The 60,948-nt window shown below is 41.0% G+C and overlaps 2 protein-coding genes across 2 annotated transcripts; one reads left to right on the forward strand and one right to left on the reverse strand.

Moving 5' to 3' along the window:
- Window positions 1-29,931: 29,931 nt before the first annotated feature.
- OXTR (oxytocin receptor) lies at window positions 29,932-46,366 on the forward strand. Its single transcript, XM_053469331.1, has 2 exons — window positions 29,932-31,769; window positions 45,745-46,366. The coding sequence occupies exons 1-2, from the start codon at window positions 30,854-30,856 to the stop codon at window positions 45,993-45,995; spliced, it is 1,167 nt and encodes a 388-aa protein (XP_053325306.1). The 5' UTR covers window positions 29,932-30,853; the 3' UTR covers window positions 45,996-46,366.
- Window positions 46,367-50,738: 4,372 nt separating this feature from the next.
- CAV3 (caveolin 3) lies at window positions 50,739-56,873 on the reverse strand. The gene is made up of 2 exons (XM_053469222.1): window positions 56,578-56,873; window positions 50,739-51,264 (listed from the first exon to the last, which is right to left on the reverse strand). The coding sequence occupies exons 1-2, from the start codon at window positions 56,836-56,838 to the stop codon at window positions 50,923-50,925; spliced, it is 603 nt and encodes a 200-aa protein (XP_053325197.1). The 5' UTR covers window positions 56,839-56,873; the 3' UTR covers window positions 50,739-50,922.
- Between the last annotated feature and the right edge of the window lie 4,075 nt (window positions 56,874-60,948).

Below are 60,948 nucleotides of genomic sequence, written 5' to 3' on the forward strand. Positions count from 1 at the left end.
AATCCAGCACTGACGGGATTAATGTTGTAAATGACTATTGTAGCTGGAGGCTACAGAGGCCCTTTATCACTCCCATCACTCCTGTGTTCCAATGGCCCTTTATCACTCCCATCACTCCTGTGTTCCAATGGCCCTTTATCACTCCCATCACTCCTGTGTCCCAATGGCAGTTTGTGTTCGCTAATCCAAGTTTAAGTTTAAAAGGCTAATTGATCGTATACTCAATAAAAGCGTGGCGCTTCATGTTATGTGCACTATTGCCCCACAGCGCCCCCTGTGAGAGGGGAGGTCTGGCCACAATAAATTAGGTGCCTTCAAAGCAAGTGCTGATCTGTACATGATCTGCGAGCCATAATTATCTACGACAAACTAAGACCAGCTGCTTCATGTAATAAAGAGTCACCGTCAACTTCTTATTTATCAGTACATCTGCGAGAGCACAAGATGCAATCAGATACCGGCCGTCAGTGTCGCCCCCCTGAACTTTTCATGAAAAAGGGATATAAATGATAGATTTGGGAGGGTCAGGGGGCTCTTCAGTACCTGTTAAATATACAGATTAGGGCTGCAACAACGAATTGATAATTGATATTTTATCGAATATAAGATGAGGGTTTTTTCAGAGCAAATTAGTTTTTCTGAAAAATACCCCTCTTGAGATAATACCGCGGATCGCGCAGACATTCACCGGCTGCCCCTACTAGACACCAAGGAATCTGGAGCATGGGGGGGTAAGTCGGGGGGTTGCAGAGTGGCATATAAGGGGTATAAGGCATATCTGCGGGGCACAGTGGCATATGAGGGGGTTATATGGAATATCAGGGGAGCATAATGGCATAAAGGGGTATAAGGCATAGTTGGGGCAAAGTGGCATATCTGTGGTATAAGGCATATCAGGGGAGTATTAGAGTGGCATATCCCCCGCATTGGGGAAATAAGGCATATCAAGGGAGGGCGGAGTGGCATATCTAGGGGTATAAGGCCTATCAGGGGAGTATAAGGCATATAGGGTATATAAGGCATATCAGGGGAGGGCGGAGTGGCATATCTGGGGGTATAAGGCATACAGGGGGCGCAGGTTGGGAAATAAAAACAAGAAATGCATTTTTCTCAATTATTTGAAATAAATGAAAAATTTATTTTTTTAACCGATTAATCGAAAAAATAATCGACCAACCAATCGATTATGAAAATAATTGCAGTTGCAGCCCTAATGAATCGATATTACTGCGTGGTCATTCTGTTGGTTTCTGGGGCGATCGTTCCACATAAAGAATCTGTTCCGGAATTACTCCTTGTCTGTATGGTCCTTTGAATGCCGTTTACCGTCCGCTGGAATTGTCTAGGCCTGACCATGACTCTTTAAGACAAATAGCCGGATACATTCAGCCCCAGACTGGGTGAGATTATTTCATGTTTTGCTTAACACTTTATGTCCCCGATTGGTGGTCCGTGTGCTCATTCATGTCCATTTCACCATGACGTTCCGTTGTGAAAGGCTGCTTTAATACTGATGCCTCAAGGATATCCTTCAATTCGATTTCCAGAAAGACCATAATTGTTACCATTCGTGTGGGGCTGATGGTGATCGGCTGCCTGGATTAGAGATGGGCTTTTAAAATGTTTTAAAGTTCTCAAGGTCTCCTTTAAAATGTCTCGGATATGCTATTTCCATTTTAGACTAAAATCATTATGAAAACACGTTGAGCATTCCAAAGATCATTGCGAGCTTCCAGTACAGGTTTTCAGTTTTCATAGTTTATATGTTACGTTTATATTAAAAACTGTGCCCACCACCTGCCATATTCCAGATAAACATATCTATACATTTAATATAAAGATGCATTTTTCCAAAGCATATTTTCAGAGTGAACACGAGGTGCCCTCTCCAGAGACCGGCTGTCCATAGACCTACTATTCGGCTGTTTCTTAGATCACATTTCACGGTGATCGCACCCAACCCTACTTAATGTTAATGCCCTAGCGATGGTCAAAATAAGTGCTGCTGTGTATTCCCACTTTTTGTCTCTCTGTTGAACCAGACAGCTCCTATTTTGGGGGGTTACAATCTTTTTACGGTGATATATCTTGATCGGTACTATGCTTGGCGTCAGTCAGACTGTTATCACTTGATACAACACTCCTGTGTATCGTCCAGAAACTCTGGATAGATGAATAGTAAGTTATCACTCTCACCCACGGCAATATAAGATAATTTAGTTATGGCCAAATTACACGGGCAATTGACACAACAGAGAAGTCAGCTGCACAGCAAGGATCGTTTTTCCTCGCTGTTGCTGCATTGTGCAGCCGCGACATGGAACACTTTTTTGACAAAATTGAGCGATTGGTTTCAATTTCAATTTTTTCTAATTTAACAGAATGCCAGTCAGTGAGCCTGATGCAATTAGGACATCCCTGGGCAGACAGATTATCTCTTATTTTTTTCCAATGCAAAGTTTGACTTTATATTCCAGAGTCCTAAGTTTTACTATAATCATTTGTTAAAAGACCCACCGGGATAACAATCTTTCAAAACAAAACTCGATTTTGGAAAACTATAATTTCCTTCTTTTGCACGTGCTGTCCACCATCGCATCACTTCATCGAAATCTTTGTCTCGGGGTCTATTTACTAAAGGGAGAGTTGTGTTTCTAACTCTGTAGCTTTACTATTCTTTAATCACCAATGATGGTAGGTTTCTGGAAGAGCCGAGCTGGCCCTGGATAATGTATAGTTAAATGCGTTAGGAGACTAAGGAAATCTCACATATTAACTGTACATTATACATGGCCACCCAAGTTCTTCCTGCCGCAGAAGGTAGCTCAACTTGTACCGCCGAAATAAATAGTGATGTCAAGGACCTGAAACACAACTCTTGTGTCAATTCTCTCTTTAGTGAATAGACTCTGATGAGCTTTTGTAGCTGAAACCCGTTAGAAGACTAGTATTTAGCAGGGAAAAGCAGAAAGGCGTGAGGTCCCCCCAGTCTGAGCCGTGACTTGGTACACTGCTTCCACGGTTTTCCAACACGGTGTGAGGGGCATCTCTGATCCGCAGCGCATGGTAGCGTTAGACACAGCAAATGTAGGAACACAATAATGTCCTTTAACTGTCCGTCAAAAAAACCGAGTCACCAGCTTAGTCCGACTCTGCTGAGAGTCAGTATTCTGTGTGAAGTAGTACTTTTGGCTTTAAGGCTGTCACAGCGTTTCAGTCTCGGGAATAAGCATTTATGGTCTTTGCCTTATCGCGTTATTCGACTATCTTGCAAAGAACTCTTAAACAAACTGCTTACTATGCCTTTAGGGTAAGTAAACGCTAAGTGTTACCACGGTGGAGGTGCAGGTGCGTTACTGGTCACTGAAAGAGAGTATTTTTGTCTCAGATGTGAAAAGGAGGGGTGTATGAAGTAAGCTATTCTTAGAGAACATACATCCTTCCCTTTGTCTGTGGATTTAAATAGCTGCCTCCAGCAAAAATAAAAATAGTTTACAGAAAGTTAGTTGACATTACCGGATGCTTGCCGGCTAAACACAAACAAAATACGCGTGACTGAACCTCGTAGAACATCTCAACTTCATGTAACTTCAGTGTTAACGAGGATCTTCTGAATAGAGGTGGTAGAACCCCAAATTCTTACTTGTCTCAGGAGTGGAGGATGTGTGATTTCACCTCTGGCAAAAAGATGACAAATTTAACAATTAGTCCTATCTCCTCAACACAATATCAGAAAAGGATGCTACAAACAGTCAACATCCACTAACGTGAACATTAATCCAACACAGAAAAGAAATTCTTAGTAGACAATTGATGTAAACAATTGATTCAGGTTCTTGAGAACCTTAAAATTGTCCTTTTTGTTTTTCTTGTTTTCTCTATTTTGTCTTAAAAGACATTAGATGTGGTGCTGGTGGAAAATGTGGCTTCCAAAAAGAAATGAGCTGCAATCCCATGCTCTGCAGGAGGGAATAATGGGATCATTTCTAACAAACTCCACTCGCCTTCTCTGTACTTATAGTGTTAGAGTAAGTCCGATTAGGAATGGACTCATCGTGTACACTGAATGCTGTAAAACAGTGCTCCTGGTGTCAACGTATCGAGTGATAACAGTTTCCTGGGGAATATAGATACAAGGTATTTGTATTCAGAGAAAACACAATGAGTTGTGTAAGACCGTTACATTAACCGTTACTTTGTATCTTATGGCTGGTGGACAGTTGGAATCGGCACAATTATTGTCCAAAAGCCATTGGGGATTCCGTCAGACTATATGGCCGTGTATTGCTTAGTCTGGGTGTTTGCTGAGTTTATGCTTTGTTCTGTGTACATGTTAGTCATACCAGCAGCACCCCGGAATCTGAATGTAAAATGCTTTTTAGGATGTGCTCCCCTTTTCTGTATACTTTTAGTTTATTGTAACAGGTGAAGAATTAGAAGTCGGCAGGAAAAGCTTTGTTTCATTTCTGTAACCCTATTTCTGGTTTGTTTTTTGGATAGTTACCTTTGTTAGCGGGTGTATTTTTATTACATTTTACTTTTTACTGGGAATATTTATTATATACTAAGTATGTTGACACTGGAGGATTTGGGAAACAATTCACAGCTGCCAAGTACCCACTGCAACTAAGCCACCAATCTATCAAGATATCCCTTTTACAGAGTACATTGCGTTAGGTTCTCTTACAGCTCATCCAGCAGAGAAAGGGTCAATGCCTGCGTACCGTTGCCAGTTTTTAAGAAGCAGCCTTTAGTTTAGCTCCAGCAGACAGTTTTATTATTAAGCGATGTCCATCTCTCCACCTGCCGTCCTCCTTTCTCTCTTGGGAATTTTCCATCAAAACAAATACATCTGTAGAGAACAATCTTCAAAGATGAGAGGAGTGTTTGCCAACCCGTTCCACGGCTAATTGTTTCGGAGTATTATGTAATATTTCTATGTTTCATCCGAGCTCTCTCTCTTTCTTCTAATCCCCTTTTGAGGACGTCGTTTTATCGACCTGCAAAGCTCTCGGAGATTAGAACATGCCACCGATTGCGTCACACATGACACAGTGTGTGATGTAATCATGTAAATATTGATACCGCCAATGGCATCAAACATCCTTATGCAAGCTTCTGTATTTGCGGCTATTCTCGATGTCGGCTCAGGCGAGTACCGTCCGCAGGAGGGAGCACTACATGTAGCACCTGTAGATTACATTGGGAAACAGGAACATACATGCAAAGTACAGTATGGCAAACCATGGTGCACACACGGCAAAGCTGTCAAGCCCCCTTTAACAAGCTTTTATCACGCTCAATCTTGTACTATAAAGAAAATATTAGTTCAATACATAATATGATAAACTGCAATACTTTTTTTCTCTCTCATTCGTACCACTGGACTAACACGACTGCCCTCAACAGCATTACCCGCACTTAAAACACAGAACTGTAGCCCCTCAAGCTGTATTCAATCTCAGGTGAAACATAACGGAGAAGCAAATCTATTACCAGCTTCAAAGATATATTGCTATAGTTTGCTTCACCCGGGGCTGAAATAACGTTTTAAGAATCTACTGAACTCATGTCTGTTATTTTTAAAGCTTTTTTATTTATTTGTATTCTCATCCTGCTCGTGGAATTTCTTTCTATGGCCAGAAAAAAGGCAGCTGTTTCATCTGTTTCGACACTTTCAGTGACATAGAAACCACACATTGTTTCACCTTACATTGCACAGTAGCGTAAAGTAATAAAATCCTCTTTTGTAAAATTTTATCCCCGTCAGTGTAGATTTTTTACTGCTGAAAAAATAGAATTCCAGCTACATAATAGCCTGTAGCGTTAGCCATGTTTAACGGCTGGCATTGTCCTCAAATGCCTTGGAAGCGCCTTTTGCGGGGTTAGTTAATCTCTAGAGACCCTCGCGTTGAGTACATAGATGTCGGTGTCAGGACAATTCTGGGGCTGCTGCCTGGTATCTTCTTCTTGAAAAAAGGTTGACTTCAGGTGAGAGGGTGCAACATTTGCTAAAGTTGGTATGAAGCAGAGGGGGGCTTGTAATTATTTGTCCCAATGGCAATAGGAAGACCCCCCCCCCCAATATCTGTGGCGAATAAGCTGTGAAGACAAACTCTGAGGCACTGATAAGACAGACAGGAGATATCACCAGGACTACCATCTAAATTAAAGATTTCTATCCACTATGGGTTAGTCCACCGGGTAATTGGGTGCAGGGGTTATAGGGGCTGCATTGCCCCTGGGGATTATGCGCTGTGGGTTGCAGCAGTCATGCATATGAGAGGAGTTTGCATGCACAGAAAATACTATTTTGGGTATATTGGGAGACTTGCGGCTCGTATTTGAGGAGCATAGATAAGGGAGTTAAATAAATAAGCGAAGAACTCCACACTCACTTCGCTTCAAATATTTAATAAAGTGAAATTGTGTAAGGAGGATACGGGTCAAATGCAGCTGAACGCGTTTCGCACCCATATTGGCGCTTACTCATAAGCACAATTTCACTTTATTATTTATCTATTTAACCGTTTGATGCTAACATAGAAGAACCCTTTCAACTCCTGGCACCCTACTGGATTTATAGAGACTACAGGACTGCTAGCCAGACCTACCCGTTTTATATCGCCCTATAAATGTTTGAATGCCAACGTGCCGCAGCAGACTTTTTGGGTGTCCTCTGAGCAGATCCTTTCCATGAAGGTTTGCATGTAGGGACTCATTAAGATACTTGGCATGCAGCGGCAGAAGCCTACTGAGCCCTGGGATGAATTTACAACAGTAGGCTGTTTTTACTTAAACCGATGACATTCCAGTAGAAATATCATTAGTCTCATTATGTTTGTGATGTATAAAAGCCAATATCCCAACAATACAGTCATTTATAATAGCGTCTCGCAGAGTATTGGGCGATGCTAATTTCCAGGGACTGACTTTAACAGCATTTAACCCCCTGTCTACTGATGAACCATAACTCCCATCATCACTAGTCCAACAAAAATAAGTTTAATTTAGCAGCTGGACTGGTTTAGTCATTTAGGGACGAGACTTGTCATTTACAGTGATGGGAGCTGCTGTTATAATGGGGGGAGGACCGCAGGTTATACGCGTTGGTCAATCCTGAAATGCAGGAGCAGGAGTAGTAGTCATTAAATAGATGTTGGTGGAAAACTAGTGAAATGTTAGTTAATTCTACTCTTTCTCTATTCTGTGTCCACAGTGACCATGCGGTGCCCAGGAAAAGAAAAAGAAAATCAAGCAGAATGAAAACAAAACCCGATAAACGAGAATCATCGCGACCCAAGCGCCATCAGAAATAAAGTACAACCCGCCACTCGACACCTAGAAGTACCTGCAGCCAGAGAAAGAAGTCTACAGTCCTTGGCCTACAAATCATTAAGACGATTCTCCCGAACCAACCGTACCTGGCAGCAGAGGTCCAGCTTCTCCGATAAACTACGAAGACAACGTTAGGATGTGTCTTCAGATCGCCAATAAAGCCTCATCTCAGATTGTAAACAGTGGGTTTAAGGAGCAATCCTACACATTACATTCAGAGCATGCCCGTCATCTTATGAGGTCAGAGAACTCCCGACAACTTGCTCCCTGCTGCTCGCTGCCATTTTATCCTGCTCGCAGATTGAGTACGGACTGTTGAACAAGTTAGATATTTTATACAATTTTTGTGACATAGAACATGAATGAAAAATAAACATTTACTGTTTTTTTTTAAAACATTCTCGTGCTATAAACCGTTAGATGCGCAATTCTTTCTTTCGTGTGTTTTTTATACTTCTTCAGTAGCTGAAGAGGGCTGCCAGTTTTCACAAAATACGTGCTAAAGATTTATTCTACTTTTTTCTCTTTCTGTGTAAAATTATTGTGATCTGATTTGTGGAAACTAGATAATACTCAACAAACTGTCGCCCTTCCCCCCTTACCATGAACAAGTGTTCGCTAAACCCAGGGATTAGTGAATACGCCATCAAGTATGACACACAACACAAACAGGGCACCCAACACAAAATACGCAACAGAGACATCTTCCCAGATGGTTAACAGCTCAGCACAACACAATTCCACTTTCAGGAACTTTTCATGATAGATTGTATTTAGGGCTTTCATCATTTTCAGATTGTATATTTGAAAGTCATCTCCAATAAATACAATCCCTTTGTAAATCTTTGTGTTAAGATTCCATTTGGGACTTCGTTTACCTCCTCTGCTTATAGGCATTTCACTTAAGCACATAAAGAAATGAAACTTCAATGATATAAGTGGCAAATTACTGCTTCATAATACATACAAACTCATGTTCAAGTTAAATGTTATTTATGTTAAATATGAAAATCAGGAAGTGTGTGTGTGTTCTGGCTGTGTAATATTGTTACAGGGGGATATCATGTGTTCCCTTCTTTAGTCTCCCTTGCATTAAACAGCTTGCAGATATTTAAAGGATAAAAATTCTCTTTGAATGTGTTATGATTGCCTGGAGGTGTCTGTCTCCTGCTTCAGACCTTTCCGTCAGGACCTCATTTGATGTTTCAGAGCTCCAGCCGGAACGACTGTCTGCCGCCTTCATTTGTATTTGTTTGTTTGCAGCACGCGTATAAAATACAGTTTTCATTTTCTAAGCCTTCAGATTTAATTAGACTAATTAACACTTAAACCAAAGAAATGTCGTCCCGGACAAACTTCAATCAAATGGAAATTATCCATTTTCAATAAAAGTCTCCTACAGGAGGAGAGAAATGGGGTCGGGACAAGCGCTGATCTCTCTGCCGAGGGGACATCAATGAATTTGTTGTAAATTAAAACCTAGCGTTTCTTAAAGTGAAATCACATGTAAATGCGTGTTATCAGGGTTTAGTTACTGAGTCGGAAGGTAAGTTGATAATGAAAGGCAACCCGTGAGTTTTTGAATTCCATCTCAGTGATTTCATTATACATCATGCATACGGTGAGCACGTTTCCTAACTGCCATTCACTAACCTTAACGAGTACATCGCATCAAACTATTGCTTGGGACTGGCGGAAACGTATCTGCCGGCGCATTTTCCAGTATTTGCACAATCACTGGCTACATAAAGGTCATACTTCTATACACGTCAGACATCTCTTCTTTATTGTTTTCTCAATGAGCAGGAACAAAACAGAAGAAATAGGGGAATTGTCCTAATTGTTTGAGAAAAAAATTATTTAGTGTATATTTTAGCATTAAAAAATGTAATTTAATATTTCATTTTATTGTTATTATTGGCTGTTGAGGCTTACTTTCTGTTAGCTGGAGGCTTATGAGTCCCACAAAAAACAGGTCATTTGACAGGTATACTAAATGTACAATTTGATCCCAAAGACAGGCAATCTTTGTCCCCAAATAGCATCCTAGTGCCATACTTGTCCCCAAACAGCTTGTCGATTGCTAGTACCATTGGTGTCTACAAACATCTTATCAGTGCTATATTTAATCCATTTACATGCACAGGTAATCCGGGAAATGTGGTCACCCTTCAGGGAAAAGTCAGTTCTTTGACACATTGACCAGGTATTGCCTTGTCATAATGCATAGTAGCCTCTGCGAGATTAAATGTTCCATCTCTTCTCTATCTACCACCTGCGCCGGCTACCCACTCATACCCCAAAAATCCCATTAATAGCCTCTGAACAAGAGCTAAACCCCACTTGTGGAAATAAACACCCTTGGTCCTCAACCGGACTGTGATTAGCTACCACTGCTGCCCATAGCCTTCTCTAATTGATGGCCATGAGAATTCCAATGGTTCTTCAAAGAGTCCTAATGGGGTAAATGGTTTCAGGACCTCCTTGCAGAGAGGGTTCTTAAAGCTGGTGGCTTACTGATCACAGTGGGTGAGAGATCTTAAAGAAACGTGACTAGCACCCCGATGGAGGTATGTGGGGGTGTTCGGTGTCTTGTTCCTAGAAGCTAATCTAAAGTGTATGCGCAATGAATTTCATTTCCGTCCACATGCCGTCTGCAGGCTCTACCCCTCCCGTGTTCAGTGAGCAGATCCACTCTGAAATTCCACAGCGATAGGGAAGCTACAGGAGCGAGCATTCCCTGGAGGCCACGAACAGCTAGAGCGATAACGATAGTTTTATGTATCCTTCCTCCTGCCAAAATAACAATTAGCAGATATGGCAAGACAAAATGTTCCTCTGATTTTATTGCCTTTAAGGAGCAGTAGAGGATGTTTAACGATATTACCGCTGCTATTGTTGTATATTAGCAGGTAGGCCCTTCCTGGGAATGATTAAATGAAAAGACTGATACGTAGTGAACAGTGTAAAGACGCTGGATTTACTTATACGCGTTTAATCGGTCACTCTGAAAATAACTAGAGTCAGGCTCCATTTATTTATTGTTACTACTTGTGTGCTTGCCTGCATCCCTGACGGCGAGCAATACTAAGCTATAATTGGGCAGTTTAATTTCCTTATAACGTCCTCTAATTCTTCTCTTTGTGGGCACAAATGCACCTGGCCCAATGGGCACATGATCAGGGTGTTCTCTGTATCTTTTCAGCCATGTATGTATCACGGAAATGTATTTCTAACAAACCATCCCATGCTTTCATTAAGCAGGCAGCACCCATTGAAGAAATGGCTGTTTCATTACATTTGGGGCCAGGCTTCATTATAATTCAAAAAAGCATAAGAGCCACATTGTATTTAAATACTAAACATTAAGGCCTGCCAAAATATCCAAATATATGCCAAAAGTGCGGTCTTTATATCTAAAGGGTCCCAGAGCAAGCTTTCCTCCCGTGCCCCCTCTTTCATACCTAGGTGTGAGGGGGCATCAGTCCTGTCTCTCCACCGATCTCTCCACCGACGCTGCCTCCTTAATGGCCTGTGTGCCCCCTGCTGCTGGGCACAGTATATGCTGCCACATCCAAGTGGTCCCCACCAGCAGGTAATGTGGCATGTGGAATCTCCTTCAGGCTATGGTGGTTGCTAAGGGATAACGCCAGGGGCAACTGCCCCTTTTGCTCTGAAGCTTGCAGGTGAACTGAACATCTAACCTTACAGGTTTCACTTCATTATGGAGGGCCATCCCCAGAGAACATCTGCAAAGACAGCTGAGCTGAGCTAAAGCATATATCGTTTGAAGAGGTGTCTTGATAAGTCATCTCATGCAGTATGCAGGGTCTGCTCCGTCTACCTTAAAAAGAAGATCATCAGGGTTGATCCTTCAAGGAATTGAAATATCAAATTCTCCTGCAATGACCACATGTAAGGAATATGCCCCAATGCCAATAAATCTTAAAATCACATCCATCAAGAACCGTGTTTGTCGGACAGGACTGAAACTGGCCCACAGCGGCTAGAAAACTTGTTCTCTATAATGACCAATTATTCACCAAGTATTTACGAGCCAGCATGAAACTGTAGCCCATCCTTTAAGTGCCAAAGCAATGGCCACTCTTTCCAAATGGATGTGCCAGACGGCCCGGCACTGAGCGAGATATAGAAAAGCGTGTTGCCCAAATAATAACCTTTTATAATGCTGTTTGGGCACAACATCGATTAGAAGTAATTTATACTCTGGCAGTGACTTAAAAATACAGCAGATACATCAAACAGCAGCCCTTTAATATCTCTGCATGTGGCACTCTAAGCTTATCCTACTCCGCCAGTATATTTGCAGTCTAATCATATTCTGCTTCATGAATATTTGATGACCAGCCATTCAGGCTTCAATTAAATGTTATTATCATTTATTTATGAAACACCAACATATTCAGAAACTCTGACTGTCGTTCGCAACTAACCTTTGATTAGGACAAATTTGGCTTAAAGGTAGAACTCAACAACCTAATCAATATTTGTGTTAACAAATTTAGATGATTAAACAGTTCTAAGGCACTTTTAAAGGTGGCGTTCCACCTACACTGCTAATTTAATACCTTTGTAATTAAGGACCTTTAATAAAAGATTAGCATTGTCAGATCCTGGCAATGTCCCAAGAAATCTTCTCCTTCCCAAGACACCGAGGTCAGGGATTACTGGGGTTAAAGAGCAGCCAGAGCCCTATAGACACTGTTGTAGACCCTATACTTATACCTGTGGATTTAGGTCCAGGTTATAACCTGGCCAATCTTGTGACGCTGCTGTTTTAAAGCAGTCCAGTCCCTAGAAGTAGATGAAACGGTCTAAGACTGAGTAGACAGTAATATACAAATATAATAAAATATGCTTGCAATGTACCAGTCCGGGATCTGGCCACAAGCTGCGAGAGTGTAAGAGAGTTGCGTGCAGCCACGTATATCCAGCCAGAGACAGCGTATGCGTTATTTAGCAATCACTGCCCTAATGTGCCAATGTCACGTTTCCCCAGTCCGGCTCTGCTATGTACTTAAAGAAACTATTTTTCACTTCCGCTTTAAACAGCTTGGGATGCCTACAGTTAATCTATAGTAACTCTTGTAAAAGACAATATGTTGTGTTTCATATCTTCATTTTGTATACCATTATACAACATATAAGTAATAATAAAATGTTTTTGTGTATTCCATGGCAAAAGATGGCATAGCTTTCATTATTCTTCCCCGTTGTGTTATTTCTCAGCTATTGTTCAACCGCTGATTGGTTCAGGCAGGCTTTTTGAAGGTGGGTGATAAGCACTGGACAGGACATTGATCAGATAATGCTGGACCTGCCCCAGGCTGCCACCCATATTAGTTTCCATTATGTGAATTTTTAAACTAATAACCTTAAAACACTTACTGACAAACAGAACACACACTTCCAGTAGTTACAATTAATGAAGTTAGTTATGCTAAAAGCAGGGATGCAGCTGGGCCTGTTTTTCTTCCCCTTCCATGATCAATCAATCAAAATTTGTAAAAAAAAAATGGATTTATGCAGTTTAGGAATGGGGATTGGATCAAGCTTTTACTCGGGACGCTGTGTGATTTGTGAACGTTCCTTCATTTATTGTTAAGTTGTGAAGGTTAAATGTAATGATATCTCAATAAACAGATATTCGGGATAAAAAATGCAATAAAGTGTTAAAAGACCCTGTCTTGTCTCTTCTCTTCTCGTTAGGAATAAGGCATTCTCTGATGATGTCATGACCTGCTATTATTAGCAGGTTCTAACAGTCAATAATGTCTCAAAAGGGAACCTTTTTATATTAACTGGTTGCCTCCTTCCAGTGTAAGGATTAATATTCTGAGTAATTCCAATCAATCACAGCAAAGGGTCATCCTGACCTGATAATAACTTAGGGCAAAAACAAATAAATCAATAAGTCTATTGATTAATCCTTGTGATAAGTCCATATATGATAATGAACAAGCATCTACGCGCATGTGAATGTATCCTGAAGACCAACCTTAAATTGGATCCATCACTTACCCTAAATATTACATCTTACAATTCGGTACACTAAATAAACCCAAAAAGTTATCTTTACAGATTAAAATAAGCAGAAATATATTAGGAGTCTTGAAACAACCATCTTAACTTCCCGTTCTCTGGCTCTCCGTGATTATTCCTCCCCATCCAGTGATTTCTAAGTTCCTTCCTTGTTGGCGACGGATTTAGTAGCCCGATAGAAGGTGAATGAAGAGACAGGAGAGCTCCAGGGCGGCTGGTTCATTCTACAAGATTTTCCAACAAATCCGCTTCCATAAAGTAAAATAATCCATTACTCTTAAACCAAATCTCTCTCAATTTCTCTAAATGAAGAGCAAAAGCCATAAGCCGAGGGTATTTTAATGAACCGAGTTATGCTAAAAGCTCCGAAGGTATCAGTCCCCTTTAATAATAAGCAGATGCTGGTTTATGATGACCATTATTGAATTTCCATTCTAATCCCCATCATGTCATAATCTCATATCTATTTCCTAATAAATGTCTTTCTCCTATGTGTTCTCTCCCGCCGTCCCAGTATTAAGCATTGTCTTCTCTGTGATCAATTACACAAAGCAAGTAAATAGAGGATATCCATTCCAGCTAGTATAAAAAACACAATATATATATTATTTTTAGCCATTTCTGTTTGATGGAAATATGTATTTCTAAGGGACTCAGGCAATTGTGCGAGAAGCTAATGAATAAACGAATATTGAAACAAGCAATATAAATAATTTCGCTGGGGAACGCGAAAGCAGACACAAGCGGAGAACAATAAAACCATCGCCATGCAATTACTATAAAATCGCAGACATTAAACCGGTGCTGTGATTAAAAGCAGCAGCGTGGAATTAACTATTTTATGGCAGGTCTGGGTATTGTGTTTTAATTTGATTTTATTTATATAGCGCCAACAGTTTACGCAGCGCTTAATACAATACATAAATTCAAGGGGCCTGACAAGACGAGAATTGACAGACTAAGACAAACCGATACATTAGGTGGAGAGAGCCCGGCTCGCAAGCTTACAATCTATTTCCAGCCGGTGGCCGTACACTGCAGCACCTTAAACTGGAGCGGCAGATTGGGCCAGGATGTAGAGCCCGTGGCCAGCAGCCCACTGGGCATTTGTTCACCTACCTACATTTTTAGCATTTCTTTTGCTTAGGAATTCGTCTACATGATTGGGTCTTTACAATCCATCAGCCATAATTAATTACAGACATTGGGAGTAGGGGAGAGCATCATTCACCCTGGGGGGAGACCCAGCCAAGGGACCATTTAACACAGCAGATTAGAACATTTTTTGGGATGCAATCCAATGTCCACTTCAGCCTAAAATACATTCAAAGGGGGCTGCATAGAATAAGGTTCTATAATAAGAGGAAAGAATGGATCCAGACATGGTGAAGTTGCTGCATAAAATGCATGTTACTCTAAACTAGACCACGTTCAACCAGAAGCAAAGCACAACAAAGACTATTCTGGCCGTGGCTCAAAATATTAAAAGTAGAAAGGCCCATGGGGCAACTGTCTTCCCTTTCTCCTTGCCAATCCCCCTCTGCTATAGAGCTGGACAGAAACCTAAGCAGCCAAATGAAACAAACCCAGAGGATACACAACAGCAAACTGTAACTATTTAGCCAATATCATATCATCTTCTGCTACAATCAACACAAAAAGAGATTGTAGGTCGCAGGATTTGATCCAGCTGCAGCTGTTGGCTTTTTTAATGCACTTTTGTTCGGCTCTGTTTTCCGTTGCTGGAGATATAAAGATATCCAGACCTAAGCAACGGGCGCGTTAACGGAGTCTTGTTACAACAGACAGGATTCGCTTTCATCGCTTCTCTTTCTTTCTGACAGATGACACATCGGAGGTTGTGCAGAAAAAAAGTGATTCTGATGCAGTTTTAAAAGTCACCTTATGACCAGAGGCATATTTACACCCCAGATGCCCCCTCTATGGGCAATCACTCACAGAGGAGTGCAGGTCATATCCTGGGGCCCTGTGCCTTAAAGCTGCGCAGATCGGAGATCTCCCTTCTAAGACGATGAACTGGCCTACAGTTTTGCAGCAGTTAGACCACTGACCCCTGGACCTGCTGCACTAGGCCTGAATATGTTGCTGTATATCATCATGGCAACCAATAGTTCCTGTTACTATGGCGATAAGAGCACTTTTCCAGATGTTGTATCAGGATACACTGTGTGTTGACTGCACTGGTCCCTTCAGACCTGGCCCATACGGTGACACTCGTTCAAAGCGTAACTGACCCTTACATCGTATCCACTGTCAATAGATCTGGTTTTATTTGTTTTGAGGTTCGATAAATGCCATTTTTCTATAAAAAAAAAGAGATTACTGATTGTACGCTGTCAATCATCAAGCTATCTTTGAACATGAAAAAAGTCAATAACCCTTTTGGGAAAAAGCCAGTAACATAAAACAAACCGTCAACCAGAAACCTACGTTCTCCCCGTTATCACAAACACTGAAAGAGCCAGCCGAGGGCATTCGGGGCATTATGGAATCTGCAACAGATGGAGAAATACTTTTTGGCTATTCCTGGAGAAAAATACGACTCTTTATCCAGGAGCTGCAGTTCGTTCTGCCAGAACGCTGTCACGTGGGTTGAAAGTGGTTCTAGGATTACATCCGCTCATCATTCAGTAGAAGATCAGCCACGTTTTCTCTACAAATGCATGTGATGAATTACATTAGATTACGAGATGTCTGTTCCTGCCTTAGAATGGTTTAACCTCAGAATTGACCGCTTGTTCCTCTTTTTCCCTTTTTTTTAATGTGAGTCTAATCCTAAAAGCGTGGATTTCAACACTTTTTTTAATATAATGGATTACTACCTACGATGAATAGGTCTGAAGGAGAAAGCATTGTTGTAAAGGGGCTCTCTGATGTACATAGAATAAAAAATAGAATATCGTGAATTAGTCTGTCCCAAATAATAAATATGCACAAGCTGCAAGTTCCCCTGACGAAGCCGCGTTGGTGAGCGGGGAAACGCGTTTCAGGGTTTATGTTCATTATCCCATATAATAAGGGCGATTGCTTCTGACTACTGATGGAAAGAGAGGATTAGTTTAGTTTTATTCTTGATACGGGGACTGTTTGGGAGCAGATGGGTTCCTCGGTTCAGTGTAACTGCAACTCCCATTTTCCCCAGCCAACATCTGGAAATGTCAGAGAATAAACGTGTGGTCCAACAACCACTAGTGACCAGCAGAGCCACCAGGAGAGTGCGCGCTTAGAACGAGATCCCGTGCAGCCTGCGCAGGCTTTCCCACACACTCTGGAGCGCGTTCTGACATTTGCTGATGTGCCGAGCTTTGTAAGATGTAAGGGAAGCGGAGAATCTGCCAGTAAACGAGGTGCTAATCCTCTCCGGGACAGATTCTCCTCCCAGCGCACTGTGCACAGGGATTATCATCTTACCCCAAACCATTTGGCTGGCTGCTCTCCTGCCAAAATGTTTGCAGTTCAAACATCTCATTACGACGTTACTCTCTTCGCAGAGATTACATTTAGCGACATTGAAATACCCGATATAAAAAGGCTTTGTAAAATGTGAACAAAATGTAAGCAAAGGCCAACAGTGCCTCCCCAAAAATAATATTTTATTGTCAGGATGTGGCATTGTTTTAAAAGGTTTGGTTTAAAAGTCAGTGGCATATTCGGAACTAGACTATCTAGGGTGGCAGGTCTAGGGGCAGATCACCCAAATGAGAGATTAGGCTCCCTGTGCACTGCTACTCAATAGGCTGGTCAGTGTCTGAACTTGTAACTAAACCCCACTCACACAATATCTATTAACACCCACTTACTATCACACTAAACACCTACATATGCATACACACACTACCTCCTTCCGCTCTCTTGCAACACTAACCCAAGGCTCACCCCTGCCACTATACACTGACACACACACACATGTAAACACCATACAGTAAGACCCACATACACATGCTGACACCAAATGTTAGCACATTCATGCTAACACCACACACTCTCATACACACATTGTAACACCATATGCTGACACAAGCACACTCATACTAACACCATATGTGCATACATAGACATGCTAACCTCATAGATTCACATGTGGTAGGACTATACTAACATATGCACACCTTAAAGCCTTATAGTAACACACAGCATCATACGCTCACACACACACACGCTAACACCATACACTAACCCACACTTACTGTAACACCATACACTTAAACAATCATACATACACACACACCCTCTCCCATCATCAATACAGCTCTTCTTACCTCGAACCAAGCCCTGTCTTCAGTGCAACTCTCAACCTCCCTATGAGCTGCTACGATGCTTCTGCCCTTATACCATGGGGTCACATAATGTGTTATGTAATTATGGGCATGCCTTGGTTATTGGAGTGCCTGGGTGACATGCACCGGCGGCATCTGCCTTAGCATGCCCCTGACGTCTTGCCGGCGCACCATACAAATAATTTTATATCTACATCACACATGCTTAAGAGGTAGAAACCAAGATATGATGTCATATCCCAGAACACAAGAGAGAGACCGGCAGTGCAGGGGTAATGGTGCAAGGGGCTCTCTCCTGGGTCAAGCTTTGTGCATTATTTACTTTACAATTGAATCACTTACCTTGATTTATCCTTCCAACTGCAAAACTCCCCTTTGCATCTTAATATTCCCCACCAGTTTGGGCTGCTTGTTACAGTTATCACTATGCACGAAAGCACTGCGATTGAAATCAAAAGAGAGGTAAAGGCGCATGAATTTGGGGATATTGTCTGACCACAGGCAGTGTCCTTCATGCATTCTGCACACTTATTAGACCAGGAGGCTGCATGAAACGGGCATCGCCCATGCACAGTTCTAAGCAGAAGAAGCAATTCGGCTGAATTATATTAAAGTGAAACTCAATATTTCAAAAAATAGCAATTTTCTTTAAAGGACAGCTAACTCTGGTCACCAATGGCCAGCGACATTTCTTTTCTTTAATACTGTATTAAATCAGGAAAAAAGTTATCATCTCTTTGGCAGATAAAGAGTAATAACCTAATGCAGTTCCCATTCTTCTTTTTCCAGCCCATCTGACAGACGCTGACTTAAGAGGGAAAAAGTCTCAGAATAATTGCTAGGCAGGTAACAACGGACTTTAAGAAACTAGTTTATTTTGATTGTTGGGAATGAATTATAGACGGTTTCCTCTGAGGTCTGTGTTCTTCTGTTTTTTTGATCAATGTTTTGTAATCATGTCCTCAAGTACCCCATACAGCCCTTCATTTATACACCTCCTAAAACGCAAGAATTACAGCTGAATGCCAGGGGATTTAAGGATAAACCCTCACTTTTACTGACTCTATGGAGGCCACCAGTTTTCTCAGCTCCCTTTCCATTCGACTGCCTAAATCCTTTACGATCATCACCTATACCAGGTGAAGTGTCCCATATTGGGCAAGACAGCGGTGGGCCCAAGGTAAACCTTTTAAAAGGGAATGGGCGCCTACACAACTTTTAGCTTTTTAGAGTTAATTTTGGGTTTAAATGCAGTTTTAGAAAATTAGTTTTTCCTGTTTCTTCTAACTCACCTTACAAACGTTGTCAGAACCGATAGGCTTCTAGCAAAAGGAAAGGGTCAGTTTACAACAGGACAGGAATTATGTAAAGGGGGGGGTGATCTTGTGAAGTTAACGTGGCTGCTGCCATAGTTCTTTGAAGGATATAGACTGAATTGCAAGGGAAATGTACAAAATAGCTTCTGATAAATACTGGTGAAAATACCAATTTGCCAGCCCACCCCAGCACACTATCAATCCTCCAGAATGTAATAGGAGGTTGGAAGGATTAAGTGTGTGTGTGTGGGGGGGCTTGAGAAGTTTTATTATCATAAGAAGCAACCAAAGAAATGTACTTGCTGATTGGAACACTCCATTGGTTGCTATGGTGACACCATTTTTTGAATGGTGCAACAGAATCATTTCAAACCATAGGTTGTCCTAATAACCATACCTGGGAACTCTGGGTTTGACCTGGGGTCTTCGGGTGGAGAGCTGCTTCCTGGGTCTCTGAGTCAGCCTCTTTTTCCTCTGGGGAGGGGAGAAGCATTTAGCCACGCCCACTGCCCACTTAATTCACCTTTATTCTTTAATATAACAGGTCTCGCTATTGTCCCTCTCATAGCTAACCCTTTGGAGCCATTGCTCTGCCTGCCCTGGGAAATTTCCAGGTACGTCCATAACTTCTACAATCTTTTTTTGCAATACAGATGGTGTCATCCTTGGGGCTATATTCTTCTTCATCAAAATGTGTAGCCCACACAAATACTCAGATGGTGATGTGTGGTTGTAATAAGTTTTAAGTGCTTAGCATTCACTCGCTTTCCATGCTGAAATTGCGAAATGAAACATTTGTACTAATGACTACAATACAGAAATGTGCTACACAAAAAAGCTAAACAACTCATCATAATTATTAAAGGAATAAGGACATTATTATAAGTACCTATGCATATATAAGCAAGCGAATTAACAATACCACACTGATTTCTGGGATAAAATCCTACTCATCATCTTAATTTACCGCATCAATAGCCGTGTCATTTATTTGGATTTGGCTTTTTTTTATAAGACATCGTAAACCTCTGAAATTTTGTTGCTGTTAAGAACAGTGAGAAAGACCCTGTACGTAAAATTAAAAACTATTTTACCTTTTATTTCTAATTTCAAATATAAGAGTAGTCATTTTTCCATGACACAGGACAAAAACAAGAGAAAAAAAGAAAACAAACAACCTCAATAGAGTAGTGTTTGAGTTTTGTTTTGTTTTTTTGTTTGATTCAAATGACGGCTTGATGACAGTACCCAGAAGGCAGCTAGTACCCTAGTCTGAGGGTTATCACTTCTGTTCATAATGTTCTTTTGGGCCTCCATATCACTTGGACATCCTTTCAATAGCCCCAAACCAGTATGGCACCAAATGGCAGAGCCAGGTCTGCTGTAACTTTGAGTTTGCCGTTGATGTTCTTTTGGGATTATTTTGTGTTTGACCTTGGACTTCTCTGTATTCTCAACAGATCAGATCCCTCTAGAATGGTACCTTGGTGTAACCCTTTGCCATGCTTTCTCCCCAAATTGTCCACAATAACAAGTTTCACTTCTTCTCCGGTTTAAGGTCCTGAGCAGTACTTGGCTTAGCTTACTCGAAGACAACAAGTCCACTAAACACCAAGTACTCTACGGATGTTTCCTAGGCGTCCGATGAGTGGTGGGTGGAGAGGTCCCAAAGGGTTCAAAGAGAAGAGGAAAGGGGGCTCTGCAATTCGCATACCCCACTGGCCATCCCAGCACTAGAGTCCACCCAGAGATGGATTTCTTCATATATTCTTTTTTTCTATCATGGTTTCAAAAATGCAGTAAAGTCTATGGAATAAAAAGTTGAAAAAATGTTTGTGTAACTGTTGGGTCCTATTGCGCAAGATATCTTAATATTATAAAAACAAACGGTCTGTGTTATTATATTATACATATGTTTTCTATGGGACCATATGCTTGAGTCTGCTTCCTCTCTGCTAGAAACAGTGGCTCATTTTTCTCTTTATGGCTTCGACTCTACAGAGTTTTGACTCATCGACTAAATGAAACAGTCTTTGGACACGTATCTTCTCCTGTTTCTATCAATGTAGTCTGGACATATTTGTAGTGTTATTGTCATTCAATACATTCAAGAAGCTATTAAAAAAAGTATATGAAGGTTTATGGCAAGTATTTTGTAGATTTTTAACACAGAGGTCACTGCATAATGGCAAAGCATTTACAGGACTGTGAATTAGATTGAGACATAGTGATGATATAAATGTAACGCATCTTCTAAGTATAAAATATATATCACAAAAATATCAACAACAAAGCATTTCAAATATTTAAAGGCTGTATACACAGAATATTAAAATAAACTTTGCTGTACTATCCCTTTAAATATTTTTTTCGGAATATCCGAACAAGGATTCTTATTGTTTATTTCCATGTCCTGTGAAATGAGATAATAATAGCATAAGCAAAGTTTTATATAAACTGGGAGATTATTAACATCATTCAGAATATTCCTGTTTATGGAACATCTCACAAACAACATGGGCTCTGTATAAAGAATAATGCTGAGCGGAATATGTGGAATTTCAACCAACTCTTTGTACGGAACCCTGTAGTTACAAGAAAGTATAGTTCTTCTATACATTTGTATGTAAAAAAAATCTTGTTAGTTGTATTAAAAAAGAAATAACAAGATGGCTTTCTGTAGAGATCGTAGTGGGGTGGCTTTCACTTTTTGGATCCCACATTTGGACCTTCACAGGTATTAGGCCCAAAAAAGTGGTGGTTTGGTTGCCCACCAGACATTTGCCCTTTGTGTTTTGTGTTTACTCCAGTCCTGTCTCCTGCAGTCTCCGCCATGATGGACCACATACCATGAGAGACCTGTGCTGGAAAAGTTTGGTATCGACAGATAGATAGAGGTCCTATTCCTTCACTACTCCGACAGGGACAACAATTTCCCCCGACCATCAACCATCCGAGTCCTCCTGTCAACTTGAGGATGGTGTCCCACCTATCATTAGCCGTACAACTGGAATTCTGCTTTCTGTGCATCGATTGTTGGCTCTTTGGGCCGAAGAAATGAGCTCCATTCAGAAAACCCGTCCGCCTGCTGCATCCTGATACATGTCATGTTTAAATAACAGCTGGAGTCGAACAGGCTAACTATGGCTTATTACACAGTCTCCGGGCCATTTAACCAATTAACCTCCAGAGGTACTTTGTTTCAAAATTGCTCAATGTGGCAATAAAGGAAAAAAAAAACAATCTTACCGTTAGAAGCTATTAGAATCAGACAGGAGGAAAGCTTCCTCATTAGTTTAAAGGAACCATTATCTCTAAACTAATATATATCTATCCCTTCAGGCTGGCCGGAACGCCTGGTGCCTGGAAGTAACCTAAACAAAGAACCAAGACTACAGTACCACTTGAGGACCCTGGAAGTTGGTAGACCTTACGATGAGCCACAGCATGACATTAAGGACATACTCACACCTCATTTGTGGAATTTGTTTTTAACCTGAGGGTACGACCGATCCTTCCTTGGATGAGAAGCTCAACAGGGCTGGTTGACCCAAAGTGACGATACCTATCTACTATGCCTAGTTCCGTGCATGTGTTTTTGCTTCTAGTTCTCTATTGTAGGCCATGTCTAGAACTTCTCTGATTAATCTCCTACCCCCTTCCTCGGACGCTAGTGTTCACCCGCTAACTCATTGCAAATGACCTGTCCTCTGAAGCATGCAGAAGGGTTCCCGACCATTTCTTTCTGGACCGTAGTTATTATGGAAAGATTTCCAAGCTCTAGAATGCAGCAGATGTAAAACAGAGGCATGTTTTGCCAATTTATCCACAGCATAATAAAAGTGTCTGGGTGCAGACAGGGTGACCGCAGTAATACGACACTATTTATTAAACGGAATATTTTTGGGACAGCTCAGTAGGTAATACAAGTTAACGCCGTTTGCCATGTCTGCAGATGCCTGAGACCACGAACATGCATGCTGGCCCCTGGCTTAAATGTAAGGACATATGTTATTGCGTTCTACGAGTGTCATCTTTCTCCCCAATAACATATATTTTGTTGATTTAGGGCTAAAAAAGCAGAAAACAATGGAGAGATTGACTTAACGAGACGGACGGTCCAAGAATGGAATCAGCATTATTTTTAGAATGGCAAGCTTCAACACAGGATTCTAGGAGCTTCAGTTCAACAGAAAATAAATTAAAGTCGGGCACATTTATATAGGTTTCATAACCGATATAAAAAATTGTGTTAAACAGAGCAGCGCTCCAACAGGAAAGCAAATGCAGCGAACAAAAAAGTAAGCAAAACAAACAAGTCATTTGGATAAAATAAAATATTTATTTCAAAAGTAATATTAAAATAAAAAACCACATACTTAACATAATAAGTAAAAAAAAAATATAAAAAAAAGTAAAAAAAGTAAAAAAAAAAAAGTAAGCCAAACATAAATAAATAAAATAAATGAAAAAGAAAATAGGAAAAATAAGCTTCTTTTGAACTTCTATATTACTTTTGGAATAAATATTATATTTGATTCAAATGACTTGTTTGTTTTGTGGACCTCCTACCTTTTTTTGTTAGCTTCAGTACAACACGTGATATTATGCGTTCCCAAACAGAGGGCCAACAGCACTTCTGGGGTGTTTTTAGTTGAATGCTTAGAAGATCAGCCAAGGTTGGAGAAAAAATCTTAACCCTTAAACTTAGTTTTCTCAAAGGATTCATTACCAAATCTAATAGATGAGATGCTTTAGATGAAGACTAAAAGCATCCAACTCTTTCTGTCTGTGAGATATATATATAATTTTTCCTGGGCACATAAAATTTCACGTGCTGCCGACCGGCACATGTAAAGCACTGCTTGGCATGATATCATGTCCATGTGTTCACAGAGAGAAATCAATTAATGACTCACAGCGGAGATCTTATTAGAACCCTTACGACGACTTAAATAATTCCCATCTATGGGAATATACATCGAGCATACAGCCGGACAAAATTCTACATGTGCTTTTAAACAGCATGTGAGAGTTATATATATCCAGGAGGAAAAGCAGATGTCTTAAGACTCGTGCCCTCAGATGGCTGCACATTGATGTCACGGCACGGTAAGGAGCAACGCAGAGATGTCTACTGGAAGAGCAAAGACTTCTATTCCCTTGATGTTGGCGCTGTACCCTATTATGATGTCTTTGAAGACCATATTCTTCCAGATCCTTGGACGCTCAACTCTTAACCTCTTAAGTGCGACTGCTCTACACTTCCAACTGAGTTCACGTTCTATCTGATACTCCTTTGTGCGCTCTAATCCCAAAATTGCCCCTTCGTGATCCATATTTATGCATGTCCTAACCCTTGTTGCATGCACAAGACCGGTTCGTTAGCTAACTTTGTTTGATAACATGAATTTCCTTTTCATGTAAGCCCAGGAACAAAGACCAGATCATGCCTCACATATGGAACAGTTTCCTACCACCTTTGAGGCAGAAGACGACTTCCAACAATGTTCATGCCAGTAATCACATACACTCACGATTCTATTTGTGTATTTGGTCTGAAAGGTTTTGACGTAAAAGAAAAGAAGTTTGCTAATTTCAAGCCTTTGATTCATTAGTCGAGCTGTACCATGCTAATTTAAAGAGATCCTGAAAGAAAGCCAGCAAAAAAATGAAATAAATGAATTTCAAATTATACAAGAGCATGTTTTCATTTATTCTCTACGTGTAAACACATCAATAAAACATATCAAAAAGAGTCAGATTCTTTGAACTTCGGGCAAAAGGTCCCAGGGCCGTTCTTCAAACAAATGGCGCCACAGACAAGAAGCCGCACGCACGGATTTCATGGGCATGTCTCCCATGCATTGCTGGGGATTTTGTTGCACCCCTGTCCGGTGTCAGACAAAACGTGGCATTTTTTGGAGGGATTTCTGGCAAGACACCCCAGGCAGCTGCTACCCAATAGGTCCTGCACACCACCCTCTTGCTGATGGGTCATGGAGCCGTATGATAGCTTAGCGGTGGCTTCTGGGTTGGGATAAAGAGGCCGGAGATGTTGAAAGGCACCAGTGTCCATGACAAGGCTTTTGGAAGTGTTTGGTCACCTAACCAGGAACAGAGTGGGGAAGAAAATCATTTAAAATTAAGGCCAATGGCTGATTAAACATGTGGCCATAGGACACACCAGCCAGCCGGGAATATAACCACTCGATGGCCAGTCCAAGCCTACCCTGAAGATTTTATTGAAATGTTAAGAGCCCTGTCTCAAAACAGCATCATGGCCCCAGGTGCTTTAGAAGACAGTCATATTTAAACATTCACCGTATGCAACAAGAACAGACATGGTGTATTTATCCATATCATAGCTATATGAGCAAAATATCCAACAAAAATCAAACACGTCTCCTTTATCGGCTCCATCTTCTTCATTCACTCCAACTCTTTGAGAATGGGTGCCGTTGGATCAGTTCTTTACAGCATAGAGGTTACATTAAAAGTCACAATAATTAGTAAAATTAGCTAATCCTTACATGCAGTCCTAAGAATCTTAACCCTTTGAGTGCCAGAGCTTCTAGGTTTGGTTTTTACTCCATGTACCCCACGATAACCTCATGTGTATTTGCTTCATGTCTTTATAGGTATCGAGAGCACGAAGGTTCCCCCTCTTTGCTTGTTGGAAGTTGCTGAATGTTTGCCCTCGCAAATGTGTCAATCTGCTGTCTGGCGTTGAAACGCATATGGTTAACCCCACCGTGAGTTTGATGGTAATAGGTAGTGATATGTGTCATCGGAGAATAATAGAGTTATAGGGGTCAGCGGGATTTGGTTCCTGTTTTACATATCTACAGTATACATTTAGGAATTTACAACCGACGTATGTGGTTTTTTTTATAGTGTGATATGACCTCATATGACACGGGGGGGGGGGGCTTCGGTAGGAAGGAGGTAGAGAAGTTGTGGGACTTTTGCTAGGAATTCTCTCATACTCAGAAAATCAAATGATTACGTAAAGTAACAACCAGAGAAAGAAACACAACAATCACAATGAATGGAATATTGACTATTTTGTCCAATAAATATAACCCTTTGTTCACATCAACAAAAGGATTGAAAAGTGGATCCAAGAGGGGATGTAGAGCCCAGGGGCACTTGATATTTGTTGGGACCCTCAAACTCCATCCTCCATCTGCAACTACAAGCTTTCAATGCTTTCACTTCGTTGGGATAATCTGCAATCACTGGTCCCAATCCCAGGCACCACAAGAAACCAGTTAATAATGCTTTCCTCACCCCAGATGGAGCACAATGGGAGTGAGACGCTGGGGGGGGGGTCCAAACTGAGACTGAAAAGCAGCACTGTCACTTTAAGACCGGCGCACACTAAAGGGGTACATTGGTCAGTGCTTTTCAACTCTTAACGCTATAGTTTGTGCATCATTCAGATTCATGCACCTGGTTCCCAGCCCTGTTAAAGATATTATGAAATACAGTAAAACATGCTTTTTCCAATTTAAACAGACATTAAACCTTTGAATCCTCAAAACATGAGGATTATTGGAAAGCAGTTGGACAGCAATGTAAATTTTAGGTTTCATAAATCATCTTCGCAAAAACCCCTTGATGTTGGTGACTACAAAACCAGATGAAGAGCCAAATGTCCCCGAAGGAATCAAAATCAGGATGCCCCTTGGTTGTACAAATGTTTTTAATTCATCATGTTAAGGGGCCCCAATTTTCCAGGGGCCCGAGACAGCAGCCTTGAAGTTTATGAGGTTAATCTACATGGTGCCGCTCCAGTTATCGATGGGGTTACTAACTAAACTTACATGCTTATCATATCTATGTCTGGGTAAACTCTCCGAAGGTTAAGTAGAGTCTTTTTTACTTAATCTGATACCATAATGTGTTCTGTGAATAATGAGCGCTTGTTTGAAACCGAGAGGTGTGTAAGCACCATGAATACCCGCACCCAAAGATTGTGGCTGATGACAGATAAGGGCCAGGAGAAAAATGCCAAATCCCAAAATATTTAATAGAGTTTAGAACTGAGTGCTTATTAACCCCTTAATGACAAAGCCCGTACATGTACGGGCTCAAAATGCATTGTTTTCAATGGGTTTAGGGACCACCCATTGTCCTTAAGGGGTTAAACACGATGCTGCTGGCCGAAGAAAGTACATATGGTTTAAAATTTTGGCTTCTGTTCAAAAACTTCAAAACAGAAGACACACGCAATGATTGCATCCATGTAAATTCCCCATTAATCTCCAGACTTCCTTTTGCTTGCCATAACTGTCTACGTATCATACTTTTCTTCTATATTTGTTGTGTACAACGCACCCCAAGAAAGGCTTTTCAGCATGGGACGGATTAGGGCAGTGGTGTCCAACGTGCGGCCCTCCAGCTGTTGCATGACTGCATCTCCCATACTCCTCAGCCAGCCCCTTAGCTGAAAGAGCATTATGGGAGATGTAGTCCTGCAGCAGCTGGAGGGCCGCACGTTGGACGCCCCTGGATTAGGGAATTGTAAACTCCTGAGCCAACAGTTAGAAAGGTCCCAATTCAATATTCTGTTTTATGCATACCTCCCATGCATCCCTTTTTGTGGGTCCAAAAACTTCTCTATCCTCCTTTCCTCCTCTGAAGTTTCTCTTTTCTAGGAGCTCAGAATGTTTAATGAGTTGGAATGTGTCACAGCGCTCCACAAATGTAATTATGTTGCATGACACACAGCAAATGTTTGATGAAACAAAACACAACTGTCTTGTTACAAATCAGTTACTTTTTTCAGAACAAGTTATGTAACAAGTCAGAAAGCCACTAAATATGACTAATAATACCCAGCTGACCAACCTCAGCCCAACCACACGTGTCTAATTTAGCCTTGTCCAAGCGTTGGCAAATTGTCACAGGCATTGCCAAGGGATTTCTATGGAGGAGCAGGTGCCCCCTTCTGTGGATGCCCCTGACAGCAGGGGACACCAGTAACATCATAGACCTTGCTACATTCATACAGGGTGTTTGGAACACAGGCTCACGCAGGGGACAGCCACCACTGGTGTGACAATATGCCTCTTCTGCTACAAAAATCACTTTATGAGATGTATCCCAAGGAAAAGCATTTGTAACCCAGCAGAATTCTGGGATTCAAACAACTTCATTGAGTTTAGCCTAAGACAAGCCATTCATATTATATATAACGTATACTGTGGAGCAGCACGGAGCACATAGGTAGAAGGGTGAACTTGATGGACTTAGGACTTTTTTCAACCTGTACAATGTAACTATGTAACCACTGACTGTGTCTACCGTCCTCAACATTGCTCGTTTCTTTGTGCTTGGACAGAACATCTGGAAATCCCTGTCTTTCTGCCTGGAAGAGAACTTGCTGATGTAGTATAACTACCTTGTGTCTTGTTGCTGTGCCCAATCTTGACGTGGTGTATGACTTTTGATACTAAACTGTCTTCTTTGCAACCTCACCTTAGCGGGTTTGGCTGTTCCTCACTCTGTTGTACCGTATTGACTCGGATATAGGCCGCCCCCGTATATAGGCCGCACCCTAAAAGTTTGGTGCTTTTTTAAAGAAAAAGTTTTTTTCTTTAAAAAAGCACCAAAAAAAACATGCTGCCACTGTCCTCCCTCCCCGAGATATGCTACCACTGTCCTCCCCCCCCGATATGCTACCACTGCCCCCCCCGCGATATGCTACCACTGTCCCCCCCCCAATATGCTACCACTGTCCCCCCCCGATATGATACCACTGTCCCCCCCCGATATGATACCACTGTCCCCCCCCCCGAGATATGCTGCCACTATCCTCCTCTGCCCCCCCTCCTCAACTTACCGGAGCAGACTCCCGGGTGTCTTGCGGGGCCGGCGAGGGACATCTATGCAATACGCGTATGCAACTTCCGGTACCGGTACCGGAAGTTGCATACGCGTATTGCGTAGATGTCTCCCGCGGGCCCCGCAAGACACCCGGGAGTCTGCTCCGGTAAGTCGGGGGTGGGCAGAGGTAAAACGCTTAGACACCCTCCCGTGCCGGCACCCCCCCCCGTGGGAAGTGCTGGCAGGGGAGGCTGTCTGAGCGTATCGGGGAGTAGGATACGGATCTGTATCCTAACCCCGCTGCCTGCGGGCGCTAGACCCTGAATATAGGCCGCACCCCCACTTTAAAAACTTAAAGTGGGGGAAAAAAGTGCGGCCTATATTCGAGCCAATACGGTATTCCTCCTACACAGCTGTTTCTGTTTCTGTTAATGATTGTGTTTCAACCTACATATTACATTGATGGTCATTGGCACCTATTTGGCATAATTGTTTAATCATACACCTAACTATATCCTAAAAAATACCTGCATTTGTGTGAGCGGACCTAGAAAGATTTCTGCTGTTTTGGAGGCAAGCAGGTTTGATTTTCTTTTGTTAACTCATTTTGGCTTTTGTTAAACTATAATAACAAAAAAACATTAACATGTCTATTTTGAGTTTTACATTAAGTGTTTGTATAGTACTGTGCATGTACAGTCAATAATAAAAACTGTACACCTAAGACATCAGTCACACATGTGTGGCACTATACTGACACACTGGCACAAACTATAGTACATAAATCAACACTACACATGGCAAAACACTTCCACAGATGACACTTGGGGATTGGGGGCAGGTGAAAAAGTGAATGAATTATGGCTAAAGCGCAAAAGCTGAGGGGTCATTGGGGAAAAACCCACTTCATCTATCATAAGTGAATTTATGAATCAAAGCTTACAAATATGTTTCCAATGGCATTTTGACTAACAAATCACATTTTGGGGGAGGGAGCTGTCTGACATGTGTAAATACCCCTCCCCAAGTGTCTGTTGTCATAGTGTGACAGTAAACCTACCTAGTGTATGCATCAGCACCATACTGACAGTCAGCTGCAGCGATTCACCCCGACCCGACTGCAAAAAGCTGCGGAAAAATCGTGTCCTGAGGCGCCATCTAGTGGCCATCATGTAATTACTGCCGCTGATCTTCTCACCTCCTGCCCGATGTATATATTAATTCCTATGTGGCTTCTCTATGACTGCTGCTGGCTCCACTTTCTCCCAGTCTACAAGCAAAGCGTGGAGCAGAGAGGATGCTGCCAGGCAAGAGGCTCCTCATAACAGCAGACTCATACTGGGCATGAATGGAGCCAGGCATTTGGAGGGAGGGATCTACTCAAACATCTCACAGAGGTGAGAATCTCTCTCCAAACTGGGGCTTGGGAGGAGGAGGAGAGTGCGCTGTACTGGGTACTGGTCGTGTGGGTAGACTACCTTCAGTTCTGGACAAGGTAATAAGAGGGATACAGCAGCTTGTGAGGGTACAATCTTTAGGACCTACAAGGGGACAAAGTGAAGAGAGGTAAAGAAGGGGTTAATGGTCCTGGCATTGGCTGAAAGGGTTTAAAATATGCTCCTGGACGTTGGATTTTCATCAGGCTTCCTACAGAAGAAAAAGAGTGCAATTGACGCATATGTTTCCCTGGACTGCTAACAGGTAATTGCGCTTCTAAAGATGAATGGACATTAATACACTCCCCCCCCCCAACCATATTTCATTAATTTAAGGAGGGGGTCCGAAATCCCGAAGAGGAGGGAGGGGCTGAAAAATACCACCTCTGCCTCTTGAAGGGAGTAGAGCTTGTCAAGGGATATTAGGCGTAAGCACCAAGAGCAATACCCACAACTTAACCCTCTGCCCAGGGGTAGGTGGGTGTAGAGGGGGAGATGTTTTACTGTATGGGATGATACACAAGCCTGATAAGTAAACACCTGGTCTTCAGCCTCTAATCAACTGGACATGGAGGACCTGTGCCTTAACTGTTCTAGTGCGGAGGTCAACTCACCATGGGGCAACTTTAGCCAGGACAACAGGACTCAAGATAACACCTCCAGCAGGGACCCTCTGAAGAGGAATGAAGATGTGGCCAAGGTGGAGGTGGCAGTGTTGGCTCTGATCCTGTTCCTGGCTCTAGTTGGCAATATCTGTGTCCTAATCGGGATCCACATCAACAGACACAAACACTCCCGCATGTACTTCTTCATGAAGCACCTAAGCATTGCTGACTTGGTGGTCGCTTTATTCCAAGTGTTGCCCCAGCTCATATGGGACATCACCTTCAGGTTCTATGCCCCTGACTTCCTCTGCAGATTGGTCACCTACCTGCAAGTGGTGGGAATGTTTGCTTCCACCTACATGCTCCTGCTGATGTCCCTGGACAGGTGCCTTGCCATCTGCCAACCTTTGAGATCTTTGCACAGGAGAGCTGACTGTGTCTATGTGGTTCTAACTTGGGTTGTCAGCTTTCTGCTCAGCATACCCCAGACCTTCATCTTTTCCCTACAGGACGTTGGTAACGGGGTTTATGACTGCAAATCGGATTTTATCATGCCCTGGGGACCCAAAGCCTACATCACATGGATAACACTATCTGTGTACATCATCCCTGTCATAATCCTCAGCATTTGCTATGGGCTCATCAGCTTCAAGATTTGGCAGAATATCCGCTTGAAGACCGTTTGTGAAAGCAACGTCAGGCTGAGCTCAAGCCGGAGGGCTACAATCTCAAGAGTGAGTAGTGTCAGGCTTATCTCCAAGGCCAAGATCCGGACAGTCAAAATGACCTTCATCATAGTCTTAGCCTACATCATCTGCTGGACCCCTTTCTTCTTTGCCCAGATGTGGTCGGTATGGGATCCTGAAGCTCCAAAAGAAGGTAGGATGCTCTAGATCTTATTTCTGTTCAAGTTAATGATGGGTCGGTATATCTATTATTAATGATCAAATAGCTCTGTTTATAACACAAAATGCACAAACACCTGTTCTCAAACATTACTAGATGCTGTACAGCCCTACATAATTTGTTGGCACTTAAAAAATAAAATAATAAAACAATTATAATAATAATAATAATTGAGCAGTAAATCAATATGGCAAAAATGGTTTTCTCAGGTCAAAAAGGCATTTATTGAAAATTCTACATATTACAGATTAGTACAAAAGAGGTGATCTTTAAGCTGTTTGGCATAGATCTACCCCAAATCCCTTGCATTACCGGTTTTGTGTCTCTAGGCTTGCTTGGTGTAGTAAATTACTACAAATAAACACACGGAATGTTGTCTCACAAATTAACAAACATTATTTACTAGAACCTTACATTATATTATATTTGGAAATATTGTTTGATTATTCAATATTAACTATTATTCAATTGCCCCCAAACCTGTTGAGGGCAGCCAAGTTCTTGTCAAGATTAAAGTGTATATATATATATATATATATATATATATATATATATATATATATATATATATATATAAGAGGAAATTCTGTGATAATTGTGTAACAATGACCCTAGAAACCAATGTGATACTCTGACCTGCAAAATAAAACTTACATTTTGTGTGTACAGTTTTTCCCAAAGTTCTGAGGATAGAAGGGTTATTAGGTTTGAAGCTCTAAGAGTCTACGCCTAGGGAGATGACTTGACAGAAAGTCCATAAAAATCCTGTACAATAAATTAATCTGATGGATTCTCCAGTAGCGCAATCAACACAAATCTAAACAACCAACATCTTCATACATTTAGATAAAGCTGGAGATACCAGAAGTTCCTTATCATGGAGACATTGTGATGTCCTAACTAGTGGATTGGTCCATAACGTGGTTCCTTGAGCATTCAAGTCACCGTTGAAGACCCTCTACCTGAGAAGTTGTTCATGCCCAGTCTTACACCTCACCAGCCATAATAAAGCCACAATCTCTTTTTTTTGAGAGCTCCACTACAGTTCTTCTTCCTTCGGATTAATATTGTTCATTTTTGTGAACACCTTCCTAAGGAACAGCTCCTGTAAAAAATGTTTCTCACCAATAAGTCCCCTGCGACCCCTTTAACGAAGTTGTGTGGCTAGCTTGTTTTTCTCTGTAGCTCCAGGTTTTGATACATTTTATTACATTATTTTTTTCTGCAGCAAAAAAACCCAAAAACATTCTTGTCTGTTGTGTGTAAATAGGATTGGTGCATGATTCCTAGCAATGCCAAATCGCTGCAGTAACACTCTATGGCTGGAATGTGTGAGGATAAACATTGTATTGTAATATTGCAAAATAAGATATACAAATTTGGAGATTTTATGAATCAGGGTCCCAGCGTGATCATTCCAAGGGATGCGCCTTAGTACCGAAAAACAAGATAATTTAATGCAATTGCACACAACACAATGTTTAATTTATATACCACTTAAAATCCCAGCAACATACAGTATACATGCATCTAAAGCATGAAGGGGTACCGGCTAACTCAGTTCATAAGTTTTGTATGCTGAAACATGCTATTTTTAAACATTTTCAAGAACGTCGCGCTGCATAATCAGTATGAGCCTAGACTTGGGGGCTCCCAGCTCAGAGATTCTTATTTCATTGCATAGATATGGATCATGATGTTACAGACTCACTTATATCTGTGATGGTGGGTTGTGTTGGCCTGCAGAAACATGTCAACATCATCATTTCCTCAACAGAACAAACACATTTTTAACAGACCAATAAATGTGTCATATTGACAATAATCGATTGCCAAAAGGTAGCTTTATGGCAGTTGTTATAGCTTTCATAATTTCCGGCAGGAGTTTTGATGAGCACAGACCGCCTTATGATTATAGAAGTTGAGACGCTTTCCTGTCCAGTCTTTGCTGGTCTCCTGCTGGCCACCAAAGATAGACAACCCCTGGCACTCCAGCTACTATGGTTTCCACCAGCATCTGGAGAGGTTGTTTAGTAGGTTTGGTAGAGATGATCAGTTTTTATTAAATAGATTCTATAAAACAAAAAATGTTCCATTATGGGGGAGATAATGAGGCAGCCAAACTTTCCATCCCCCATAGCTACACTTCTCCCTTCTCTAGTTAAAACGTTCCTTCCTTCATCCGACTCAACCCTCTATGCACCCTCATCTATTGAAAAACTGATGGAAAATTCATTTCATTTGCACATAATTAAGACTACTTCAAAACGGCAGCTTCATCTCCAGAACGCCAGGAAAATCAACAAAACATCTTCAGCTATTGCTTATGACTGAGAAGGCAGAAGTGGTTTTATTTTTTACCCTCTTAAGGGGTGAAAATCTATGCAGAGATCAAAGCAGGTGTTGAACTTGCGGGCTGATTCTTGACAGCATGGCACCTTAAATAAAATTAAATCGGTAAAATTAGCCTCGGAATAAACCTCAAATGATTTCATTTACCTGCCCAGGTAAACGGCGGAAGTGTGGTAAGCCAGCTGTCTGAAAAGCGAGTTCAATTTAGTCGAGACAGAATATTTCAGACAGTTCCAGTGGAATTTGTAGTATTTCTGTAAAAGTTGACGGCTCTGTGGATATGACAAGGTCTCTTTGATCTGTTTGCACCCAAACGTGGTTCTCCAATACATTATTTATTAGAGAAGTGTGTCTGGAAAGGCAGGTTTTGGTATGATATTGGTCCATTACTGAGCCGGTTTCAGTTTATAGAAACAGCTTCTCCGACCTGGAATCTGCTACTTGTGATGAAAGCGTTCTTGTCAACATTTTCAAACAATTTCCAGGGTCGGCTTGCCACAGGCTAGCCACGTGTGCGCAGCATTGAGTCGCTTGGAAAGAATTTAAAGCGGGTATATAAATGGCACTTCAATAAAAGCCGAAGATCGAGTGTAGTTTAACATGCGATAGCCGAGTGATTCCGTTAAAATATGCAACTTGCAATTTCAAGGGATTCTCCAGAACTCCCCCAAAATGCATTTCTCAGATCCACTCATAGTGTGAGGGCAGCCTGGGACACTGGGATACCCCTTTATTTCAAAAGAGACTAAAATTTGGAGTTTTAGAGTTGAGGATTGAAATATTTCCACTGTTCCGCTGAATACTTTGGATATAAGGGAAGCGTTTGGTTTTCTACTCAAGCCACAACGTCCAAACATTTAAAAAGCGTTAATCATGTGCTGGATAGTAGCCAAGCTGATCTATTGGACAGATTCCACTCCCATGAGATAAGGGGGAACATAAAAGGTTGTATTTATCAAAATTATCCTCATGAGAAGCATTTCTCAAAAGCAAGATTTTCTCGAGTTCTTCTAAGCTCTGCTGATTACACCGGTTTGCCTGCATTTTAAGAAAAACACTCTGATTACCACTCACTTTATAATACAATAAGCGGGACAATCTGCTTGTTTGATTTGAAAATACTTCCCACTTTCAGTCGGGACACAGTAAGTGATTCACAGACTTCAGGTAAAGCCTAAGGCAGGGTGACCAGGTTCCTACTGCAACCAGAACAATGTCATCGGGCATTTTAACCGGTCCTAACTTAACATTTATTCGACATACTACATGTACAGTTATATGTATTCATGGACACAGACCTCCCAAATGTCCCTTTTCATTAGGACCAGTCCCTCTATGCAGGGGTGAGACTAGCATCGCTGGCCCTTGGGTGTGGGATTTAATCAGCCCCACCAATAACACACACACTAACACGCAAAGTTTACTAATAACGACACACTCGCTCACTCTAACACCATACTCACCTTGCGCAAAACCCCAAAACAGCTGTGCACAGGGTTCTACAGCCCTAAAAGCCCCAATATTTTGCGTAGAAACAGCAGGAAATATGTTTATAACTAAAACATTTTACTTTCAGTCGAACATGCTTTTGCTGGCATCATGTGCGATCCTTATCTGACATCACTGTGTTGTGTGTTTTGTATACACAATTTGCAAAGTTTTTTTTGATGCCCCATCAGATGTGAAACACAGATCACATTCCCTAAATATCTGGCATTTTTGCCTTCATCTCACATACTATCACTAATGAGCGATCAGCTAGGGGCAGATCCAGAGCCACACCTCAGGAGGGGGCAGGCATACCCCAAAAAACACACAACCCCCCAACACACATAAACCAGACACCCCCCCATATCACCCTGACACCCACCCACCAACATAACCCAGACACCCATACACAACCCACAAATCCACCCACCAACCAACATCCCCCAGATACCTACCCACATAACCCACCCACCACCATACCCGGACACCCACCCATCCACATAACCCACCCACCAACAAACCCAGACACCCACCCACATAACCCACAAATACCACCCACCCACCAACCAACCAACATAACCCAGATACCTACCCATCCACATAACCCACAAACCACTCACATAACCCACCCACCACCATACCCAGACACTCACCCAGACACTCACCCATCCACATAACCCACCCACCAACAAACCCAGACACCCACCCACATAACCCACAAATACCACCCACCCACCAACCAACCAACCAACATAACCCAGATACCTACCCATCCACATAACCCACAAACCACTCACATAACCCACAAACCCACCAACCAACATAACCCAGATACCTACACATCCACATAACCCACCAACAAACCCAGACACCCACCCACATAACCCACAAATACCACCCACCCACCAACCAACCAACCAACATAACCCAGATACCTACCCATCCACATAACCCACCCACCAACATACCCAGACAGTCATCAGCCTACCTGTGATCAGGCAGGGAAATTAAGAAATCCTGGCGTGTAAGGCGTCCACGCGTTGAGTGGTTTACCCCTGGAGTCATTGTTAATGAAAGGAACTTCTGAGTGAACAGTACAAAGCTCTTCTGCCATTTAATGAGGTGTTGGCTAATCTTTATTACAAGCAGAATATATTATTGGCACATCTTAGAGAATTAATACATCTTATTTGACGAGCACCTGGGGGTGGCTGACACTGAAATTTTAGAGTAAAATGAAACACTGATAGCGTAAAGATTTTTAAAATGAATGAGCCTCAACTTCACCGGCTGCACCGTATTTTAGGGACTGATTAGCCAATCTAAAAAGTTTCAAAAAAATGGGTTTATCACCATAGCAACCAGTGGAGCGCTACACATATACATTGTACAGATTCCTGACCGACAAAGTGCTGCCCCTTGCATTATGTGGGCTGTGTAAAGTCACAGATGGAACCAGTTACTCGTTTATACATCCCACTTACTGCAGGCCAGCGAAGGTCAGTAACACATGAATTGTATATGTGCACACCTGGGGTCTCCCTCTCCTGTTCCTTATATGCATACCTGGGAACTTTTGGGCTCGACTACCCGGAGCTTACCCATGCTGGATGCGGCCAGGACTGCCGACGTCAGTCAGCGTTACAGTCGACGTCAATGGACTAGGCGAGAAGTGGGGCCTCGCAAGACCTCGCTCCTGTGACCCGGAGAACCAGAGAAGCGGCACTTCACAAGTATGCTTATAGGGAAGGCAGAAAAGCGGCATGTCCAAGTTAAAGGGACACTAATTAATTCATGTAAAAGTTCTAAGAGTAATACATGGCGGAAAAGAGAGGGATTTATGCCCCAAAGAGGGACTCCCCATCCTAGAACGGATCCCCGCCACAACTAGTGGCCTTCAACATGTAAAATCTATATGGAAAAAACTCTGAGTCAACCCATGTCATTGGGAACCCTGCATTATTTGGGATGTGTAAAGTCACAGCCAGGACTCCCAAAACAGAAGTGCTTCTTTCACAAAGTCATGAACAGAGTTATTGATCATCCCCGTCCGAGACTTGCTCAGCTCAAATACATCAGTGTGAGGAATAACTTCTCCCCACTCACTGGCCTTGTGTGCACCTCCCAAAAATAACATTTCCCTAATAGGTCGGCTCTTTGCTTTCCATCCAGATCAAACCACCACATTGTGCAATCCATCAGCAGCTTTCAATTAAAATACTTTTGCGCTGCGTTAAAAGTGCCAATGTCTCCAAATAATGATTTTACAAACAGCTGCAAAGGGTCCACGGGCTTACTATTCAGCAAGAGGGATGGGAAGCGACTTTCTATATGTGGAACAATCATCAGCAGGAGTTTCCTGCCAACTAAATGTTGAAGTTTACACCCGGGAAATGTTGCATATGGTTTAATTGGCGCAATCATCAGACAAATACCATTGGTTGCTATGGTGATAGCATCACTTTGCTGACAACCCCATTGTGTCAATATGCAAAATATTTAATAAGAACAAGGGCGTTAATAGCAATACCAAAAAAACAAATTAATTTAGAATTTCATGGAATTCCTAAATCTATTGGATGGAGAGGAAACATCTTTGTAACTGAGACCCCAGGCATGAATTCACTAAATATTGAGTTGAGGAGATGGAATTTCACACGGAGGCTCTGGAAATCAGGCTTGATGACAAGGTTTTTGGGTCAGTGTGTTTAATCTCCAGGTGGAGGAGCAGCATTTGACCCTGGTCAGTGGTCCCTTGGCATCTACCATTTGGCACAGTGGCCAAAGTCTTGGCTTTTTACTGCAGCTTTTATACATCGTTCTCTTACAGTCAGAGATATTATCTGGTGTCCGTTATATCTATGAACTAACGAGTAAATGTAAACAGAAATCCCTCCTTCTTTCCAAGGGTCTTACCATTTCCCGCCAAGTTAGAGCTTGTCCTGGATGTTCTTTGGAGAGCTGGCATTTGTGAGCTCTTTATTCTAATTGATGCATATGAGAAGAGAGAAGGTAGTGTTGAAAGTTATTTTACAAGGCAGCATTGAAACTATTATCATCCATGGTCTTGTCCAATTTTTTCCCCGCAGTGGTCATAAATCGTACATGCTGCCAGCTGACATATTGATTTGTCATAAAAGCCATGGAGAAGCCCTTAAAATACTAGTTGGTCACTACTTACCTAACTGCTTCATCATTAAATGTTGTCCTTCTCTTCCCCCCTGGATAGGTATTGAAGGTCTTGGCCATAGGTTGAGGACGAAACATGTCACGTTGGGGACTGTAAAAAGGAAGGCATGATTGACAACCAACTGTATGCCAATAGACCCCTTTTTATAACAGGGACATTAAAATTGTAATGGGGAATTTCTTTCTTCTGGATTTCCTTCTGAATGCTGCTGTATTCATTCATGGGCTAAACGTTTTGTGTTGATCTGAACAAACGCCCCTCAATTATTTCGAATCGGAATCCCAAACATAATTTTGATTTCAGGACCATTATTGTCAAATAATTGATTGGTCTCTAGATTATTATACTCCTTCTATAGAATAAGGCAATTATTTATCCCAAGCATCCTTTCTCACTCCTAAGTGTGAAGGATTGTATTTGTAATCATGGCTCATTTAGTATTTCGGGATGGTCTTGTTGTGTATGCAATCTTCTGCGTTTCTGCTCAGTCTCAAACCAAGGTCACGGTAGGTCCTGCTCACGGTGCGTTGCATACAAATGCATTTTACTCGCCGGCGATTGTTATTTCCCGTGGATGATCAGTGTTTTCAGCCAGCTCTGTGCCATCAGATCGATAGCTTTAGTGGTAGCCAGCATGGGTAATGAGGACAAACGTGATTGGGGAACCTCTGTGGGTGACATCTGCTGCCCACCTAGAGGGGAAGAGAAGATCATCCTCTTCAGATGCTGTCACTTTGCGAGCAATCTGCATGCTGGCACGTTGTTCTGCAGATATTAGGCTGCAGCTGCATCTCTTTACTGGCAAATCTGCGCTTAATGGCGATAGTGAAAGGAGTACGGCAATGCAGTGGGAACCTATTGTAACGCATACAAATGTGTAGGTTGTCTATGATTTTATACTGATTGTGTCATGCTGTATTTTTATCGTCGATTCCATGGTACATTGATCTCTTCTTTCTATCATTGCCACTCCTTATAATAGGCATATGCGGATGTCTGACAAACTTTAGGGTACAGATGACCAACCACTGACTCATTTGCTAACCCCATTGAAAGTAGAGTTTACGCTAAGTGGTCATATTCCGCAAAATTCACCCCAAATAGCCATTCGAAATCTGCTATGAAACTGGTCTTGGTGAACTCTGTTGAGTGGTTTTCCGAATACAGGTGATCGTCATGAAGAAAGAGATGCTTTTTTCACCTTAAGGGTGCATTTGAGTTAGCATGGTCCTTGGGGAAAATACACCCTAAAGTAGTGGTGACCTTTATAACAATAGTTCTTATTTAACTGTAGCGGATCTGGCTGGTGGAGAAGACTAGGACATTGACCAGAGTGGAGCAGAAAGCCTACTAACAGACTGCCCTTAAACTAACCCTTAATGTTGGTTAAGAAAAGTCATTAAGCCCTCATCCACTTAATGCAGCGTCATCGTCTCACTATGACCTTTGTAAAAATCCTAATGGAAAGTCATATGCTCCACTTGCAGCCTCTCCACCTCCCTGGTCAATACTGGGGTCATCAAGGCTTCCTCTCTTATCATCATGCATGCTTATTAATACATTTACTGCATATATCTCAAAGGATTATATCTGTGGGAGGTCTGGCCAGGCAGGGGGTCCTTGGGATAACAGGGGGGGCTGCAGAAATATGATTTATAAATTCAATGAGACCTGCCTGTCGTGTGCAGCCCCTTACATCACACTGGAACCGTAACATCAGACCGTAGAGTAAGCAGAGACGTCACGTAAATAATATACCAGTGCATTACTGCATTTCATTTAATAACATGGACAAAGTGCTAAATCACACCATTAATTTATACGGCAGCTACTGCTGGATATTATAATTATATATAATTATTTATAATATATAATTAAAGTTCCCAATTAACTCTGAACACTGAAAGTCACAGCATCGTTAATCCACATTATTTATAAACATTATTTTCTAGTGTGAAACTTAAACAAATAATACTCAATAAGGAGCAGGTAGGGGATTTATTGCCTGGTTCGTTTTAGGAATTATTATGAAGTTTCTAGCTTCACTCTTGATTGACAACTTTTAATACGAAGGTCTAAACATGGCTTGTCTCCAGCGGTTTATTTAAGACCATTTAAGCTATACATGCAATAGCATTTTGGTGGCGCCAGTCCTTATCATTCAGTTATCAGCCACCGGTCGCCTCCAGTTATTGTTCTGATTATCACATCTGACATCCTTTAGGAGCTGGGAACAGTGAGATATTTCTATGATTAGAAAGGAACCTTTTCTTAGCCTTAAGGTGCAGCCTTTTGTCTATATGTTCACAGTGCATTTTGCGGCTGTTAACCTCTGTTCTTATCGAATTGATCTTATGGATAAATCATCTTTATTCCATATTGTTGGTTGGTTTTTTGTTTGACTCCTGGGACTAGCAAGACAAATCAGGGAAACAACTAAGTTCCTGAAGCCAAGGAAATGATTAGGGAGCAACGCAGCACGTATAGAAGACAAGGTGGAACCAATAGATTTTCTTATTGGAGTAGAATTTAAGTTCTGCAACACTGTTTCATATTGAAACATTCTACATAAATATACTAGAAACATATGGAACCACACGATCTGTCTCGTGACTAAGTATTCCTTTGACCTGAATTCCCAAAATATTATTTTACTGATTACAGTAACAATTTGACTTACAGAAACAACAGGTTATACTATTAGGACCTTCTTGTGTGTATGACATAATAGGGACCATATTAAAGGGATGCTCCAGCCATCATATGTCCTTTAATGGATACGATAGGTGTAGGAATGCTTTAACTCTTCATGGTGTCTCCCTTGCTCGTGTTTTTGGGGATTCTGTAGAAGCCACTCAACTCCAGTGCTGGCTTTGCAACCACTGCAAGGGTTAAGACACTGTGCACATGTGGGAAAGTGCTTCCATCCACTGATTGGCTGCTTCAAGCAACCAATCAAGGGCAAGAATCATTGGACTACAGTGGAGGAGGGCTGCTGTAGGGCTGCAGCTTCTACCTCCGGTTAGTTTTTATTTCATTTTTGTCCATTTTTGAAGAACACAGTGTACACAGAGTACTTTTTAGGTGCATTATTCTTTATTGGAACAGTCAGGAACCGTAAACTGTGCCTTTAAATTTCTGTTCCCAGGGTCCTCCCCATAAAATAATTTATTTCCCCATTATCTGTATTTAATTCATTGAAAGTGGTTTATTCAACATTTGTATAGCAGAATGAGAAGAAGGTACATTTAAACTGATCATCTCCAAATTAATTACACAGATAGAAGAGCTTAATTTAGTTATTCTAAAAATGTTGAAGATGATAGTTTCTCTTTAAACTCCAAAGTAATAATCTGGAAAAGTTGAGATTGTCCATATGATCCAGGTCGCTGGTGGTTTATTCATGGATGTTAGCTATGATTGACAGGATTGCTAATTTAAAACTGGACAAATATAAATATTGCATCATGCAGGATAGGTTGTGACATGGCTCATCTTATGTACAATTTACACATTTGGCAAAACCGAATCCAGTGTTATATAAAATTCTGTGCAGCTTTTGTCGCAGACTAGCCTCATCACGATTTTAATGGTCACACTGAACTTTTATCCGCTATCAGGTTGTGACATGAGCGCTGGCATAACTACAGGGGCTGCAGCGGTGCAACCCCTTGCTCCTGTCTCAAAATAGTCATGAAAGGGCCCTTCCGACCTGGACCGCACTGCTTCACGTGTCCCGTAAGCAGCCGAACAGGAAGCTGTATAATTGTGTGTGTGAACATGGATGTGTAGGTGTTTGTGTAAGCATGGATGTGTAGGTGTGTGTATGTGTGAGCATGGATGTGTGTGTGTGTGAGCATGGATGTGTAAGTGTGTGCATGCATGGATGTCTAGGTGTGTGTATGTGTGAGCATGGATGTCTAGGTGTTTGTGTAAGCATGTATGTGTAAGTGGGTGAGATGGGTTGTGTGTTAGAATGAATGTGTATGTGTGTGTTAGTGATTATGAGTAAGTGTGTGAAATATGTGTAAGTGCGCTTGCATATGTGTGCCCGAGTGTATGTTGGAAGGAGGGGGGAGGCAAGGGGCAAAGAAGGCACTGACAAGTTGTAAAGTTGGGGGGCCCCGGGGAAATTTTCACACCAGGGCCCTGTGGTTTCTAGTTACGCCCCTGCACATGAGGGATGCAGATTGTGGACCGATGGGTTCCCAGGTTAACACAGATTGAAGGGATTCTCTCTACCTATCATATTAATGTATTAATGTATTTACAGCAGAAAAAACAGGCAGACTAGATGGAGGTCTTTTATTTTGTATTGTGAGAAGCCTCATAATGCAGCCATGCTTGGTCCAGGAGATGGGTAGAAGTACCAAGCCACTAATTGTATCAGGATTAGAGAATGTGAACCTTGATGGTTTATATTTATAAGTAGACTGTCAGGATTGTTTGTAGGAATTGTTGGACCAGTAGCCAAAAATAATGTGAAGCAGTTTTGTTTTTCTTGGTCTCATTAAGATCTAAATAGATTGTGGGTTTCTAAGCGCTCAGCCTCCCAATATCATGCATCCATTTTCCTGCAGATCCTTACTATATATTTTCTGGTTTGTGGTTTAACGAGTCCCCCGCACTCTGATGCACAATAGCGTGGAAAACCGACCTGTAGAAAGAAGCCTGCTGCCACCTGCAGGCCGTGAAGGGATTAGCGTGTTTTAACCCTTCCAAATTCTCAAAGCCATCTTAACCCTCTATGAGGGTGATGTAAACTATAAGTCCCTTATTGAATGTCTAGACAAGCAGCTTGGTGAGTATCGTGGGAAATAATTCATAGCAGCGGCAGCGTGAGAAAGCACATTTTTTGACAGCTCTATCACTTACCCCGAGTTTACGCAGAAAGTCATGTCTTCTGGGTATAAAGAGGGGGCACCACATTTTTACATTACTTTTCTTTAATGGAGCAGTTGTAGCAAAAGGTTTTTGATGACTATTTTGTTTTCCTAAAAAAATGTCCCCCAAGTTCAGCCAGGGTGCTTCTGCGGAGCATCTCATCACCCCTTCCATGATCTTGGGCATCTGTGTACCAGGTCAGTGGCATGCATGGGACAGAGTTAGCAAATTAGTTTTTAGTTGGAGGCCCTGTACTGTATTATTATTTATTGACCCATTAGTATTGTTTATTGACCCATTATTTCACCCAGTCTCGTCTTAGATTCAGGCTAACCATATACTTATCCCGTGCCTATTTAAATTCCCTCACTGTTTTAACCCCTACCGTTTCTGCTGGGAAGCTGATCCCAATTTCTCAGTAAAGTAGAAACAAATGCATAGAATGAGGAAAATGGGCAAATGAAGGAAAGGGACTGCCATGAATAATTGGCCTAAATACACATGCCTCTATCCATTAGTCTCACGTCTCATACACCACGGTCCCCTTTAATTTTATAAAAGGAAGTTATTGTTCATTTCCAGATAAACGTGCAACACATTTCTCAGTAATGGATAGCAGATTGGACTGGACGTCGCTTTCAGATCAAAAGACATTGTCGAGTATCGTTATTTTTCTTTGTATATCATGTTTTAACTGACACACACGGCACTTAGTTGGGTTTATTCCCAGCTTTGGCCAGCGGCACTTAGCTTATACTTTTAAAGGCTGTTCCTAATTATAGAAAGTGCCAGTTCCTTCTTCTACCATAAGGTGCAAGTTAATTAAATGCATCCGATGGAACAGACAGCGCAATGATCTACACGGTGGAAGTTATATTTGTGGCTCTCTGAGTTCTCTATTAATGGATTCGCGAAACTAAATTATAAAAGCATTAGAAACATCTAGCAGATCAGACCCCTTCGGCCCGTCTCGTCTGCCCATTTTCCTGATGTGAAGACTCAGACCTTAATCAGTCGTTGTCCTCATCTGAGATTAAGGAGCCATATGCCTGTCCCATTCATGTTTAAATTCTCTCTGTATTAGCCTCTACCACTTCTGCTGGGAGGCTGCCCTTTTTATCTACCACACTTCTCGGTAAAGTAAGATTCTTCATTGTTTTGTACAATGTCTTGGACCTGAAAACCATCTTGAAGACGCTGTTCTGCAGACTAGACAGGCACTCCATAAATATTCAAGTTGACACCAATGGCTTAATCTCCAGATTTCCAGAGATACACGTGCCGTATACAGGACAGAGGGGATCACATAGTCTCCCGGGGGGCCGTGGCGGCTCAGTGCTGCCAGGCAGCTGTTTTGGGGTATGATGGCATGCTGTCACCATGGAAATACATGGCAGACCCAATAAACCCCTCTCATTCCTCCTTCCCAGCCAATATGACTCATGCAGAATAGGTTTTGGACTGTAAGTGAATAATTTCTCTTGTTCTGTCCGGAGACATAATACGGCGCGTGTCCTTAAAGAGGCCGCGGCCTCCTCTGTCTGACCACGCTCTCCATCTCTGTGACACAGCTCTGTAAATCCTTGAGTAAAGATGAAATACTCTGCCTGTTAATCCACGCGCAGATATAACATCCTCCGTGAATGAATCACTCTGCAAACCTGCCTGTATTCAACATAACACCACGCGGCTATTCTATTCCAAAATGCCAGCTTTCCACTATACGGGGCTTGTTCAATAAATAGCAAAATCCTTTAAAATACAAAATGCATTAACTGTGCCAGGGTCTGACTTTTCTTGAGTTTGGATTATACATAATGCAGGGCTACGCATGACAAACTGTTAAAGGGTCAGTGTCGGTCCTACGTAATCCACAATTAGGAGAGTGATTCAGCAACTGAATAAACCTCTCTGCTACTCTCATAAACTATCATGGAGCCCCTAGGCACCATCTGGCCCACAGCTGACCCTGGCCTGCTATACAATGCTGAGTTACTAATGTGGTTTCTCCTTGTTCCTCTCTCTCCGCTGCAGCCTCCATGTTTGTCATCGCCATGCTCTTGGGAAACCTTAACAGCTGCTGCAACCCCTGGATCTACATGTTATTTACCGGCCACCTTTTCCACGACTTATTGCAGCGTTTTCTGTGCTGTTCTGCCCGATACCTGAAGTCCAGACAGCAGGGAAGCGACCTGAGTGCAAGCAGGAAGAGCAACTCCTCGACCTTCGTACTGAGCCGCAAGAGTTCCAGCCAGAAGAGCATTACGCAGCCCACCATTGCATGAGCCTCCCAGCCGGCGAGACCACCCTTCACATATAACAGGGTTGGGTACACCTGTGATCTATAGAGGAATACATGGACTGTTCCACATGCACACGCAACCTCAGTCTATAGCTCAGTCTAATACACGACAAGGATTTGTCTCTTGTTCCCTAGGGGCTCTGTTGTTAGGGGGTTTAATAAAAATTAAAGAGGAAAAGATAAATAAACCAACACGCCATTGGACACTAAGGGCTGTTACTAAAACCTTCAAACAAAGGCCGGATCATTCAAAAATGTCATTATTATGGTAGGAACACATACATTTCAAACCAAGGGGGTCTAGGAAACGTCTTTGGAGCAAAATTAGATGTATACCAGATAAACAAGAAAGAACCACCTATATGTATAATCACTCACTGTATGGAAACTGATTGACTTATATGAATGAACACGTTTCTATTGTCCATTATTTGAATGTAAAATACACATGTAGCACCCAGGCACCTTAGCTTCATATGTGGTATATTTACACACACGATTCTGTATGCAGCACACACGGTATAGCCTATCTGGCATGTATGGCATGTAGCTAATCAGGGCAGGCAAGAATTTTGGAAGTGGGGTGCCACGATGAACTGAAAAATCAGGTTGATAGTTCTGATTGAGTAGCGTTTTGCAGCAGGTGATGTTCCTTGGTTCTTCAAGGTGCTAGATTAATATGTGTGCCTCTATTTAGCGCCTCTTACCAAAATCTGCCACGATGAGAAATCTGCTGGCCTAGTCTTACGAGATAGACATCGGGGGACATACAAGATCCCACAGGAGAAGGGTAAATGCTGGGTTATTTGCAGGACATCTTCGCTTTTCACGCTGTATAATTCACTGTTAAAGCGCAACTAGAAACTAAAAATGCACACAATTAGCTTTGAGGCTCAGGGATCTCTCTATGAGATTTCACATGCATCATCGGGGTCTAATGTGATCTTCTGAAAGCAAATCATGGCGCCCAGACAAGGCCCTCAAATGGCAGGTGCTTGATACATAATTTCACAGACTAGGCTGGGTAAGAAGGGGTCCTTTGCTACATTGTATCTTGGTGGTTACTTGGTCCAAGGAGAAGGAAGGACAGCTTCATCTGGACAAAAGAGGGTAGAACTGTTCGCAATGGTTGGTCTGGAAAGCTACATTGGAAGCAATGGTCTGGAAAATATCCCCACATGGTCGACTACCCTTTTAAAAGACAACCTTTTCAGACTCAGTGGTGATACTCAAGATAAAATGTACTTGGGTTCATGGGAGCTAATTATTTAGCATGTGCCGCAGAACTGTATTTTAGAGTTGAACGTACAAGAGATATCTGACCCCACTAAGACTTCATGGTACAACGTTTCAAGCTGTTCAAACATAGAGAGCAAGAACCCACCACAATCCATCATTTTTAGAGCAGACGTCTCCCATTAAGTTCTCCAAGAGACCAAACGATCAGGCTTTAGCGATTACCCCAATGGTATTTCATTTGGGATAGGATACACAATCTGAACTGGCGGCATGTCTTGAAGGGAGATTTGGGGTTATTATTTTTAGAAAAAATCATGCATGCATTGTGTCTAGTTCTAGGTTGGTTTAGGAGAAGTAAATATTTCATGCTACCTATGATTTATGAGGGTTTTTTTTTTGACACATGGTGGAAAACTAAGGCTTGATTACTACAATGCATCTGGTGGACCTTGATGGGTAGGTGGGCACCTTGTACCATCTGCACACTAATGGGGCAAATTGTGTTTGTGTTATCCTATGTACAAAAAAACCTACAAAATAGAGTGTTTGTAAAAAAAAATGCTTTCTATATGTATGTATATAAAATTGTGTGTTTATTTTCTATTTAAATGGAACAGACGGCTCGAAAACTGTACACAGAATTGATGGCAGAATCACTTTGGGGATAGTTTGTTTTATTTTACCCTTTTCAAACCAAAATAGCCTCTATCTTAACCCCTCAGCAATGTGACTGGGGCTAGTTTAACATTAAGCCAATGCCCGTCTTACATCTGGTATAAATGGTTTTGCTTCCAAAGATCTTTGGGTCCCACTTAGTTATCCACGCACTGTAAATATTTTTTTTTATAAAAAAACACGTTTACGTCAGAATTCAAAGATATGTGATTTATTCGGAGACGTTAATATTTTTTTTTTTTTTTGTTCTTATTAATAAAAATTAAAATTTATGATAAAGATCTTTAATAAATCCAGCTCTATCAGACTCGGTGTGCTAATTTTTTGGGTGTGTATATTTTGTGTTTACTAAACCATTAATAGAAATAGGATAGGATGAGTAAAATTTAGAAAAAATAGAGGAAAAGCTAGAAAAGAGCCAGATTTGGGGATAAACCTAATAATACATTGGTGAAAAAAAGCTAAACTTGATGACATACAACCGAGTCCATTCCACTGCATGTCCAGGACCATGTAAAACAGGGGTATAGACATGACTCCACAAAGGGACCATAAAGCTCCTCTACCTTTTCCTTTCATGGCACCTCAAGAAAGAAGTGCTCTACAGTGACGTATTTTGGCTGCCTTTAACTGCCCCACATGACCCACTTCTGCGCCCGCTGTCCTCTGTGTTGAGCATAGGGATACTTTGTTGAGTAAGTTTCTTACTTGTTGAGTAAGTTTGCTCTGGAGGATTTGCTGACAAGGCCTGATGGGTCAATAGCGTATATGGGCCTGATGGGTCAATAGGGTAATTATTATTATTTATTGTTTTATATAGCGCCATCAAATTCCGTAGCGCTGTACAATGGGTAGACAGGACATAACAAGTAGTATGTAATCTACTGCTTATGCAAAGAGGGGATGCCACCTCGCTAGAACTGTCCCCTTGACCTAGTTGACCTTGGCCAGATTACACCACTGATGTTCTAATTTGTTTTATGGACAGTCTAGCCCAGTGCATGGGATATGCAAATGTTATGCAAATATTATTATAAATTAATATTTATGGTATTTAGGAGTTATGGCATCCTTTGTACAGGTGGGGTAAGAAGAAGAAGAAGAAGGAGAGTATTTTCAAAACACGGAACAGACTAATATGCTGTATTTAACCTCCAATATCAATTTCTCCAGGGTAAAATGACTCCTTACTTTTAAAGGAAATATGTGATCTTAATTTATGACCTGAAATAATTTTAAAACAGGATGACAAATTGAGAATGGACATCCAGAATGAAATAAAATAAAAACCAACACCTATAACAATACAACAGAAAGCACACCGATACAAATAAGTTACAGACCAATACATGTAATCATTTACTGGCATTTTACTACCAGCACTCATAAAAGTGTAACTCCAAGGAAATCATTTTTGGGTAGCCTCAGCATTTGACTTTATACAGTGATGCTGCTACAAACAGGAGTAGGTACCATTAGGATAGGTCCCTGGGCCATCATTTAATTAGTTAAAGAATTTGTCAGCAGATAAGAACCATTTGAGATATCTAGCCAACCTGTTCTTCTAAAACTTAGTTGCTCCCTAGTGTTATTCTCAAGACAGCCATATGTCTATCCCTTGCATCCCTATATACCCTCCCTGTATTACTATTAACCCTTACAACCTGGAAGGAATTATATACCTACTGATATCATTGTAAGAGGTGCTCTGCTCCGCACTGTACTATGGGTAGGAGGTTACCTGCTCTAGCTTTGGTGCTGGTCCTAAAAGTATCACGGCCAAAAGAGGACTTCATCCTCACCTTATCTTTGGCAAGGAGTCCTTATTCCTCATTGCATCCTTCGCCACGTATAAGAAGAACTAGTACAGGTGACGGGTATTCCCTTATTCATTTTACAGGCATGGTTTTTCCACCATTGCTTGTATAAAAGGATAGCAACATGTGGATAAGTAGGGCAGGCAATAAGAACCAACTATAAGCTATAAGAAATTGATTCATAAGAGCTCGCTATTGAACCAGAAAAAAAAGTCTGTAAATCCAAATGTTGAATGTTTAGGAGCGGAAATGATTTCTGAGCGGTTGGTTAAGCTTTGGCTCCATCCGTTTGCTGCTGTTTGTCGGTAATATTTCTCATAATTACAGGCTGTTGGGCTCTGTCTACTACGGTTTATTTGATACTCTGGCTGGTAACAGAAAGTAATGATATCTGTAATCATCAACAGTGAACTGCAGCTACTTCAAAGTATTCATGGAACCATTTGGCAGCTCAGCGGGGGACGCGTTCCAAAGTATTTGTAAGTTTGCTTTGGTAACAGTGTCTCCTGGCCATCCAGCGTGTTCCTCCACAGCACCGCGTAACAGATAACTATTCCATCTGTCTGCTGTTGTCAGATATATTATTGACATAAACTGAAACAATATTTAAAAACCCGAAGCGGGCATCAAGACAAATGAAAACCTTTATGAACAGTATGCACTTAGAGAATTCTCAGTCCTCTTAACCCCTCTTTATAAGACTCTTCATTGGACCATGTAACTCGAAAAATTGCCTAAAATTGCATTTATTGTTCCATGAAAAATGCTTCTAGAAACCTATCATTGGTTAAGTTAAACAATGGATTCCTTGGCCCTAATATCATTTTAATTGCTGCGTAAACTGTTGGTGTTATATAAATTAAGATAATAATAATAATAATAATAATAATAATAATAATAATAATTGTTAAACAGAAAAATGCAAGTTTTCATTCTCACATATTTTAGACTAATACACAGGTAACGGACATCAATAGAAAAGGGAGAAGATATAGTTGTATTTTACCTAAGTGGTCCAAAAATACACCAGATTTATTTAATGCGAATTCTGTATTTCTGTCTAGTGTTGGTTCCATTTTTATAAAGTATGTGGCGTTTCCATCCATCATTTCTCCCGTGCCTAACATACGAGGAGTTTGTCACGAAACATGAGTATCAGGCTGGAATCAGGAAAGCATTTTAGACATGTTTTTGCATGGTGACCCGGATAGCGCCGAAGATCTTCCCCAATGCCTCAAAGAGTGGGTCGCAGAAGGTGTGGATACACAGTGAGAATGTCCTGCTCACACACTGAATCTCTATCATGTAGCTCTTTACACAGGGCATCACTGCCCAGATATGGCAGAATGATAGCAGAGCAAAGAGGACACCCCAAATGATGGAGAGAGGAATCCCAACGAGAGCGGAGAGGATGCGGTAGCACCAGTACTTCGTCAGGGTGAAAGTGGTGTAGCTCGCTTTCCAAACGCCATCAAAACTGTGAGTCCCATGCGGTTCTGCTATCACATCTTCAAAATCCACCTGCAACGGGAAGGGGAATAAGAGATGTATTAGTGTCATGGGAATCTTGTGAGGGAGGACATTGTCCAAGCCCAATAGTAATCCCAGGAGGAAAACTCTACCAGATCATTACAGCAAGCCAATGCACACATGGCCGATGACACACTATCCAATCCTATCCAAGGCATTCATTACAAAACCCATGAAGGATCAGGGAAAGGCACGGTATGTTCTTTGTTACCATATGGATACCCATTGCAATTAGGCACAAAAATAAAGAAAACAACACAGAGGGATGTTCACCTCTGAGTGGGTTTCTTGTCCATGATGCTCATTAATGATAGTTTAGAAAGTTCTTTGGCTCCTGGTTGGCAATTCCCTTTCCTGCATTAATCCACTCCAACAATCCCTATCTCAGAGGCTTAAATGCTTGCCAAAAGTGTAGGTTTTCAGGACCTCCTGATCTTCAACCCAGGAAGTTCAATCAGTCCCTCTTACATAAGAAGAAATCCTACAGAATCTACTTGTCATTCATAAAGCATGTAGAATTAAAGCCACCACTGCAGTGTGGACCTTGAGGTGCCAGATATTGGACCATGGTCTATTTTTTTAATGTAGCGCATGAGTACCCAGCAGATGTACATGCAAGCTCTGATTATCTGGATTCCCACATCCATCTCTCACATCGTGCCGGAAAAGTGACAACGTTTTGCCCTGTGATGGGCTGTCCCAGAGAAAATTACAAGTGTTTGTAAAGTATCCATCAGTGCACCCTATACTAAGGGAATCAAGCAGAAGCCAACTTCATAGAGGGGTCAAGACAAGTAGAGGATCAGCCATGGTCCGCAATGATTGTACCCATCAGGGCAATCTTATATTATGAATTAAGACATAAAAACAAGCATGAGGGGGCCTTATTTTTATGTCTGTACAACATGAAAGAGTTTCCTCTGCAGATGAAATGTAACACACAGCGTCTGGTCTCTTCCACGCCTCGCTCAGTGCTGATATTTTAACCCTCTGCTGTTAGATTTTATTTATCTGTTGCATATATTACCGATATTCCCTTGATAAATAGAGGGTTAATGCTAGGTTACAATGTATTTCTTGATGAGTTATGTTGAATAATCATAACTCAAATCATAACGCATTGCCCTACAAATCTCTTATCCATTCATTCTGAAAGGGGCGCTCCATCCGTCATGTGCATGTGATAGCTGAGGGTCACCTTTACATTAATGTATTTTTTTGCGTGTAACTATATAGAAATGCATTCCTTATTCACTTATGCTCCTCGTCAGCCAGCTTCAGGCATTGCATTTCCGCTTTTAAAGTCTAGAATAGCCCTTTAAATCCAAAATGTGATTAGAAAGTCCGTGATGTGAATTTCTGCCAGGAAGTTGGTCTCGAATTTCGTTGAAGGAAATGATATTGTGAGGTCACATTTGCAAAATACGAATGTCACTTTGTAGAAAGCAAGTGGTCATAGTTCATCCATTAAACTAAGAATGGCATCGTTCTCTCTGTTTTTCTTATCTACCCTCTCCTTGGGGGTAATTGAATTGGCAAAACTAGGGGTACAGCCGCGGTTGTAGCAGACTGACACAGATCTCTCCGAAGTGTGATACATTTGCTGATAAATGGGCATTAAGTCCCTCTGGTCTTTGTTATGTAATTTTCAATTACATAAGAGCAAAATTTGACTTCAGTAATAAAAAAACAGAAATAAAAGTGCCATATGATATTTAACTACAATGTCACGGCTGTGGTCTAGCTAGAGTCATCAGAATTAAAATAACGATAAATAGATATTCCACCACTGCTTCCTCCTGTTGCAGTCACCATAGATGAACGTCTCAATGTACCCCACCATGATGGATGTCCCTGGCATATCTAGAATGATGAAGCACTGTGTAAGCCTCATATTATGACCATTCCCATTTTCTTTAGGAATAGAAAACCATGACACTTGGGTCAGGCCTTGAAAGCTCATAGTCACTATACAAGGTCGTCACTATACAAGGTCGTCACTCTACAAGGTCGTGTTCACTATGCATAACTAAGGACCAACCTCTATGAGCTTCTCCTTTAAGAATGGCAGAGCAGTCCTAGGATTAAACATAACGTCGTGCATGAGGCTTCTTGAAAGTTGCTGCAAGACTGGCTCAGTCCTTCTTGGAGAAGAAGGTCTCTAGGGTTGGTCCTAAAGCATGGTAAAGTTCAGGAGAATGACTATGATTATATGGTAGATTAAAGGTATGTTTTCTGACTGATCTGCATACCTGGAAACGCTCATTATTTGCCCCAGGTCTCAGGGTTTTTGCCCCAATCTCAGTGTGAAGGGGCAGATTCTCAGAATCGCACAGTCTGGAGCTGACGCCTTCCTATTATACCCTGCTGTGATCATACATAAGACTCCCAATTGGTGCTTTTGCTAACAGTATGCTATGGTTGATATCGCTGCTTCGATGCAGGTGACTCAATTATGTGTATCCTTAAATAGCAACAAGTCAAGGTTTCTTTGAGGACCGATATTACAGCCATAATGTACATTTATTCCTTTTTGAAACCTGGTACAGATGTATTGTGTAGCGATTAGCCTTGCAGAGGGAAGGTAAATTAACTTGATACATAAATATACTTATTTAACCAAAAAGCTTTTGAGATAACTATGTGCAGAAGTGGATTAGACGTCAAGCAATTTTTTGCTATTTTTCATGAATTTTCTGTTCTGTTACTATTTTTATTTTCTTTTTCACATCAGTAGGGACCAGAATACAGCTGAAGTTAATCATCTTATGGCTTGTTATTTGATGCTCACGGTTAATAACTTCTAAAATGCTCCCTATTTAAATATATTACAAAGTCAATAATAATTATACCCATTTTATAAATTACAATAGACTAAAAATAGATGAAATGGTTGGTAGATTTATATTGTGCTGAGATCAGCAATCACTGCTTACTGTGTTTAAATCTTCTTTCATTAATGATTAACATACTTATCGCTACTATAGCTGCAGTTATGTTTGGATACTATTACGTAATGGACTGACATAGATAATAAAAACTGGGGAATGTTCCTATTCTGCTTTCTGTATTCATTCCCAGCATGCTTTGTGGTTCCTTGAGCAATGACCAAAAACGTGAAAAAATTATTTTTGATTCCAATGTAATTTTCTGATTACAGAAAACAAAGACATTGAGCCGACAGATAATTGTTTTAAAAAAATAATAAATACGATTTATAAAATAGTTGAAAGTTACAAAAATAAGAAAAGGCATGATGGATCGATTCCAGCATTATTTATTTTGTTCACCAGCTCCATAGTCTCCTTGTGATGATCTGGACCACAACATCAAACAGTTCTTGAGTCGTTTGCACAATATGCAGTAATTGGCTTAAAAGTAATATTTTTTCAAAATACACAAAATGCAGGCAATTTACTAATTCACTGCAATTTTAAATGTGTTATCTCATTATCCCATTTCCAGAAGTTAGGGATCAGTAGGGATCCTGCCTCCCCTAATATTTTTTTAAATCTGTTTTTAACTCCTCCATCTCGTGCAGAGGTGTAACTAGAGACCACAGGGCCCTGCTGCAAAAATTGCCCTGGGGCCCCCCAACATCACCAAGCAATATGTCACAAAATGCCACCTATTCCCCCAAACAGCTGCTCTGTGCCATCATGTACCATCGTTGCCTCTTGCAACATATACTCTGGCACACATACGTAAACACACTTGCACACAATTACACATTCTAACACACATACACATGCTTACACATATACTTATTCATAATCACTAACACACATGTTCACACTCATACTAATACGTATTCCATCTCACCTCACTTACACAGCCATGCTCACACACACTCCCTCTCACGCCACAAATATATATACACATTCATGCTCACACACAAACAAAACTCATACATGCTAACACACACTACATCTCATACCACTCACACATCTATGCTCACACACATCTATACTGACACACAAACACTTACACATTTGTGCTTGTACATACAAATGATTCAACATACAGATTTACGCTCACATACCTGTTATCCATAGACATTCATGCTGACATACACTTATTCATAGACATCCATGCTCACATACACTTATACATACACACTCATGCTCACATACATGCAAACATGCAAACATACACCCCCCCTGGAGTTGAGTTTTGAAGATACAACTCTCCTATGAACAGATCCCAATGAAATTGTTTCATCTCATTTCAATGAAAAAGAAGACCAGGAGGTTAGATGTACATAGTGCTGATGTCATTAGACACATGGGTGAAATCATTTCTGATGACAAGAAAATATCTAGGGTAGAAGTTGCCTGGCAATGTGTATCCTGCGCATGTGCACTGTAAGCAAGAAATGGATTAAGTCCCACATAAAAATAGGTACTCTAGGCAGTTGGGTAACATTGTCTGTGTTAATACCAGTGATCAGAATGAAACCAGTTTATCAATATTTCCAGTCCAAAATAAGAGTTAAGATGCAATTATTTTTAGTGTTGAAGGATTTAATTTTCATTTTAACTAGGGTGATACATACGGAAAATGCATTAAAACCTGCCCAGCAGGATGCACTCTTTTTACATACCCTGGGGTGGGGTGAGGGGAATCTAATGATCATTTTTCTAGGAACACATGGAATGTGTAAAAAGGTAAATTTTGAATCGCTTTAGTTCTGCACTTAGAAAAAAATTAACAATTTTAGGCTGGTCAAGTTTATTCTCAAATAAACTCCCTTTTAAAACAAAGCTACTACTAACAACGCAAGACCAAGAATTCAGCAACCTGGGCGAGTTAAGTAATGTGAAGCTACTACAGGTTGAACTGCCTCTACTCGAGCTAGAATGTCAAAAAAATCCTCAGCTGTTTGTGGCTATAAAGGCATGAAAAACAAAACCTCCCGAGATAAACCAATTATTTAAAAATGTAATAACCACCATCGGTATTATTGGTCAATAGAAACAATACCAGGTATTTCGGTCTGTATAACTGACCAGCTTCAACATCTATACAGCGTTTAAGTATACACATGCATACACACACACTATATATATATATATATATATGTATATATATATATATATTAAAATAACTGAGGAATCTGTAGCCTTTACAAGTTATAGTGATATATTTGCACTCTCAGCCCAATTGTCAATCTCACCATCACCATATGTTTTGATTAATAACTCCAACCACAAGTAGAAAATTGGAAAATAAAATGCTGGCGCATCAAATAAATCTTTCACTGCATACATAAGTGAACCAGGACCATGTGAGAGTAACTCAGACCTTCACTATGTCTTCATTAATCCTCCTAGGATCTCGGTCTACAAGGTCGATCTCCTTTGTGAGCAGCTCTTTGCCGATCCGGTCTTCATAATAAGACTGCTCTTCTGCCATGTCTTTAAAAGACACAAAAAAACCACCTCTTTGGCCGTTAAATGATTGTAAGTCCCGTGTTTCGGACTGGTATCTGATTGAAGAGTTTTCTTGGCCAGCACTGGGGCTCTGTAATTTGTATCTGACACAGAAGCCTTCTCCGGATTCCATAAGACAGCTGCCTTGCGTGGCTAAACTAAGCTTGGTGTCATATCTATGGCCGCACTGAAATAAGTCCCCAAGATCACTCTAGGTCATGTAGCTCATGTCATCATACTTCTATTTAATGGCTTCCAAAATCACTATGGAATGTAGGAATATCACTATAACAGACAAATGGTCCACAGATCCACTGTATGATTTCATTCTTTGAGTGTTAAAATCGGGGAGAAACTGCACCAATTCTTTACTCTATGTTGGAATGTATCCAGCCTTAAAAAGGTGATGACAACTAGAGTTTGTAAAACATACAATAAACATAACATTTTAATCAAGACTATTTTATTTCATGCAATTAGACATGTGTGCACTAGTGTATGGGGCTGCTTGTTTCAATTTTATGTGATGATTATGTGATGATTTAGAAATCGAATTGACTAACTAGTCTTTTCCTTAAAATACTTTCCTTCCAACATAAACAGCTAGTCATATTTTATGGCTGAACAGCTGCTTACTCATCAGACAGTAAAAGGGAATTAGCGGAGAGAGTACAATTAAATGGGCTTAAGCATTCTATGTACAGAATATGATCCTGGATACAAATGTTTCTGTAGCTTCGATAAATTCTGTAGTGGGACTGGGGACGGGGGACGGGGGGGCAAACATCAAATCCAGAGATTCTTAATGGAAAAGAGAACTATTTTCTTATAACTTGTCTAAGGTATAATTTGCTTTCTCATATGGAAAGTGCACACTAGATACTGTGGAGTAATTCGCACTCACCTTGTGTAGAAGACCCGAATGAGTTTATACTATTATATTTTTAGGATTACAGTAAGAATAAAACTCTAAAATTTATGGAGGAATCAAGAAATATATTACATCCCGGCCCCTATAAAGATTGATTGACTGGTCTATCAGAAAGCTACTCGCTGACCGCAGTTGTAGCACTAATGGAAAGCAAGCACAAAATCTGAAAATGAGTTATAAATCACCTATATCATAGAATACAAGTGTATATGCAATTAAATACATCAGATATCGATTCCTAAAGAGCAAAGCCTTCTGAGTGCAATATAGATAAAGCGTATTGGATTTTTGATTTTGTTATTGATATGTTGGATGAATAAAGGATTCCAGAAATGATCTCCTCGGAGCAGAATTGGATTATCACACAACGACAGGAATAGTAATCTAGTAAAACTCAGTGCTGAGCAACACCAGTATGCACAAAAATAAACACTCGACGAAGCAACTGAGGAGCCACGTGATACACATGTATCCATCGGTTTATAACAATATATCAGCAAAGAACTCACAATAGAATTCACTGTAACGCCTTCATAACCACGACGGAAAAAAGGCCAGCTGGAACTTGCAAAGATAAAATCTTTATTTATCCAAAACCAATTGTTTATTTTTCTGCTAGCTTGTGTTCCACTGTTTATAGTGAATTGCAACTTTTTCTTTGTTACTTAGCATGTGCGAAGATCTGTTCATTTAGCATTATAAATAACGTGGGGAAAAAAAGAAAAGATTTTAAGACAGACGGTATAGAATAATGGAACCCTTCCCCATTCCCTGATATAGTAGACTGGGGGAAAAATCAGCCCTGGAAATATTTGGAGACTAGCCCCATATATTGTATCATGTGGTTGGGCTCTTGTGTCACACAATTTGCCATCCAAATAGCCCTAATTATTTTTAAAATGATATTAAATTGTTCATAATGATAACAGAACATCACATTAGTATTATTCAAAAAACGGAAAGGGTTAAAAGGCCAGAATAAGTACCTGGGGGAAAAGAACCCTGACCCCCTGACTTCAACCCCTGCTTCCTTTGCTACCAAACAGCATATCTGTGCCATTTGTTCACCCAAGCAGCTTGTCTGTGCCCCCAAACTGCCTGCCGGTGCCATTTTTGCCCCTAAACAGCCTGCCTGTGCCAGAGGCACCAATAAGAAACCAATGTCCTCAAGCCTGAACAGTACTAGTCAACAGCCCACTTTCTAGAAATTAGTAGCCAGCGGACAATTTATTTGGATGTTTGGATCTTCTCAAAAAATGCAAAAAAAGATAAAAAAATTATACAGCTTAAGGCTCCAGAACACAGAGGGTATGACACCTCTGCTTTATTGTGAACTTCTAAATAGTCTAAGTATTGTATCCTGATGATCATTTCAACATGTCGGACACTCGCTTTGGCGAGCCATTCAAAGGCATCTTCTATTGTGAAATTGATCTATAGGTGGGACCACCCAACAATCAGCGGTTTGCCCCCACTGACTCACGTGAGTGCATTTGTGGATGTAGGGACAAAACTACAAAACTGTAAGATTTTGTGAATACATCTGGGAGTAATTATCTCAACTTCATTTTTCATCCCCATTAACCATTTATGCCCTTTTCTTAATTTACTGCCATTATTTCTTGGAAGCTGATTTGTTACAGAAGCAGGGTGTAGGAGGAGAACGCGAGATAATATCAGAACACAAAATACAAATCCGGGACAGAAAATGCCACTTTTGACACCATATGTTTTGAGTCCAAATATTTAAAACAATAACTCCAAAGGAAGAATAGAAAACACAAGCACTGGGGTTTCTTTTTAATAAATAAATGTAATGTTAAAAACTGTCATGGAACCATTACCCATAAGAACTATACTTATTATTTTCTCACATCTGAAAAGAGAACAACACTTTTTTAATATATTGAATTAAGGACCCACATTGTTTTGGGTTAGCAGTGCTTGTCATGTCTGCACAGTGCTGTGTATCTTGTCAGAACTATGGCGTGACTTCTAATTATTGATTTACCTTCTTATCTGGGCATCCATGCTTTCCCATACCCCCTGGGGCTGGAACATCTTCATCATGTCTAAAGGCTGCTTGGAAAGGCATCCAAGGGTGACGATACTGTGAGAAATGACTTTCAGCCCCATTCCATCACTTGCATTAAATCCTCACAAGGCTTCAGGTTAAAAAATGCTCTGAATCCTCATTGTCCTCCAAAAAATTTTGCATAAATACAAAAGTTAGTGATAGGTTAGACCTGATTCTTATATCCTGAATACACAAAGTCCTGCCTGCTGGCGGAAATAAAACCATTGAGGTGAAAGGGATTGCTATGGACAAGGCTGATATAAAAAATAAATCAAAATATAAAAAAACAGCAGAAGTTGAAATATTCATGTTTTATTCCATAGACCTAGCTCTGGCTCGATATAGTTTTCCAACCCTGCCTGTGGCTAATTAGCTAATGTAATGTTAATATAATGCAAAGTTAATAAAGGGGAACAGGTGTTTTACATAATTACTGTATAGCTGCTTTATGATAATTATGTGATTTTAAGTTCATTATTGCATTCCTTCAAAGGTATCTTTAAACTTTTCTACAAAGCTAGTTTGTGTGTTTTGTAGCGTTAGGATTAACAATGCTTGTGTCACATTTTAAATTTACATACACGGAGACCATGGACATCACGGGAAGTCATACAATGAACATAGATCATGTCTGGAAATTAGATCTACCATGGGATTAGATCCTTTTATAAAGAGGTCGGTATTTCTATATGTAAATGTTCTATGTTTAAGTGCCCACGATTAACTGCCTTAGTAAGTGCAAAACGCGTGTGGCAGTCAGCATGTCCTATACATCAAAGCCATTTTGTTAATGTATACCAGTTTGCTACTTTTTATGTTTGGCTTATAAAGTGTTTTCATAAAGATCCAGTTTTTCCATTCATTAAATTATATATATATACCTTTGTTTAAAAAGATGAGATCACTTGGAAAACAAGGACATTTCTAGCTGTAACATAATTACAAAAGGGTTTTCTAAAGATCAATTAGCCTTTCAAACTTAAACTTAGATTAGTGAACGCAACACGCCATTGGAACACAGGAGTGATAATACACTCGTGTAACTACAGGGGTTGTAGTTGCGACGGGGCCCGTGCCTCTAGGGGGCCGGGTGCGAGCCCTGCAACCTCTTGTTCCCGTTTATTTGTACCATGTCAAAATTGTTTAGAAAAGGCCCTTCAGACCTGGACCAGACTGGTCCAAGTCTGAAGGTCCCTTTCTAAACTATTTTGAACTGGCTTGGGGAGACAGGAGCG

Source organism: Spea bombifrons, chromosome 6 (genome assembly GCF_027358695.1).
Source record: "Spea bombifrons isolate aSpeBom1 chromosome 6, aSpeBom1.2.pri, whole genome shotgun sequence".
Classification (NCBI taxonomy): domain Eukaryota; kingdom Metazoa; phylum Chordata; class Amphibia; order Anura; family Pelobatidae; genus Spea; species Spea bombifrons.

Bases quoted from the DNA above. Each gene is read 5' to 3' on its own strand.
- CAV3 (XM_053469222.1), bottom strand. From the start codon at position 56,838: ATGGAATCCGGAGAAGGCTTCTGTGTCAGATACAAATTACAGAGCCCC. The intron at 51,265-56,577 runs GTCTGAGTTACT...TTCCCGTTGCAG, and splicing joins TTAATGAAGACATAGTGAAG to GTGGATTTTGAAGATGTGAT.
- OXTR (XM_053469331.1), top strand. From the start codon at position 30,854: ATGGAGGACCTGTGCCTTAACTGTTCTAGTGCGGAGGTCAACTCACCA. The intron at 31,770-45,744 runs GTAGGATGCTCT...TCTCCGCTGCAG, and splicing joins TCCTGAAGCTCCAAAAGAAG to CCTCCATGTTTGTCATCGCC.